The 71,879-nt window shown below is 45.4% G+C and overlaps 1 protein-coding gene across 2 annotated transcripts; it reads left to right on the forward strand.

The window, feature by feature from the left end:
- Positions 1–3,564: 3,564 nt before the first annotated feature.
- SCML4 (Scm polycomb group protein like 4) lies at positions 3,565–50,037 on the forward strand. 2 transcript variants are annotated; one of them, XM_009950053.2, is made up of 7 exons: positions 3,565–3,765; positions 11,552–11,681; positions 14,233–14,433; positions 17,407–17,601; positions 35,806–36,075; positions 44,735–44,880; positions 49,912–50,037. In XM_009950053.2, exons 1-7 carry the CDS (start codon positions 3,565–3,567, stop codon positions 50,035–50,037), a joined length of 1,269 nt encoding a protein of 422 aa, XP_009948355.2. The 2 variants fall into 2 exon arrangements, with proteins under 2 accessions (XP_009948355.2, XP_086317444.1); XM_086461318.1 differs by having other exon boundaries at positions 35,809–36,075.
- Positions 50,038–71,879: the final 21,842 nt, after the last annotated feature.

Raw genomic sequence — 71,879 nt, forward strand, 5'->3', positions numbered from 1 at the left:
GGCAGGGTGGGAAATTAAATTTGCAGATGACAATGTCTGAGAGACAAGTAAGGAAAGGTTACCCTGTGTCTAGCCCTGCATTAAGTGATGAGAAGCCATAAATATAAAGAAGTTTCCTGCTGTTATTTTTAAACCAAGAATAGGAAACTGTTAGACTCAGGTCAGACTGAAGCTGCACCATCCTTGGCCGTCCAAAGCTAGTGCCTTAGGAAAAGTACAAGGACAGGGCAAAAGTATACTGATTTCCCTCCCAAAATACTCTCCCGGGCTATTTGTACTACAGTGATTTCCTGAACTGAGGCGGTGCCTTTGTTAGTAGCCTGTAATTTTCTTCCTTGAGTTTGCCCTTAAATTACATCAAATTCTCTTAACTTGCCTTGAAGCCACTGAGCTTTCCAGCTGCTGAGCCATGGGTCAAGCCCAGGCTGTGGCAGCAGTCAGAGCTGCCCCAGGAAAGTCCTTCTGAGGTAACACCCTGACTTTGTTGGGGGGCAATCAGGCAAGCCCTCGTGTCCCTCTGGGCTCTCTGGCCAACGCGCACTTTGACTGTGTGTTTTTCCAGCCTGCCCAAGAGCTATCTACTGTCTGTAAGAGGAGGTCATGCTGTCACCCCTCACTGTCAGACAGAGGCAATTTTTGCTTATCTGCTGCCTTCCCCCACTCCTGGGGAGCACACTTGCCTTCCAGGATCTGCTGCAGCGTAACACAGTAAACGCCACCAAAGGCGCTCTCCATTTTGCTTAGCATACAGGAAAGGAGAACCAAGTCATGGCTGGGCTTGTAATTAAGTGTAATAGCTTGTATACTGCAGTTGACTTCTTGTTTTTGCTGTGCCAATTCAAATATGTTACACCGAGATAATTTTGTGCACAGTCCAGTTGGGTCTGGTGTGTCAGCCCATGTGGCAAGGAGTTTTAAGAGGTTTTGCCAAAGGACAGTGTCATAAGTGTCAAGAGCAGAGAAAGAGGACCAAAAAAATTGTGATTGCTAATATTTAGTGGGTTTCCTGACCACCACATGTTTAATACTTCACGAGTTGCAAAAGAAAGCAACATTTCAGCCAAAGTGTTCTAGGTCAGCAGCTCTTTTGCTTTGGGAGCTGTTAACTCTCAGTTTCTGAGATGCCACCAGCTACCTTTGCCATCAAAGGAGAATATGACACAGGCAATGCAACGTGCTGTTCAATGCACGTCCATATCCTCTGTCTCATGGCCACCAGTGGCCCCTACTGTAGGAACCACTGTTCTTTCCCAGGCAGGGAGCAAATCTGGGCTAGCCTTGTCTTCCTCAGCCTCTGCCAAGCTCCTGTGCAAAAGTTTGTGTTTCCAGGTTATGTTTAAAGCAGACCAAAATGCAAAGCTTGAAGTGCTGGGATTTCATAGTGGGGTTTTGCGTCAAATCCAGTGCAATCCTTGCATTTCCCTTCCCTGTCGAAATCCCTGCCTGCAGCCAGCCTGTAACGTAACATCCCAGGGCCATTTTGTTCTGGGAGGCGGAAGGGACACCGAGGGTGTCCCTCAGAAAGCACCACAGGAAGGAAAATGCACACTGCTGAAGACAGAAGGAAAGCAGAGATGCTCAGTATAGATAGAGTCTTTCCATTTGACTCCTGCTGTGGCAAGTCTGACGCTTTTAACCCTGAAAGTATACTCACTGCAGTCACACGAGACTTTTATTTGGTAAAAATTAGAGCCCCATGGCAGGCTTTCAGGTAGTTCCTGAGTTCACTGAGCATGCCTAGAGAGTGCAACCACAGCGGGCCTGGACAATACGGTAAATTAGGCACTGCAGGTTTGCTCTGATCTGACGTTAGACACTCAATGTTCACGTGAGAGTTTTAGGCAGACGATGTTGAAGACTGGAAATTTCATAGTCAGTCTTTAAGTCCTGCTATATGTAATGGATCTGTTTGAACTGAGCAGATACCCCAAGTGTTATTTAAAAACCACAGGTTTTAATATATTTCAAATAAATGCATTTACTGAAGGGTAGGGCTTGGAGCTCTCTATTTTTCTTATCCTACAGCAGACTGTAAACTACTGACTGAGTAAGACCAGAGAAGTGAGTTGCTTGTTAGTCAGTCACGCTTACAAGGTTTTAACAAAGAAAACATATTTGCCTTTGAAGCAAAGAAGCCCCCAGCTGCAGACATTTGTCAACAGAGGTCCCTATCAAGTGGTACCTCTCCCGCTATGTGGGTGAGCAACCCTGATTTCATTCCCAGAAATGTCAGCTCTGATCGGTCTGATCACACTGGGTTCTGAAACTGTGAGATTTGAAATGTAGTGAGAAATGTGTAGATTTTATAGTTTGTAGATTTTGTAACACTTTGTAGTTTTTTGTAGTAATAAACAAAACTTTACTTGCTTTATGTTTTTTGAGCTTAGAGGGTACTCTTGGACCACATTTTCAGGATTTTCTCTGTAGCTGAGAGGGCTATGAGTAAAAATGGAGAGCAGGGAGTCTTCTGTTATCACTGGCCTGAGGGAGCATGAAATTGAAAACGTCAGCCATCGCAAGGCTTATCATAAAAGCATGAGAATTGCTTAGACCTTTATGTTTAGCAATGTACGCAGGCAGGACAGGGACTAGTATTCTGCCCACGTGCAGGAAAGCAGATGCCTGGACAAACCGACATTTGAAAACATATTTCTGCAGTTGTTTTTTTTTTTTATTGGCCTTTGTTAGCACATGACCCTTGCCAGAAGCTGTGAAGAATGCTATATTCCCTTGGTACTCTGTGTATGGTTGTATATTTCTGTTCTTTATTAAAACCTGAACAGAGGAAAATGGACCAGATTCCACTCCATTACCCCTGCTCAACTTCATCTGCTGCATGGAGTTGTGGTGAAATAACAGCTTTTGATGGAGTGCGTCCAAAATCCCACTACTAACATGCGTGGTAACAGATGCTATAAAATTGCAGAGAGTAAACGTTTGGCAATTCTCCTCTAACGTGGCTACCTTGTGCCGGCAGCCTCATGGTCCAGCTCAGCCTCCCTGCTCAGGAGTGCTGTGTATGAAGCAGAGGGAAGTCCATATTGGTGGCACTTCTGAGGTGAGGGAGGATTTGCAGAAGCACAGAATTTGGGAAAAAATCAGGTTGGCAGGCACCTCGGGAGGTCACCTACTCCAAACCCCCTCTGAAAGCAGGCACGGACTGATGGGTGTGAGCTCATGCCTTCATCATGCTTATCTACAGGATGCAGGGTTAAGGTGGCTGTTGTGAGATCCACCTATTATACATCTGCAATAGGGACCTTGCCACCTGAGCCAGCTCCTTGTGCTGTATTCATGGTCAGCGGAGAGAAATGGGCATGACAAGAGTTTTGTCCACGTTGTAGAAGCTGAGCCAGCTGTGGTCAGGTGAATCCCACCCAGGAGTGGCATATTTGGCACATCTGTGGCATATTTCTTGCTGCTTCACGATCAATGGTAACAGGGAAAATGACAGCATGAGAAAAATGCCTTTGGATGAAAAACCTAAAATGAAAAATAAATAAAAAAGCTCTTTTTTTGTTCTTTTTTTCTCTCCCTTCTGGTTGATTGGTAGTCCCAGGACAGATGAGCCACCTGCCGTGCCTGACCCCCAGCCTGGCCCCCGGGGAGATGCAGTCCCCCAGAATGGTGGGGAGGAAGCGAGGGCGGCCCCCGCTCCAGCCAGCGCCCATCAAAATGGCTGTTCACAACCTCTACTCCACACCAGCTGGTGCTTTGCCAGTCGTGAAGATCCCAAAGAAGAGAGGGAGAAAACCCGGGTACAAGGTAGATACGTGATTTTCACACTCCTTCCCCACCTCCTGCTGCTTTTAATATATTTTCTCCTAGAATTTCAGGTGAAATGCAGGAATGGAGGCAAAGTTGTGCAAGCGTGGGGCAGAGCAATGCAAAAAAAAGTAGGAGAAGCCGACTTCTCTTCTGCCTGAGCTGGTGAAAAATAGAGGGAATCTATTTTTTTTTTTAAAGTTTACAGTTATTTTAATTTGTGTTGTTTGAAAATAACTTGTCTCCCTCAGTGTTGTGTGAGATGACTGTGCACCTTCTGGGAAGTGTTTCTCTCATTTGTCACTTTCTTCTTCTCTCTCACTAAAAGTGATTAGAAGTGAAACAAAATGAAAGGAAATGGAAAAGTATATGGGGGAGTGGAAATAAAAGGAGAAAACAAAGCTAATTTCCAAGGGGGAAAAAAAAGGGACATTTTAGAAAGTAATGAGATTTCACTTACTGAGGGAAAGGCAGGGCAGTTTTGATGCTCACTTACAGTATGCTCACTTTGGGGAAAAATCATGCCCAGCTCTCAATGAGACCCTGGAGGGGAGGCAGGGCCAAAGAAAGAAAGAAACCCTGAGCACCTTAAGCCCTTCACATGCTGCCGGTGGGCTGGGGCTCTCCCACTGTACCCCTCCAGTGGGCTCAGCACTGGCAGAAGCAGGGCCACCGTTATGCCTCAGACCAGGCAAAAATGGGACCGCGATGCTGAGGAGAAGAGAATTTAATCTGGGCAGTGAAAATGAGCTATATTGTAGTGAGGGGTCTTGTTGTTCAGTACATCGCTCCATTATTCTCTCCATCTCTATCTGCAGCCAACTAGGGGGCACCGTACGTGTTTGCTGTGCCTGTTCCTTGTTTTTAATGGGAACGGGTATAGACATGTAGTCTGTTACACAAGGACGGCAAATCGCTGACTGTTAGAAAACAGTAGCTGCTTAAGTTCTTGATGTCAAAACAGAAAAGTGAGTAACATGAGGGATGCATGCACAGGGCCTGCCCCAGCCTTCCCTGAAGAAGGTCTCGGCCTCGGGTGTTGCCCAGCTCTTCCCTGGGTCTCCCCCGGTTCATGGCAGGCAGCAAGGCCCCATGCACAGTGCTACTGGCCAAGCTTCGGGCACAGGGACCAAATGTCTCAGCTCCTTGGGTTTGGGCTTTATCTAGAGCAGGCTACCTTTATTGTTGCTCTTCCCTCCTTTGCACCCCCTCCAGATCTTCTCCTTCCTCCCATCCTCCAACCTCCCTCCTCGCTCTTCTCTCTTTTCCAGGCAAACTCTCCTCACCACTCCTCTGCATCCCATTTCCAGAATTCCCTACTCCTCCTCATCCCCCTGTGCAACACCCACTGCAGGAGACATCAGTACCTCAGCCCTTAATGCTTTCTCCTCATGTTCTGCCTTCTCCTGTGTCTTTTCATGCTTGCTCTTCTTCATCCATACCCCCCTGTGCTATGGGGCCACATTTTGAAGTGTGTTCCAGCGTGTGTTGAAAACAGACCTTGCACGGCTGAGAAACAGTTCCAGTTGCAGTTTCCTATTTCTTCTGAAAAGCCTCAACTTTGGTAATGTGAATGACGTAACAGCAGCAGCCAAGCAGAACCAACCTGACAGTAGGCTCAGGTGTCCTTCTTGGGATTACTAGAGAATTTTATAGCAGTAGTCCAAAATAGAACTTCATATCTAAGCTAGAACTGGGGCAAATACTCCACTGCTTTGTAAAGCGTGGGATACAGAATTACTTATTATTTTTCACGTCAGTATTAGGTTAAAACTCTGGGACAGAAGCATCTGAATTATTTTACTTGAGGTACTTGTTATTACAAGTTTATTATTTATTATATTTATTTTACTTTATTTATTACAAATAATAATTTAAATTATTATCAGTAAAGCTGAGTCACTTGTAGGCTCTTTAGAACAAAACCATCCAAATCTGGGATAATAATACTTTGTGGATGTGGTGAAATTGAGTCCCTGAGATGATTAAGTGATTTGCCAAATACCGCAATGACCTTGTATGCAGAGTTTTGGCAGATCCCATCCCTTCTGCCCTTGCTTGTCTTGCCAACCCACCTTTCTTACTCCTGCATTTACATTTGATTTGTAATTTGACAAAAAAAAAAAATAATGCTGGGGAGTTTGTTCTGTTCCACACCAAATGCACCCATCCACCTGTGAAAAAGCCTTTCACCAACCACCACATATTTGTAAGTGGGAGAAGCGAAAAGGGAGGCTTAAATTTCCTAAAATGCTGCGGCAATGTTGCACTTCGGACCTAGGTGGCACTTGATTGCCGTTTCCCCCTCTTCTTCCGAAGTGAAGCTTTTCTGCCATCTGAGTACCACACACTCCTCCTCTCCATCCCTGGGGACTTAGCGGGGAGGCAACAGCATCCCTCCCTCAGCAGTGAATTTAGGATGATGCTATTTCTTGGTGAGTGATGGCAAGTAAAAAGGCGTCCTTTTATAACCGATGGCCTAAATTTCTGGAGCTGACACTTGTGAGCTGTGGCACCCGTGGCATCTGGCCTGGTGCTGTTTATTTGTGCTATAGGATTTGTACACCAAAGCGATGTTTTCTATGAGGTGCCTATGTACGCTGTGCACTCAGCTGAAGTAAACCCCTCTCCATCAAAAATGCTTCACCAGCGCAAGTCAAAGACTACAGTTTTTGATGGGGAACTCTAGCTTGATTTAATTAGCTCGCTAATTGTATGACTTTCAGATACCACGAGACTTAAATGCATTTTAAAAAATGACTCCCTGCCCAAATGGCAGACGACCAAATTCTTTATAGCAACCAGATAGCTGAATTATTACAGAACAGATGGAAAAATACTTCTGAATTTTTAGCAAACTAGGAATTTACAGCCTAGATTTAAATTTATTTTGACCAAGATGTGAATAACAGACATTTTTAATCACATGCTCTTTATAGCCATATGACCCATCGCCTGTTTTCATTTGTATTAAAGCAAATATCTGTGTCTTCCTAAAATGACATTTCATCACACTTCACCACCAAGCAAAGTCCTTTTTATTGCTACCCTGTTTATTTTTTCACAGCTTTGGTTATAAAATTTCATCAGCTGTTTTTCCAAAAACTGTTTTGTACCTGATGCGCAGCTATTTGCCATAAAATGCTACATTTTCCCCTAAATACAATATTCTTTCTGACTGTCTAAATCTCTAGGAAAAAGTCTATTCTGTCAGCCAGGGAGCAAGTTAGTAGATGGATGAGTTTTATTTCTCTGGCTGTAAGTGAGGGGCAGCCCCAATCATCTGCCTAAAAAGTCTGTATGAGGGAAGGCTTTGTTAGCGTTGGGGGGGGATTTGCTGTGGTAAAGGACATCAGAGCGACAGGCGCATGGGGCAGTGCTGCAGCAAAGACCACCACATCCCTCCCAGAGGGCAACAAAGAGATGGCCCCATCTGAGCAGCCCGAGGGCAGTTTGTCTCCACCACCCTACCACAGCAGCTCCTGCCTGGGGAGGTGGCCCCAGCCTGGGGTGAATGGTCCACCAGGACCTTGCAAGCTCCTGCCAGGTGGGGTGGGCAGCAAGCGTGTCCCTGTGCAGGACAGTGCGTGGAGTGACAATTTCCATTACAGGGCATAGGTTCCCCTGCTGCCCTAGAAGTCACCATTAGTAATGACAAATAGGCAGTCAGGATTCAGACACGCTGAGACTGAGATTGCACAGACAACCTTAAAGTGCCCTGATTCTTCACCTGTCCTGTGAATACAGGATACGGCCTTGGATTTCAAGCTTGCCTATGTTTCTCTTAAGGTTACCTGCCTCATTCACTGTAAAACACTTCGGGGATGTAGGAGGCTGTGTGCAGGCTCCCCTGTATCATTTGCTGTGCAGAAGAAAGGTATTGCATGACACAAGAAGAAAAAGTGGGAAAGACCTTGGACTGTGTTTTGCCTTTGTCATCACAGCACTGACCTCTCTCTGCCCTGGTGACTGAGCTGAGCCATGACTTGCCTTGTGCTGAGCCCCCTCACCTGCAGCCAAAGGCACAGAGAGCATGAGGTATAGCCGAGGACCCCAAAACATGTACTTAGAAGCTCTGTGCTGCCCTGGTGCAGGTTTAATGACACCTTTCTGCTCAGCCATTGGAAGCCCACACGGCAGAACCAGGCTGGCCCAGGCACTCACCAGGCACATCTGGGTGCACATCTGCAGGAGCTGGAGGTTGTTTTCTCTCCAGCAGCAAAAGCCAGGAGGTTCCTCTACTGTCCTGGCTGGAAGGACACAGGCCTTCGGGTTAACCCCAGCCTTTTCTATCAAAAGTTTCATTAGGACAAGGGAACTAGGTACAGGGGAAATAGGAGCCATAAAGATGAGGACCTATGATCTAAGTGGCTTAAGAAAAGTACAGGGAAAGTCTGCATTGTGGTTCATCTTGTTTCTTTCCTGTGTATTTTATTACACAAGCTGGCAGAGAACTTGTTCAGAAGGAAAAAAAAAAAAAGCTATCTGGGAAATGTTCTTCCCCTCTTCCACTTTTTTTGGTGTGGGATGACAGAAATACCAGCTAGATGACTGCTCCGAAGTGGTGTGCAGAACATAACAGAAACTCAGGGTTCAACTGGGTCCTCCCCATCCATGGTCACTGCATACTGAGACAAGACTGCAGCTGGCATCAATGGCACAAAAGTCCATGGTTTCTCTGTGGCTAATGCCCTGTGACTTTGGTGTAGTAGACAAACTTATTTCCTACCCTAAATCCCTGACCAGCTTTCTCTGATCTTTTTTCCATGGTAGAAGGTCCATAAGAGTGTGGGGGGGGGTTGGTTGTACATCTTGTTTTAAAGAAACCATTGCCTTTTATATCTCATGCTGAGCATATTAAAACTTAAGACATTTGATATTCAAAAGCTGATTTGAATGCCTTACCATGAGGATTTCCCAAAGTGCTCTGACAGATTTTCTCTGTCTCCATTTCTCTCTCTTTCTCTCTTCTTCACTGCTTTTTTTCACTTGCATGCATATGTGTTCTCTACTGCCAAGTTCTCATTCAGTCAGCTGGTTGGGCTGGCTTTTTGATAGAGAAGAATTAGTCCCAGAAAAGATATCTTTAAATGAAATACTTTGAGATTTATACTTAGTGATATTCAGGGACTACTCAGGGTTTCAGTGGCCAGGAGGTATTTAAGCCGTGTTTGTTAGTGTACTGTCTCTTGTAATAAAGCATTGTTCTATTTTGATCTAATAGGCATATTTTCTGCTGCCCCAAATAAAACGGCATTTATCTCTGCCCAAAGGCTGTAGAGCACATACTGGTGCAATTAAGTTTGCAGTACACTGTTTGCTAAAACAGTAAACTGCCAACAAGGGGCTTCCAAGCTAGAAAGTTTACACAAGTCTTGCCCTCTGTTTATTTCCTCTAGAACATAGCCTGCCCGGGCCTTCAAGAGCAGAGAAAGAGATCTACTGGGCACTGTCCCACCTCCACTGGGCTGATGGTGCTGGTGGGGCAGCACACACTCAGATGGCGCTCAAGGCTCAAGGGCTGGAGGGGGGACTTGTCCACCTGTGTTAGGGGCCACAGGGCTGTGAGCCAGTAGGGACGTTGAGGAGCCAACACGCAAGTGAAACACAAGTTATTTGGTGCGCTGTCTCCAAAATCATATCTATATAGATGTGTGCATGTGTGAGTGCATATATTTGTATATATAAATATACATACAAGTATGTATGTACATCTCTATATAAATGTATACACTTTTATATCTGTGTATATACTATGTACAAACACACATATATGCAGACGCATTTATTATACATACATATATCTGTATGATCAAAAGCAAGCCCAAAAGCCTAGGGGGCTGCCCAGAGTTTCACAGTGCCAGCTACAGAAAATAACAAATCATGCTGCTTCTCACCTTCTCACATGGGGTAAACCCTAAAATGGGTGGGGACCTTGATTTTTGAAACATGATTTTCCTTCCATTTATTTTAATTGTATGGAAAACAAACAGACAGCACTTTGCTGCTGGTCTTTCCTGATCCAAATCTGAAGGCAAGACAACCCTACAAAACCAGGACAACACAGGCAAGTGAGGACTGGCACTAGCCTACTACCCTATGGTCACCATACGGAAGGAGGTAAAATCCGGTTTGCCTTAGATTCACTTACTGAACATTTTCTCTCTTGTTCAGGCTACATCCAAAGGGGAGGGGGGCGGTGGCACAGGTGGAGGTGGTGCCTGGCACTTCTGAGACAGGTGGGATACAGACTTTGCCCCAGGCACTGACCAGTGTCCTGCAGGGGATGGTGCCTGGATGAGGAGACAGATTTTATTTCCATCCAGGTTTATCATACCCATCTTTCCACAGAGGCTGTTCTGAGGGAAACCCCAGGTTGCGTAAAGAAACAAGTTCAGGAAGAGCTTGGTGGAGGTCTGGCAGGAAAAAATCACACTCCTCTCAGGAAAGATGGCCTTTTTGTTTGTTTTAACAGGTCCCATCCCAGGGTACTGTGCTACTGAAGGCAAGAGAGACCCTGAATTCTCTCTTAGGGAAGCCCTTGCTGGGATAAGCTGGTAACTGGGGAATGATCCAAACTCCCAAAGATTTAATGACTAAAAACTCACTTGGATGGCACTAAGTCCAACAGCCGTCCCTCTCCCTTCCCCAGCTTTCTGGTTTTGCTGTTATACTGAAACAGTGACCATTATTTTAGACAGTTGTAATCATAATCATGGACAACATGAATCTTTGTCCAAAATGACTTCTACTCTCCACCGGGACTTGCTCAAGTTTTTGTTTGTAGGTAGTGGTCTGACTTCATTTCTACCTAAAATACACTTTATACATTATTCCAGCTTGGGTGTAAGCTCTGACAAAAGGAATACTCTACAAACTTAACACGGCTAAAAGTTCCTTTTCATTTTTATGCTTGTCATTTGTAGCGTTCTTACTTTTGGCCACTGAAAAACAACAGCAGTGAAAAAATCACCTGTCAGAAGAACAGCTCGGTGTAGTATGTGTAAATATATAAACCAGTCAGCTGTGTGCTTGGCTGTCTGCTTTCCCCGCTTTCCCTTCATAGAAAAAGGAAAAGCAAGAGTGGTACCTTCAGGTCACATCCATCATGTCAGCCCTGGATAATTATGAAGACATGATCATCACTTGACTGGTGAGACGTTGCCAGGCACCAGCAGTGTAAAGAAGTAGTGATATTGCACCGTAAATTCCCATCACTTCTCCAAACAGGGCTGCAGGACATGAAGATGACTGGGTGCAGCAGTGCAGCAGCTTGTATTTACTATCTGGTAATAACACACTATGGACCACGGTCTGAACTTATTTACATGGGTGTCAGCCCAAAGGAGCCTCTTGGTGCCACTGGATTTACACAAGATTTACACCCCTGTAACCAAGAGAAGAATTTGGCCCTAAATAATGATGTAGTTAAAGACCTCATGTTTATGAGTTGCGGAAAATTGTTTACACCCACATGAAATGGGTTGTAAAATGCCATTGCGCTGATTTGTTAGAGTGTTAGACCCAATTTGCTCAGGTGTAAATAACTACCCGCTGGGTGGCATAATATTTGCATCCTGTAACTTAAGGCATTGCTGTCTGCTGCAAATCAGTCAGGCTTCAGGCTCCAGTATCCTCCCAGGAGCAGAACGGATGCTCCTGGCCTGGAGAAAGTGATGCAATAGCAGATTGCTAATGAGTGGGAGTTCATGGGGCGTGACATACATGGAATAAAATTGGAGTATCTTGCATATATTTTCATTACCCAACCGGTTGTTTTTTGCAGCTGAAGTCTCGTGTCCTGATGCCTCCCTTAGCTATCTCCCCACCGAGAAGCACACCAGAGCCGGATATTAGCTCAATCCCCCAGGATGCAGCTACGATACCCAACTCAGCCACCCCACAGGCTCTCACAGGTACCTAGCCTCAAGTGTTCCTTGGACAAGGGGTGAGCAGGAATAACAGGCTGACAGCCAGACGCTGTGCTTTCCAGGACAGGTAGAGCTCATGAAAATGGAGTGATTGTGGATTAGACTGGCAACCAGTGATAAAGAATAGATATGTCCTGCAAGACTGTATTTTGACTGCCATGTGTCAAGTTTAGTGGAGATGTCAGATCCATTCCTCTTGAAATGCAAACATCGACATCCCATGAATGCTACCATTTTATACCCAACACTCACCCATCAAATGTGTTGCAATGACCAGACTAAATCCCGATGTGAACATGAAACATCTGTTACAGCTGTGGGGAGAAGAAGAACAGAGGAGCCATGGTCTGACTGCAGGCAGGGTTACCAGCACATAAACCCCAACGCCTTGTCAGAGCAGCAGACCTGGTCATTTCTGATTGTAGTCAGGGAAAACACGGCCTTATTTTTTTTTGCTTATATTGCCAGAAATAACATAGGTCAGTGCTTCTAAACTGATGTAAATGAGAAGAAAATCAACAAGACAGTTGATTTACCCTGAGATTTCAGCAGAGGAATGGATTAGATAACATTAGAATCTAAACACAACACATAAATCCCATTATTTCTTAGCTGGGATGCACAGAGGACAAGTTTTCCATCTGCTCTTGTAGCAGAATGATACTAAACGTAGTGATGATGACAATAATAATGTATTTTATTCTCATTTATCCCTTCACATGCAAAGACTCCAAAGTGCTTGGCAAACATCAACCGAGCAGCGTTTCATAGTGCTGCCCTGAGAGGTATGCCTGGTGCCACTTTCAGAGGTGGCCAGGGAGGCACAGTCCAACACCAGATTGCCGGGGTGGCCGCAGAGACAGAGGCTCTGCGGGTCATTTTGGGCTCTGCAGATGTGGCGCCCATCTGTCTCTGTCCCCACACTGCCGGCACCTTTTCTCCCAGCAGCTTCCCAATGTTGCGTGTAGGCTCCCACCAGAGGAGGGTTTGCAGGAGGTGGAGGCAGGCTCAAGCCAACTTTTACCTCCCTACCTGCACTGAAAGGACCATAGGGGCCCCTGATCCCCAGCAAGGGACCCAGCGCGCTCCCTGCAGGCTGCAAAGTCCCTCCCTCAGCTGAGCCCCAGACAAAACCAATGGCTTGTCATGGCAGAAGCCACAACCTGCAGATTTGGTGAGGTTTGTCATGGTGGCATACGAGGAAAGCTGCACCCTGACAGCCCCCTGCAATTCATGCATCCTGCTGCTGTCTTTCGGGGCATTATCCCTTTGTTCGTTTGGCACTTGGAAGGTGTAAAGTGCTATGTAATGATAAGTGTGATTGCTATTATCCTCCTGTTTACCCAGGATATACTGCTTGAGCCCCTTCTGCTGTTCAGTGAGAGATGGGGTAGCAGAGTGCATTGTGACAGTCGCACTAGATTTTCATTACGGTGATGCAAACTGTAAATTATTTCCAACTTTACACAGCTGTCATCGTGTCCTCCACTCTGCTTGATTTTTTTTTGTCACATATCTGATTTCTGTCAGAGGATAATGTTATATTGTCTGAGAGATGACAGCTCGAGCACACTCAGCCAGCTATTATAATATATCTCACTTTAGCCTGACTTTAGGCTGTGTCTTAGTCGCCTTTAGTTAACACAGTGTTATCTCCGCTTTCTCCAAGATGGAGTTAGTGTTAGCCAAGCTTAAAATAAGTTCATGCTAGCAAGAGGAGAACACTGATTTTTTGGCTATTGCTGGCAGGCCTGATGGCACATAGAAAAACTGCCTTTGCAGGCAACAGCATATGAGAGGAGGCATGCAGGGCTTGTCTGCAGAAAGGCTGGGGCATCTCTCGCAGACCCCCTGTGCAGCACAGTTGCCAAATCCGGATTTAGCACTGCATGTGGTGTAGTTCCCCTTGAGAAGATGCAGGTTGCAGAGTGTTGTGTTGGACATGGGGGGTCAGGAAGCTCCCAAAGACCAGAGTCTTTGTCATCACACGGTGCAGCTCAGTGCAGCATAACCCTCTAGAGATTAGACCTGCATTAAGGTCAGGAGCAGCAAGGAACCGAAGTCTCTCAAAACTCTTCTCAGAGCAATGCCGCTTAGAGGGCCTCTCAATGAACCAGTCTAAAAACACATAGAGAAAAAAAAAAAAACAACCCCAAAACACACCTCAGGCTGGAGTTTACCTGTTGCTGTAAGGTCACCCCTGCTAGTCACTCTCCTGCACTCCCTGGGCATTTTTTCTGGTCACCAGCTGCATGGACAAGGTACCCTGGAACAGCTCACACACAGGAGCTTCTTTAGTTGCACGTGGCTTATGCTCACCTGTGACACTGAGCTCAGGTCATTAAACACTAAACTCAGCTCACTTCACTTAGGCAACGGATGATTAGTGCAAAGAAGCCTGGCTGTGCCATCGCAAATGGCAGCAATTCACCGGTGAATGGAAGAGCTTGTGAAATAGAAATGTATAAAGCTAGCATTTGCTAGGATGCTCTCAGGGCCGTTTTGTAATAACCCTGTTGGGATTTTGTGTCTACAGTCTGCATTTATGTCAACAAACAAGCAAACCTGGGGCCGTACCTTGACAGAAAGAAAGTGCAGCAGCTCCCAGAGCACTTCGGGCCCGACAGACCGTCCGCCGCTCTGCAGCAGGCTGTTCAGGCCTGCATCGACTGCGCGCTCCAGCAAAAGGCGGTCTTCTCGCTCATCAAGCAGGGCTATGGAGGCGAGATGGTGTCAGGTAGAACATTTCTGTAAGGGGTTCGTGGCCAATTGGGAAGTGCTTGAAATCTTAACCTGATCCCCAGTCCTGACGGTCCTAGCTGTCCTGTTCACATCAGGCAACTGGCTTTCAACATCACCCATGCCTTTGCAAAATGAGCTGCTGCAGGAACTCCCTGGGTGGCAGAAGGAAGTATATGGGTAAGAGTTTTGCAGCAGTGATGCAGGGGAGGAACTGGGCTTGCTCCAGAGTCCTGCACTTACCGCTCTTTGAAACAGTGCTGAGGCCAAGCCTGTGAGCTGAGTTTTCCATGCAGCCGTACAAGGATGAGCAGCATCGCAAGCCTGCTTAATGCCACACATTGCTGCCACATGTTGCTCTAAAGGAAAACTTACACAGAGTTCAGCTGCTGGTGTGTCCTCCGCCTGCAGTTCATGAGCCAAATCTGGTCCCAGCTGTAGGAATTGCAAAAGTCCCGTGGCAATTCCCCATACAGCAGGACTACGCAAATATATCAGAGACAATCAGAGGTCAGAGGGAACTTCCCGGGAGCTCCTCATCTTCCCGCAGTGACAGTTCTCGCTGTGTCCTGATGAGTCTCTCTTGTCCCACGCTGAATCCCCTGGCCTGGCTCTCAGACTGGACATGAACTTTTCTTTTAATCACAGCAAGAGTTTTGTGACGCAACATTGTTTCAGCACACGGGGATGCAGTGGGAGTGAAACAATGATGGGAATATGGGAATGATGCTCTCCAATGAGCTGTCACAAGTGAGTCAGGCATGAACACAAAGCCAAGGACCGCAAGTCCAATCAGTTTTGCAGGGACCACAGCAGCTCAGCTGTGCCATTGGGACTCTCTTGTGCAGGAGCCCAGGCTCTGGCCCTCTGCAGCATATATAAATTCTGCTTCCTCCTGCTCCTCCAGTTCCCTCTACTCATAGGTGTGCCTTCCCTAAGGGACATCAGAAATACTCTAAAAATGATCCAGATATATTCACAGAAACACAAGACTGAAGCACTTCAGTGCAAAGCTACATTTTTGCCTGGTTCTGTGCTGCGTATATGATTTTCATTACAAGCAGGAGAGTCACTTCGTGCACCGAACTTGCCAAATGCCGTGATCTCAGTTCCTCTGAGCTGGCTCTGCTTCAGGTACCTGAGCTAAAAGCACCTGGTCAAAATTGCTCCCAACCTCACGTCTCTTCTCATCCCTCTCAAGGAGAGGTAAATGGTCTCCTAGTCAGGGTGTGGCTCTGAGATTGCCGCTCACTCCCAGCCCAGCAGCAGTGCAGACAGATTTCTTCACAGGCTTTCCAGTCTTCCCATGTCTTGCCTCACAGATGCTCAACAGTCTGTAAAGCATGGTCCCTTACAGCAGCTCGGGCCAGCAGGAAATCTATGAAGTTACCCCAAAGATTATAAACCTAACATTGCAATTTATACTCGTTAGCAGTGACTGGAGGCTGTAGGACTGAAAATAACCTTCCAAGTGTTGTAGTTCAGATCATGTAGTCCTCCATGCAAACCTGCTGACACTTGAATGTGTCCTGCTACAATTGATCCTCATGGCTCTGTTGTGACCCCTCTACCTCTCTCACGGCTAGGACCTATGACCTTTTTGATTCTTGGCTAAATATATTCACCGACAGCTTTGCCTAGGAATTTTAATTGCTCTGCTCTCACCCTTGAGTTCAATCTTAGATATATTTCTAGAGAGCAGTCCTCATCCTGCTAGGCTGAAATACAGTTTCTTTCAGGTCCTCTCTGCACTGTGAGGAAGATTGCTGGATTAGTGAAAGAAGTGTAAGTGTCTTCCCACAGCCCCACGTAGCAGAAACAGTGATGGCCGCAGGGCCGCAGTGCCACAGTGAAAATTTCTGTTCCCTGAACATCGCTGTGGTCTGCCTGTGCACCTCTTCAAGTGTGAATTCACCCTTCTCGAGCCTGGATGACCAGAATGGTGCCCATCAGTCCAGCTCAGGTTTCATCAGGACTCTACACAGAGGAACTGACATTCCCTTGTCTTTCCTGGAAATGCTTTGTTCAATACCTCCTTGAAACATATTCGACTTTTTCATTGCTGTGTCACTTTGATGGCTCATGGGCATCTGGTGAGCCTGTTTCATCATTTGTCCTCCCATCAGGTCATGTTGAGCCTCCACAGAAAAGTTATGGATTGCTGTGTATTTTCTGGTATTTTTTCCACCTATTTTTATTATTGTAGCGCTCAAGATCAGCCAATGCCTTCTGTGCAGTCTCCCAGGACTCTTCCGCATTGAAAATATCTCCTAGCTTACAGCAACAAAATATTTTTGTGCCAGCACAGATCACTGCAGGTTCCTCTCCAGTGCTTGGGGTCTCCTACTAGCAAAGCCTCTTGTCGTCTCCTGACCCACCTTTCGTACGCAATCTTTTCCAGCTTAACAAAAGATTTCTCTTACTTTACTGAATTCCGGATAGACCACAACTGCCACCTTCCCTTGCCTATAAATGCAATTAAACCAACAAATAAAGATCCATGATGAAGCTGGTAGGCCTCTCTTCAATACAATCCTTGGACATTTTATTCATTCAGAGCCATATGTTTAATTCTTGTCTCCCCATTACCTTTTAAAACCTTGGTTATTGCTGAAGTCAGCCTAATAGCCCATCATTGGCAGATCACTTACTTTCCCTTTCCTTAGACCAGGGGATCATAATTGCCTCCTTCCAATCATACAATACAGTTTTCAGTTGGATGCATATATTAGAAATCCTTGCACTGCTGGCCATGCCAGCCGGCATCTTTCAGTGCTCCAGGGAGAAGGTGATCTGGGTCACACAAACTCAGCTCCTTAAGCTGCTCCAGTTTGGTTTGTACTTCAGGTGAGGTAATTATGTAAAATATTTTAAGACATACAAATACCTGTGTGAAATCTTTTTCCCCTCCTCTCATTCTTCCTCCCGCTGTGCATCTCCAAGTATTGAGTGGCTCCTGCTTGCTTTCCAGTTTCAGCTTCTTTTGAGGGGAAGCAGCATCTCCTGAGTGTGCTGGTAGTGAACAGCATCGGATATGTCCTGCGCTTCCTGAAGAAGCTCTGTCGCAGCCTCTTGTGTGACAACCTCTTCAGCAACCAGCCATTCCAGCAGTACAACGCCGTGCCGGAAACCCCAGAGGTGTATGAAAACAGACGGATGGAGGCAGGTAGGCTGCTTCATCAGCTTGGGCTCAAGATTTAATAGGGTTGAAGAAATGATTGTCTTTATTTGGTCCTGTACTCTATATGCTAGAGAACTGCAGGTCTCTGTGGGACCTTTCCACTGGGAAGCAGTGGGCTGATTTCCAATATTTTTCCCAGTGGCTATAGAGGAGGCTTTCAGGTGAGAACTGCTGTGTTGAGGAGCCCCAGCAGCAACAGGGATGATTTTTTTTATTATTTTATATCTCTTAGTTTCTTTTGTCTCTTTTCCTGAGGAAACAAGGCTTTTATGATCCCATTGTCTTTGTTTCTGTCAGTTCTCTCCCATAACTTTTGGCATCCTCAAGCATACCTGGCACTGGGGTAGAGGCCTCAAAGGGATTAAGTTCCTTCAAGTTTCAGGCAGGCAGGAAGGTAGAGGGGAAATTCCTCTCTCCATCCAGCTCAGCCACCATATTAGACACTGAAGGATTCCCACTGACCACCACAGAGCATTGCCTGTCCCTGCTCCCCAGACCTCTCTGCTCATGCTCTTGGCTCACTGGCTGCAGTGAGAAGTGGGAGGCTGGGTGAGCATGTGGACCCCAGCCCCCACTTCAGTATGGCATGGACAGGAAATCACCACCATAACGGATATGCTCCGAACCGGCACTGCCCCAGCATGTTGTTATCTGTGTGCTCCCCTGATTGCACGCCACTTATTTTAAGGATCACCTGCAAAGAAGGTCTGCCTTCACTCGAGGGGACCTCTTACTGGGCGAGGGGAGAAAGCTGCTCACAGCAATGCAGTTTTGGGTCAGTGCTATTAGCATAAATCTAAGGCACCATTATTAGCTGTAGCATACTCAGCCTGGATCCCGATCTGTCACCTCTACCCATAAGCATAAACCTAAATGAGAGTTGTGAGTGTTAAGGGGCTTGCTTTGCTACTGGAAGGAGCATTTCTCCTAGCTTAAAATGCCTGTGGGCACAAGCAAGGTCCCTGCCTTAGTGTTTGACTGTGTGGGACAAAGCCTGGAGGGGCTGTGGCATGGGGCAGATGCACCCAAGCATGGTGGTGGTCCAGAGAGCCACCTGCCCTGAGCAGCACCAGGCTCCCAGGTAGATGGCGCGCCTGGGCTTCCTTCTTGCCCACACCCCAGCACACCAGGATGGCCCTGTGCAGCCCACGTGGAGCTGGGACATGCCTGCAGCCCCCATCCGCAATCAGTGGCTAGAAAGCTGCCCTGGGGCCCTACTACGGACATCACAAAAGTTAGTTTAGAAATAAAGAAAGATGCAAAGTTATGGCCCTGATCCTCCAATTCACCTGCAGGCTCCCTCCTGACTTAAATTATTTTTCCTTCTCTTTTATTAACAACACTGTGGGTGTTTGGGGATCACACTGTCTCTCATGCATTCAGTTTAATGGCAGATACATGCTGGCAGTTGAGAGAAAGGTGTTTCAGTGTCCACAATTATGATCCATGAATTGCTTGTTTCCCAGGGAGACTCTAAGTGTGTGCTTGCACAGCAAAAGTGGGAGTGGGTTGTGCACACAGGGCAGAAATTGGCTTTTTGTGTGAAGAAATCCAGCTGTCACTCTTACACATAGGGGAGGAAAGGCAGGAACCCAAATTGAAAAGTAGGTTTGTTTTTTTTCCTCTGGACTAGGTCATTTGCAGCAACCTGAATGTTTCTGAGAGGTCAAGGGATTTCTATAGCACTGAGTGAGTGCAGCCCAGGAGGCCTGGCATTTGCGTTTTACTTTGCATTTTAATTTGCATTTAGTTTTGTGCAGCAAGGCTGTATGTGATGGAAAGCAACTCCACAGCTAGGGTTTTTACAGCGGCTGTTACGCTCTAAGCATCTCCCTCCCTACGTAATTTCAATGCAGGATGTCCCTGACACCATTTCCACCGGCTCTGCCCAGCCACTGAGGAAAGGGCAAAACATTATTTTTTGCCTCAGACCAGGCAGGAGACACAGATGTAGGGAAGACTTCTCTTTCCTGGTTCTCCCACTGCTGGAGGGAAATTAATAGCCCCCCTGGTGGCAGCATAGGCTGGGAAGCCTGGGCTAGTCAGGACCAGTGCTGACCTGGGCTCTCATCCCCTCTGTCTGGGAGTGGGGAAGAGGCAGTGGCTCTTGGGGCTTTTTTATATCTCCACCACCAGCAGCACTGTCGTACAGTGTGAATGCAAGCTGTGAAATAGCTGAGGGCAGTGGATATACATGGGGTTAAAACTCTCCCACCAGGCTACAGCTTGCTCACACCGGGGCCTGCTAGCCACTGGCCTGCAAGGCAGAGAGCTGTAGCAAGGGTCAGCATGACCTGCAGAGATTTGGGTACTTCCCTGTCAAAGTGGGGATGTGGGAGAGATGATGGAGGAGCCAGCTGGTCCCACAGTGAGGGAGGCTGTGATGAGCAGCACCGTTTCCAGAGCAGTTGAGTGCTCAGGTGGCTCTCTGAGCTGGCAGCCCCAAAAGAGGACTCTCCTTCCACCGAAGATTAACAGAAATATGGTGAGACAGGATTTGAGGACAGTTTCAGCACTCTGCTGACCACCAACCTCGTGTACCAAATTTGGTGAACAGGGGTTGCTTTGCCAAAGTCTGTCCATGGACCTGGAGGTGGCTGAGGGGAGCTCAGCAGCATCACCAGCTAACCTGCTGTCTGCATCGCTGTGCGCCCCAGGATGCAGGCTGGAGAGCCGGGGGCTGGTTTCAGTGTAGTCTTTTGGAAAAATCACTTACAAGATTACTACTCGGCCCCAGAGTGCACGTGAAGGCACGGAAGGAGAAATTAGGTCTGCCACACTAAGCCCTTGAAATGGGGAATTCTGGAGAGGAGAAAACCTGCCTCTTCTCTGGGGCAACTCGTGCCCAGCTCAGGAGTTGTTTGTCTGTGGCTGTGGGGCAGAGGAACTGGAGTGATGCCCTCACACCCTTCCTGCTGCACTCAGCCAGAGCCAGGCAGCTACAAAATATTCCCGTTCATCATGTCAGGCTGTGTTCAATAGCTCCATTGGCACCAGTGCAATAACTCCAGTTTTAGGCACTCGGCAGGCTTGAGCCACTGAGTCTGTGTTTAATGCTGCATTGCCTAAATCTCCTTCCATCTCCCTGGGAGCCAGCTTTTCTCTGCAGCAAGCTCAGCACAGGGGGGACCTCTGCCACACAGAACAGAGATGGGGTTTCCCTGTAGTGGCAATAATGATGAGGACAGTAGGAGCTCTTCTCACAGACAGGTCTGCGATGGCACCTGTTGGGATCAAGCTCACGTGGAAGGAGCAGAGCCATAATAAAGCACTGCAGGAAGCCATGCAAAGCAGCCACATTTCTCATTGTTTCTGTTCTCCAGCTTGTAATCGAGATGTTCTTTCTTTTAAAATCAAGTGCTTTTCAGCTCCTGTGTACCAATGAATTTAATACACGTATTGATTTCGGTGCAGTTACCCTTGATTTACACTTGCAGAAGTGAGAGGAGAAGCCAGCATCGTGTCCAGTCATATTAACCCACTTACACCATACAGGAGTCACCTTTTAACCTTGCCCCAAAGCACATGCCCCTAAGCCATTATTCACCTGTGCTTACAGCAAACTGCCAGATGCTAATGGCTTCGTACAGGCCAGGTGGGATTTGTTGATGTATGCATGTATCACTTACAAAGATGTTTTACATGTCTAAGAGATACACACTCACTGGGCTGTACCCAGCACAGGGCTCTGCAATGAGCCTTGCTGGGTGTGCATTACCTTCCCTGCGCCTGAGCCCCCGCACTCCGCCTGCCCTGCCAACGCCCCTCTCACCAGCACCCAGTCACCCTGCACGTGGGGCGAGGGTCCCTCTCTAGCCCTCTCCAACACCAGTGGCTTCACTGCCTTGTCTTGGCACATCTAGTGACACACCCCACATCTCTTTCTCAGGTGTGAGGGGACGTTCTGGCTCATGAGAGGAATTTTTGAGGAGCAGCTGTGGGATGACTCCCAAGACTTCAGCCAGGAAGTGCTTGGCTTCAGGTCTTCATTACAGCAAATCCTGAGATGTTATCTGTCCCCACAGCACCTAGGTTCAGAGCACCTCTGGACCTGCACCCCAGAATTTTTAATGAGAGTGATAGTCTTATTAACATTTGAACTAATATGACGGCAAGATCTGGGTGAGCTCTGCAGAAAACGCTGTGAAGTGTGCCAGGGGCTACATGGATGGGAAGCCAACAGAGATCCTGTGAAGTGCCTCCATCCACACCACTCTGCGTTCAGCTTTCATTAGTCTTCCCATGCTGAGCTAATGGAGGCTTGGATGTGAGCATGAGAAAGGGGCATTTCTGGAACACCTACATACTGTTGACGTGCACCTATGCAATGTTAGACTTATTTTTCAGAGGAAACCATGTTTGCTATAAAACAAAGCAAAGAAATTAAAGTAGTTTCTCTTAAGTGGGAAGCATCAAACTTGACAAGCATCTTGTTCTTTCCCCTTTCAGTCAATTCTTTCCTTGCTTTTTCTGTCCTGAACCTTGGGGTTTGGTCATTTTGTGCTGTTAGACAATTGCTGTGCTCCACGCAGAGCATGGCTGCATGTAGCTTCAGCAAATCTTTCTTTATGCAAGGACTACTGTGGCCACCCTGTATCCTTGTCCTCATCGAGTGGGAAGACAGGAAGGTCTGTGAAAGGGGTCCCCAGCTTTGCTCCTCTCCCCATGGCCAAGCCAAGTTTGTATGCACAGATACCATATGGTGTCCCCTACGACTGTCCACAGGAGAACAGCTCCTCTTCTCGTGGCAGTGGCTGTAAGTAGGGCCCAACACGGAGCTGAAGCACAGCAGGAGGTAGAGGTACCCTATGGTACATCAGTGCCTCTATATGTTGGAAGGTAGGCTCTTCCTATCTACAAGCACTTGAAAAGCTGGTACGAGAAGTGCTATAGCAATGCACTATAAGAGTGTGACTAGTAGACAGGACACTAGGCTGGGAGCTGGATTTTGTCAGAGACTTTCCCAGTGATTGTGTGGGCAAGTCACCCTTCCCTGCTGCGCCTTTATTTGAGCATCTGTCCAAGGAGGGCAATAATTCTTGCCACCATGTGCAAAGCCCTTCTAAAACAGCTAGGAAAGAAAGAATAATATGATAGAAAACCACATATTATTACAATCAATATTTTCTGTTCCAAGCACCAAATAAACAGCAGCTCAGAAATTTCAAGCCCCAAGAGGGCAAGAAAAATGTTGTCTTTCCCCTCTCTAGTACCATGGCTTGTTTAATCTTGTCTTGTTGCATGCTATGAGGAACAGCGCTCCTGGCTTCTCGGTACACTCAGAATAAATGGCTTTTATGGCTATCAATAGCTTCGCCTCTCTTCAGCATTTAATTACCTGCAAAGGCCATTTATTGCCTCATATGTTCCTCTACCATGAACATTATCCTTTAAACAATAAATAAAATATTAAGGTCACTCTTAAAGAGGGAGCAGAGACACTGCACAAGCCATCCAGCCAGAGCAAAGTCTAATATAAAAAGTTTGTCTGGTCTTTGGGGCATTTGAACTAACGGCAGAGCCTGAAGTAGAGCAGAGAAAGGGTGGGAGGGCTGCAGGCACTTCCTTCTTCCTTCCATGCGTGCATCCATCAGCAGGCTGGGTGCCTGCTCCCTCTGCAGATGTGATCCAGCCAGCCCCAGGGCAGGGCATCCCACTGAGGACCCCCACCCTGAGGTCCTGCCTGCAGCTAGAGCGCCATGTCCAGGACTGTCTTCCTGAAACGAGGTGTGCAGGGTGGTAACTCTGTGGCAGAGCAGAAAGAGAGGCAACGGCAGCTGGAGCTGTGTGTTGTCATTCAGAAACCTGGGGAGGGACAGGAACTGTTTAGAGTGGTACAAGAGGTAGGAAGCAAAAGCAGGAGGGTGAAAAAAAAGAAACAGTCAGTCAATGCTCCTGTGGAGGCGTTTCATAGTAGAGGCTTTAGCATTCAGGCCCTCTAACCTAGACCAGAAGAAACTAGTGAAATGTACACTAAGGGGCAAATGCTGGCAGGAAGAAAAATAAGAGGCGGATGGGAGAGATGAAATTCACTTCTGATATAATTTGCCCAAACTCTATAGAATTGACAGAATTGGATAAATTGACCCTTCTGACCTTTAAGCTGTGTGATTTCTGTTTGCTAACCCCAAAATGAAGAAAGAGTCCCTTTCTGTTCCCTTATGGAATTGTATCTCCTTGCGGATGCTAAGCAATGAAGCTACAAACAGACATCCTTCCAGCAGTCAGCCCAAGGGAAATCCTCCTTCCCACCCTCTGCCAGGCTGTTTTACCTCCATGGTCTTGAGGGTGTGCAAGAAAATCTACCCCTTTTGAAAAGCTACCCCACAGGGTGGTGAGCACCCTGGTCCCAGCGGTGGGTGAGAAGCCCAAAGGCCGTCCTGTCCTTCAGCCCAAGATGTGCTCAGAGCCATGGTAGAGGCACCGTCAGTGCTGGAGATTGCCTGGGCTGCAGCTATTGAGGTTAAACGAGAGAGCGAAGGTATGAAATGGAGTTTAAAGAAGGGAAAAGAGACGCTTTACTTTTCCATATCAAAGAGTATGCAGAAGGAAAGTGGCTGAAATGATGGGCGTAAATGCATGAAGCATGATGGATGAAATCATATCCACTACAGAAAAAACCACCCTGGGTATAAGCATTTAATTCAGGCTTTACATGCACAGTCACGTGGAGGAAGCATGGACACACTTTCAGAGCCTCAGTCAGATGAATCATGTGATTGTAACTGTTTTAGCTTCAGTTTTAGTTTTAACTTTGTTTCAGCTAGTTAAGGCTTTTCCATAGAGCTGTGTGATTCCTTTAGGAGACGTCTGAAGCTAGGAGTCTGGGCTTTGATTTTACATAGCTTAAATTAAAGCTGAAACAGGAATTTCCATTCCAAACCTTTTTAAATATTGATACAAGTACCTGTGATCCAATATACCCATATTTCAAGCAGTCAGATCAGCAACCCATAGGCCAGAACCAATGAAAAACCTACCCCCCCATCCAAGTGCCGCGTGCATTACCCAGCTTGACCCACCAGATTTTTCATAGATGTAAGGGGGGAAAAAGATGATCTTCAGGATCCTTACCTTGTGCCAGTTCAAGCCACATTAGATAATATCACTTGGGAGCTGCATGTGACGTGCCAGTGTAGGCTCTGGTAGCCCATGAAAGCCATTGGATTTGTAGCTCCTTGCTGCTGGGTTGCTGTCACAGCCAGGGTAATAGAAAGACTGGCTATGGCAGTGGAAGGGGCTGTGAGAGAGCAAAGCTGGCACTTACTAAGTAAAAGACAAAACACAAAATATTTTGGAAGAAAGATGAACACTTGTTTGTGTTTTGTGATTCTGGACAAGAGGGCCCTTGCTTCTGGGACTGCCTGGTACGTGGTGCCTATGGCAGGGGCTGGGCTTGCATGCCCATGGGAGGAAGCAGAGCCAGCTGAAAGGGGTAAAAAGACAGTCTTATGTTTCAGCTATTCCCATTTGGCAGGTTTCAAAGCAGATTCATATTTTTTTTCTGGGGACATTACTGATTTTTGCTTGGATGTTTTGCAGCTCAGTTTTTCTCCTCCCCAATGTTGCTCTCTTTTTTAGCCTTTAAATTAAAAGCTTCTTCCTCCTTTATCTGTCTTTATCTACCTTCTGTTTCTCTCTATCCTTTTCCAGTGCACTACAAAATAAATGGAAACCCCCACACAATGACATTTCCAGTTCCATGGAAACAAAACATCCATTTTTTTCCTGAAAAGTCTTGGCCCCTGTTTAATCAACACTGCTCCCCAGCTCCTTAGGATTTATCTGTTTGTGGTAATTAGACAGAGTACATCAAAGTGCCTTTTGGAAAGTAGTAACACACAGCATCTGCCTGAGGAACTTTTATCTGTTGGCAGAATGAGTGCAGAGCAGGAGATTAAAGCAATTAAGAGAGTAACAGAAGCAAACTATTGGCGGTGATGTAGAGTTTGGTGTTTGTCTGGGACAGTGCTGACTGCGGGCAGCAATGAGAAAGGTAAGGGTGCAAGGCAAAGAGTTGCACCCCCGGCAGCTGGGCAAGAGAAATACGTCCCTACCTCTCACTGAAAATAAGCTGCAAGTGGAGGTTTGGGGAATCAGGTACTTTATGGTGGGTTTCTTCATGGAAGAGTTAAGGTTACAGAAGTGATTTAAGCAAAAAGGCGGCAGTAGCTTGCCAGACTTCAGCAGAGAAGCCAAAGTCAAGGAAAATGTAGTGAGGCTGGGGGTGAGTCCTGGATGGGTTCCTGGGGCAAGCCCAGCTTCCCGGAGGCATGGCACAGTGCAGCACACTGGTGTGAAGGGAAATTGGCTCTGTGGGATCACTGGGAGAAGAGGGGACAAAAAGACCCAAGAAAGGGGAACTGGTGAATTCCTAACTGCCGAGACTGAGATTGGCCAGGGACATCAGAAGCAGCAGCAGAGAAGGCAGGAAAAGAAAGTATTTGTGAAGGGGAACTAAGGCTTCAGGCCCCAGCTATGTTGTTTTTATACAGCAGAATAAACCCCAGAAGAAATACCAGAAAGTCCAGCTGAGCTGCAGCACTTGGCAGGGAGAAACGAAGCAAAGACTTAATGAAAGACCTTATACCTACCTATAAGCACATGCACAGACTCGTGCTTTGTATGTGCTCTACCTAATTTCTAGATGAGATTATTTGTTATTAATGGTCAAATGCAGCTTATTTTGCGGTTACTACACTTTGCTCTAGAAATCTCACTTCTTGTGTCTCAAATTACTTGTTTTTTCCAACAAAAAAAATTCCTGTTAAATATTTTAAGACAGTTCTAAGCAATATAATTTTGGGAGATTCACCATGGTGGTAGCAGAACAGAAATGCACTAAGTACTTCAGCTGCAGAGAATCCCAGTGTATAACACCTTGAAATGTTCAAATAACACAGTCATTTTCATTTAGTCTATTCTATATACAGCTTTTTGTGACTTTTATCAATGCTGATTTATAAGCATATAGAGTACATTATAAACTACCGGGATAGAAAAGCCCCTCTAGGTACTGCTAGAAGCTGGAGACAGAAAAGATCGATCACAGCCTCTCCCATCTCCCTCTGCCAGCGCAGAACTATTGCTATGCTAAGACACAAAACTATATAACCCTGATAAATCTCCTTTTCATGATGTACACTTTAGTGTAACATAAAGGCAAGGGAGAAGGGAAGAGAATGGAGAAGCAGGTCTGAAATCAGGAAGAGACCAAAAGAAGACTTTTTCTAAAGGCCAGATGCCTATGTCATTGAAATCCTTTTGCCTTCACTTGTGGGTATGCAGTGCCTAAACAATTTGCCTGTGCTGTAAGATAGGACTAAAACCTCTCTGTTGCAACACAAGACATTTACTCAATCATCCCCAAGCACCAAATCTCGATGGGTTGTTTATACACACGAGCACCTTTTATTATTAAATCTAATATATTTGTCAGCAGCTAGCTTGTGAATTTACTCTACCTTTTTACTCAGTTTGGACAATAAAATCGTGTTGATCTGTTCCCAGCCAGTCTCATTCTTTGGTTCTACTGCATTAAGCACAATGTGGCTGTTGTCTGGGATGAAAACACTCAAGGGAAATTGTTTAAATAATGAAAAAAAATTGCCTACGCTGAAGCCCTTGTAATCAGAACAATACTGGATTTTGGAAAATTCTCTAAAAAATTTAGATTCTTGATGTTAACTGACTGGCAGCTTTTCCTTGGGGATTTGGCATTTCAGTTACCGCAAAATATATTTTAGCAGCTAGAATACAGTGAGATGATACATGGTGCAGTAAAGCCTCAGACTAAACCCTGGAAAATTCACTGCAGGTTTTATCTCCACAGTGTGACCATGGTTTCAGTGTTCATAATATCTACATTCAGAAGTGGATGAGGCTTATTTACATTTCCCTGTTCTGACTGACTAGTACCCCCCTTTTCTCCTCCTTGGATGCAATTGTGTGTTCCTACAACCCATGCGAAAGTTATCCCAGAGACTGAAAAACGCAGGCATGACAGCCCTGAACCGCTGTTGGCGGATGCCCTGGGCTGCCTGCTCGCTCTTTGCCTCTCTGCAGCAGCCTCAGGGATGCAGTGGCTCCTTAGGGACTCATCTCCGTGCCACTCTGCCTTGGTGAGCAGTGAGCAGCTCCGCTCCGCTCCCACAAACCAGATGTCACTCCCTGTAACACTTGCCTTGTCCAGACAAACTGTGGCAGCCACGGGCTGGTGTGGAAAAGGTCCAGTTCTTGTCCAGCCATGTGGGGTGCAGATGCATGCACCAGAGAGTAGTGTTGAAATGGTGTAGGAACGCCTGCTAAGGGGTGACATCATATTTTCATTGTGCTGCATGTTTGGACAGGCAGTGGAGGTAAAAGCAATGGGCTGGTGCTGTAATCCCAGAGTAAATCACAGCAGGCAGAGCTGGAAAGTCTTAATCCATCATAGGAAGCTCTTATCTTTAGATAGATGCATGCAGGCTCAAGCTACAAGGAAGATAAGGTCCATGGTCCGTTTCTGACTGGTCAGAAATATGTGAGGCTGTCTGGCAGACACAGAAAAAGTTATTTTTAATCTTTTAAGAGCTGATGTTAAAACAGAAGATACAGTTCAGAATCAAGGCATATCTTTCACACCCTTAAATACTGCTTAGATCTCTCTGCTTTTCCCTCTCTGACTTACACTAGACTGACCTGATGGCTAAACTGACCTGAAGTATTTCCTTCTGCATTTCTGCATTTGTTTTTTGTGTTTCCCCACTTTTATTTTTTCTTCTATGAAGGCTGAGATGCAGGGTTTCTAACCTCCACAACTGCTTAAAACTCCCTCCCACTGCCCCCCAGAGAGAGCAAATGCCATCCTTGTAAGGTGAGCTGGATCCAAGATCAGGGACAATAAAATACAAGTGAAGATAAAACTGTACAAGGAGTCTCTCAATAGGATTTTGACACTGTGGCTGGCTCCTCTCAAAATGACTGGGAGATGAGAAAAGGCTGGCCCTGGATGGGGGAGAGGAGAGGTCTGAGGAAGCTATGATATCATGCCACTTAAAATATGGAGTTCACATCTGGTCAACCCATTATAGAAAATATATGGTAGCACTTAAAAAGGTACAGGGAAGGGTCAGAGGGCAAAGCCCATCACTAGACGCTATGAGGAATAGGAGATGACACAAAAAAGGGAGAATGGGGGTGGAGAAAAGAAAGAAAGAAAGAAAGAAATCTATAGCAACGGTGAGGAAAAGAAGTTAATGGGGAATTTAATTAGAACAAACACAAATGACCAAGCATTGCCGGTGGTGGAGTAAAAGGTTATGAAATGACACAAAAGTATTGGCCTAGAAGGAAGGGCAGTTGTCCTGGCAAGCCACTGGTGTGTAGAAAGAGGACCTCCCTGATTTAAGGGTCAGTGTCTGGCCTGCTCAGAGGTGGAGGTGGGGGTTTCCATCGATGGCCCATGCAACCTTCACCTGACCTTGGGCTCTGCTGTCCAAGTGGCAATGTAGGGACGAACCCAGAAAAAGGCAGGGGGATATCAGAAAAGGGAAAGCTGGATGGATTAAAGTGCGAGATGGGTGGAAGGGATAACAGCCTGAGGGAGAAGTGCCTATACAGGTCAGTGGTATGGGAGGAGGGAAGATAGAAAAAGAGAGCTAGGAAAATAGCTGGCAAACTGGGAAAAGCGTGGCGCTGCTGGTGCGGGAAAGCATTAGAGCAAGGTTGAGATGGTGGGAATATGATGGAAGAAGCAATAGGAAGAGATGATGGGGAAGAACAGAGGGAGGAGCAAGGTGGGGAGAAGGGAGTATGAGACAGGTAAAGGGTCAGAGGGATGTTACACGAGAAGTGATGTGGTAGCAGCAGGAGGCGAGGAAAGCAGCACAAGACGTATTTGTCCTGGGAGCAGAGGAGAGAAGGCAGACTAGAGAGTCTGTGGAGTACAGAAAGAGGTTTTACATATAGGGCAGATTTTAGCAGAACAAGTTTGTTTGTTTGTTTGTTTTTAAGATAAAGAAGAAAAAGTGAGAAATCAGATCTGCTCAGGAAAACATCAGCTAAGGATCATCTTTCCTGGGTATACACTTTTCTTCATCTCCTGCTTGACTTGAAATTGATTTTCATTTGCTTTCCTAATGCACAATGGGAGACGTAATATTTTTGTCTTTCTGGAGTGTCTCTATTGCCAGACGCTACCAAAGGTCCACTGTATGTGTTCTACATTCATACACGCAGTGTACATCCACGCGGCGTGCTCTAGTGGCATGCAGGTACCACCAAAGCAAAGGACTTACCATGTCACAGAGGTAAGAGACAAAACAACAATTTTTCTTAATCCTAATGGAGAACTGGGGTCCAGAGATGACAGATCACCTGACCAAGGTCACTCCAGAGGTCTCCAGCAGAGCTGGAATGTGAGTTGCAGATTCTCATGCTGTTTTAACTCTCAGCTGACCCATCTTCAGGAATTTGGCTAGGAACCATACAGGTTGCTCTTTTCTTCATAAAGAAACTCGGCTAAAGAAATGTGCATTTTTAAATTGGGAAAGCAGCTGGGTTTTTTCTCTCCTCCTTTGCTGCATTTTAAGTGTGCTGGATGTAACAGCCTTCGGCTTTTCAATCCAGTTGCCTGTGGACCATTCATGGAAAGGAAAACTATGCCAAAATGGCTTGAGCATCTCAGGGTGGTGAACAGTTGTAACGGAGACTATTGTGATCAAAGGCTCAAGGCAGCTTTCTCATAAAACCTGCTTTAAAACATTGTGTACTAATTTCTTACTAGTTTGTGCCCTTCTGCTGACTACCTAGAAAATAAAATACAAAAGGGTAACAGAATACAGAAGGGCTAAGCTACAAATTTATGAAACTGCTGCATTTTAAACCTCAATAGAGAGCTTTGTTTCCTTCTACTATCTTAAAAACCATGTTTTTCCCTAATTGGCCAAAGTGGGATTAGTAGCTGGGAAAGCCGTACACTCTACAAGGCCTTCTGGGAGCTTACAAAATGCAGATATTTTCATACACATCACTGGTGGAGCCCCAACTCATGTAGCTTCTCTGTGGTGCAAACTAACAAGGAGCTGGAGAAATATGAACCCAAAGAGTTTCCACCGTGTTTTGTAGTTTTTGGACAGTGGAGCCCATCCCTCCTGCTGCCTCCCATCCCACTGTAAGGGGCCCTGGAACCCTCACATGAGCCATTGCCATTGTCCTCCTCCCCCACCCCAGGGCTGTTACTTGGAGAAGACATCAGTCACAGGATCAGAGGACAATCCATGTGGCAAGGGACCCCAGGAGGTCTCTGGTCCAACCCTTTGCCCAAAGCAGGGTCAGCTATGGGGTCAGACCAGGTTGCTCAGGGCTTTGTCCAGTTGTGTCTGGAAAACCTCCAGTGCCGGAGCCTGTACAGTCGCTCTGGGCAACCTCTGCTACTGCCCCACTGTCCTCATGGGGAAAAGGTTTGTCCTTACATCCAGTCTGAAGTTTTCGTTTCAATTTTTGCCTCTTGTGTCTTGTTCTCCTGCTGTGCATCACTGTGAATAGCCTGGCTCCATCTTCTTGGTGGCCTGCCCATGGGTCTTGTGGGGCTGCTCTTAGGTACCTACCCCCAAGCTGCCTCTCCCCCAGGCTGAACAAGCCCCATTCCCCAGCCTCTCCTCGTAGGGCAAGTGCTCCATGCCCCCGGCATCTTGATGGCCCTCCACTGAACTCACTCATTTGTCCATGTTTGTCTGGTATCACAGAGACCAAACCCAGATGCCAGGTTAGACCCCTGCAGTACCCCACTTTTTAATGGCCTCCAAAAAATCCATTAACTGCCACCCACTATGCCTGATCATCCAGTCAGTTTCTCACTCTTCCCAACTATAATGTTCTAACTTGGTGTCAAGAGTTGAGGCTGGGCCAGCCACTGACAAATGACAGACGCTCTCTACTAACCCCTCTCCCCTCCCAAAAGGGAAAAGGAGAGAGAGAGAACAAGGGAGAGAGACTTTACGGTTAGGAAAAGAAAACGAAAACAGCTTTAATGAAACAATAACAATAGAAGAAAATACAATAATAATAAAATAGATACTAATAGATACAAATAGATACAAAATGTCAATGCCAAACCCAACTCCCCCCACCCTGATGACGATACGTCACCACCACACTGCAGGGCTGGCACTGGGGCAACCCCAGGCTGTACTCGGCAGCTGACAGGAATGGGATGCAGGAGCTGGACTGAGGCACTGGATTCAGGGATGCACGGGTCGGGATCGAAGACATAAAAACAGACAGAGTCCTCCCCAGATGTCAGCCATTGAAGAAGAGCGATTGACCCTTGTGATCTCTCAGCTTTATACTGAATATGACGTCTATGGGATGGAATACTCTGTTGGTCAGGTTTGGGTCACCTGTCTGGTTCGCTCTTCCCTGCAGGTGCGACCTTTTACATCCTTGCGACCCTTTTCACTCCTGGCACCCCAACACAGAGTACAAGTGACCTTGGGCGCTATAAGAACGAGTATAAGCAAGGGCCTCTCTGCATCCCATTCCTTGGTACAAACTATAAACACCAGATCTTATCACTGCTAGAAGCTGTCACTGTCTGCAAAAGCGTGCTGCTGTTTTTCAGAAAGTGCAGTTACTTAGGAGAGACTTGACTGAAAAGTTAAAGCACTAAAACAGAATTAGTTCTGGTTTAGCCCAAACCAGGACACTTGGATGTAAGAATATTGTGGGAGACAGTGTTGAAAGACTTGCTAAAGTCAAGGCAAATGACATCCACCACTCTCCGTTTGCCCACAAATCCAGTTCCCTTATGATAGAAGGCAATCGGGTTGGTCAAGTGTGACTGATCTTTGGTGAACCCACAAAGACTGCTCCCAGTCACCTTCACCTCCTTCTCTGCTGCGTCATGAAACACAGATGTCTTCTCCTGCCCTGGAGTGTCACTAGGGACTGTGTCACCCCTCAGGGGCACAACGGATCTCGCTGTGATCTGAAAGTCCCCTGGGCCTGCCTGCCTCTTCCCTTCCACATATGGGTCTCTCCTGGAGCTGGGCAGACTGTTGCACAGGCTCATGGAGACATGGTTGCTCAAGGTGCATCAGCTTATGCAGTTTTACAAAGCAGCCCACACCCAGCAGGGAGCACAGAAGCTGACCAGCACCTTTTAAAACTGTATGATTTAAAACCTGTAACCACACATACTTGAATGCACAGTACTCTTTTCCTAATCTAACCGTGACCTGCATTTCATCATGAGCTTCTTTTGCTCAGGAGGAGGTGACTCTGACGAGTTGCTCTTGTAATCTACTGACTGCTCACGTCAACTTGAAGATCAGCAGCTCTGAAAAGGCTTCCTTAGAAACCCGGCTGCTTGTGATGAGCCCTGCTCCCCCCTTGTCCAATGAAGACATGAATATGACTTTTCAAATTCCCAGAGCACCTTCCGCTGGGGCATGTTTCGAACAGTAATGAATGAAGGCTCCTGCTTCGTCTGTGGCAATAGGCATCATTACTCCCATCTTGGAGCCCAAAGCAGAGATATGTGGAATAAATTGATCTAGATCAAGAAAAGAGTCTTAGACAGGGTCAGGAACAGAACTGATGGTGTCTGGCTCCTCATCATAGTCTTGTACACAATTCCTGAGCGTCCTTCCATGGGAAGAATTCACCCACACATGTCTTATTTCACTCAGACTACTGAAAGAGTCTGACATCAGTCAAAAAATCCCTGGTGTCTGCTCACAAATGTTGGAGTCGTTTATATCCATAGTAATAAAAGCTGTATGCCGTTTCTTCAGTAGGGCTCTTTTAACGTGCTGTTTGTTGTTTTGATAGGCTGTATCTTCTTCACATTGTAATCATATTAAAAGAGCATTCTTTTCCTGGAATAAAGAGGTAATGATTCACAAGAGGCATAATTATTCCATGTGGTGCAGGCAGGATGCTGCAGAAAGAGCTGTCTTCTTTATGCGTAAGAGGCTTTTATTGCAAGTGTTCTACACAGTAATTAAATTCCTTTGAATGAGGAGGCTTGATTGGATTTTCTTTGGTTTATTGGGAGGAGCCTGAAAAGCAAGGTATTTAGCTCAATTGCTATGCAATTTTGGCATCTGTTGGAGGTTAGGGAGAAAGGTTCAGTGTCTGATTCCCATTTCTCTTATGCTAGTGTTACGTTAGCTGAACTCTGTTGAATTCAACTGAATTACACCCTGTCTGTATTTGTGAGAATCAAGATCAGAAATCCCTGGCAGAAAGCAGCAGGTTACCTGAATGCATGCTGTAAGAATCCAAATTATCTAAGGGAAAAAAGCCTTGCTAAAGGAAAGTTACTTGCAGTTGCAAAGGCAAGTGCCCAAAAGCGAGGAAACTTCAAATTTACAGCTGTCCTTCAGATCTGATGTTTGCCTTATGGCGAGTCCAGCCTTCGCCCAGAATGGAACAAAGTTTTAAAATGAAAAGTCAGGCAATCACGTAACAAAAATCTGTGCTGTGGCTTGACACATGAGCCAGGATGCTGGCATGGCACAACTCTTGAGTATTTGAGTTGTCAAACTAAATCATGTTTGTTTAACATCAACTACTGTACAAAGCCGCCAAGGGTTTTTTCCAAAGGAAAAGAGTAAAAATATAAATTAAAAGGAAAACTCTATTATATACAGCCTCAACATCTATTAGCAATGGGGTTTGGGTCTTGTAGCATAAATTACAGCATAAATTCTTCCTGTTACTCAGTATGTCAGGAGGAGAGAGTTTCTCAGGCAAGGAAGATGTGCGACACCACGGGGGTAATTTCACCCCGCTCAGACGTCTCTGGAGAAAGAGTACGCATGATGAGGAAGGTGGCATTTTCAACAGCTCAAAGAAACGTTGGGGGACAATGGGAGGCACTTTCCTAATCTAGGAGATCCCTGCTCACCACATGTTAACACCTTGTTTCACCCAGTGAGAACAGGAATCTCTGAAGCACAGGTTGCCAGTATCTGTAGGGGTTATGTGAAGGTTTGGATCTCACGTAGGCTTCCAGGGGCTCTGCTTGTATCCCAGTGGTGGTGGTGATGGTGGTGGTGAAAGAGAGGGTCCTGGGGCTGGGTGAGGGCAGGACTGGTTTTGCAGGGAGAACGATAGTGGGAATGAGGAGGAGGAGGAGCTTTGATGATGTTTTGAGAAGACAAGAAAGGCAAGCAGGAAGGAGCTTGGCTATCGAGGCCTGTTGGGAGGAGACTGGGCCTGGACAGAGGAGGACAACAACACAGACATGGACATCTCAGTCCAGACAGTGAAGCAAGACCAACCTGGACCTAGGTCTGAGAGGAACTGGCAAAAAAAGTCTGTGCACTACAAAACCTGGGGCTAAACCTGCCTCATGCCTGCGCATTAGATCCCCACACAAAGGGGAATATAAGTCTCTAAAATAGGTCTGTAAGTGCAAAATTTGGTTTATTGGGAGGAGTCTGAAAAGCAAGGTATTTAGTTCCTACACCATGGGCAAAGTGGAGCACAGCAGAGAGGAATCAGAGCAATGGTTTGCAGTCGTCCGTGATGCTGGCACACGTGTTTGAACCTGAGCCAGCTCCGAGTGACCCACTCACACATGTCTGCCTGTGATAAACCTTGGGCACGCTCATCAGCCATCAAGCCTCTTCTCCTTGCAGGACACCGGGCCTGATGGACATCTGCAGCTGAGGATATTTTCTGACTAATTTTGGTAATCACAGCCAGAATGCTTTGGTTTGCTACCTTCACTCCCTCCTACTGGCTGCCAGGCATTATGAACCCAACAAACTGCTGGTCTTGTTGTCCTCCTCTGCCTTCTTCCTTTCAACTTTCATGGTTTTATATGAAAGAGAGAGCAAACAATAGCTGCACAATCCTCCAGCATCAGTGGTATTTGGGGAGCATCATGAGGCAAATGGGAGTAGCCAGCCGGTGGCCTAGGACTTTACAGAGAATATTGCTGTAAACTGACACGGATGAGTCACATCAAGCCATAGTTTCCCTGTTGTGACTCTACTGACTTCTGAGTGGTTGTGCTTCCCTAATTCTCAGCAAGGATCCCTCCTGGAGTGAGCTGTCTGGAGAGAAAGTTGGAAATGGAGTTAAACTTATTGCCAAAAAAAAAAAAGATAATTTTGGCAAAATTTTTTTTTTCAAGGCCTGAATTAAAATTGGTTCTGTTTTACTGATGTTTCTTTTATGTCTTGGCTTCCTGAGCAGAAACAGTCATACCTGAGGACTACCTGGTTGATCCTGCAAACATGAAGCGGTACAGTGTGGATCCTGCCGATTCTGCCTTTGGTTGCACGGGCTCCGTGTACGCCATGCGACAGAGTCCTGCAGACGGACGTCCTGCTGGAGGCTCCTCTTCCTCCTGTAGCCACCGTCCTGCCCAGATGTCTTCAGGGGGTTCCTCATCTACTGGCCTGCAGCATCAGACCTCCAGCCCAATGAGGAACGGGACCTGTCTTGAAGGAAACAGAAGTGGTAACATAACATCTTTGATTTAGCAATGTGTGTTGCTATGCCGGTGCCATGCTGGAGTCTTAACTCACTCCCAAATTCCCAGGAAAATTAGTGAGGTAGTTCTGGGTTGACATCCATCCAGACCACTCACATTTCCATTTAGAAGGAGAAATAACAACCTATGTAAACACAAAATCAATCTCTTCATCATTAAGTAAAAAGGTGAATGTTTTCTAATGCTCTTATTAATTATGTAAACATATGTATTATGTATAATTGTATGGCAATCACAACTGTTATTATCGACTTACAGATATAAATATTAATATATAAGGCATTCCTCCAAAAGATTGACACTGCCTACAGGCAGGTAACTATTATTTGTGTGACACTAGCTGTGTACAAGGTACGATACAGAGCAAATGCAAATATTAGTGCCTACCTCAATGCATTTTAGCAAAAGGTTTTTCTTTCTAGCTGTGTGGCCCATCCTGCCCCTTTAATCATGAACTAAGCCAGATTTTGCTTGAAAAAGACTGCCCAGAGAAACATATATTTTTAGAAATCATCCAGTGCTCTGCTCAAGGCTCTTTTATCCTTCAGGAAGCAAAGTCACAAGAAGTTTATCTGCAAATTCAAGGGATGTCATGGGAACCACTGCACTCAATAACACTTCTTCTTCCCTCTCTTTGCATTTTTGTCCAGTTACCCTGCTAGGATTTACGTTTGCTGGGTCAGTTGCTCTGCCTATTAGTTACATTTCCTATTAGCTTTTTTTTTTTTATCTAGAAACGACCTGGGTCCATCAAACAGGTTAGATAATTCCATGAACTTCCGTTAACTTTGTCTTTGTTTGCATTTTCCAAGTTCTCCATTAACACATCTTTATCAGTAGTGATTCCAACAGTGTCTTCACCCCTTACTAATTATTCAAACTTCATTTATGCATTTTTTATCTTGAAGACAGATCTAACAAAGGAGTTGAATGTCTCAGCCATTTTTAAGTCATTAATTTCTTTCCCTTCCTCATTTATTAATGAAATCTACAGTCACCCTAGTATTATTTTTTTTTAATCTTGATATATTTGCAGAAGCCTTGCTGGTTCCCCTAGCCCCTTTGTCCACCATTAGCTCATTACACTGTCTTTCTGCCCTTGCATTTCCCCTGGAAACTGCAAGTGATTCTGCATATTCTTGCTTGGCAGCCACTCCAGATCCTCTTTCCAGTAGCTGCAGAACTTTGCATAATTCCTTCACACCCTCATCTCCCCAAGGCCTATATTATTTCTTGTTCCTGAACTTTCACTACTGAGTATTTTAGAACATTATTCTTCCAAAATATGTATTAGCGGTATTTATCCTTCTATTTCTTTTTGTTTATCTAAGTTTGCCGTCTTAAACGCTCAACAACTACCCACTTTGCTTTATTTTTGTGCACGTGTTTCCCTGGTTTTCTGCTGTGTCACTCTATTGTACACACCACAGATAAGCGTTCAGTTCTCATTATTTTTTTCTTCACTTGCAGAGTCAACTTTTCTCAAATCAAAGTGGATAGTATAGAAATGTACTACTGCAAACAACTTGTAAAATGTTGTCACTAAGAACTGGGGGTCTCAGTTACAAGGAAAGGAAATGAAAAGCCCTTTCTTTCAGATCTTGTTCTGTGCCTCTCGGGCTGGCATAATCAGGTGCGGGGAAGACAAGAGGCTTACTGTTCACAGGACGCATTTTCCCCTCTCCCACTGCTTCCCTAGAGCCTCCTGGCAGAACTGGGACCCTTTCGTCAAGCTTTTTAGTTGGCAGCTGCGAGGGGCCAAGATTTAACAATGTTGTTATTTGCTTTCTTTGAAAATCTTTATCATTTTGCTTGGGATCAGTCATTATCTCTTCGTAGTGCACATGAAGGGTCAGAGCAGTTCAGAGGAAAGATCTGTCTAGCCACCCATCCTGTCTCCAGCACGAGACAGCAGCACACCCCCAGGAAAGAGATAAGTGTGGAGAAGGCAGTGCTTCCCCACTACCCTCTCCACCCTCACAAATCTATGGCTCACGGACTTCCTGATCCAGAGGTGGTGGGTTCATATTTAGTAACCCTTCATAGATTTTTCTTTGCTGAATCACTCAGTGGCTTATTGAATACTTTGTGCATTTTCAGCATCCACAAAATTACCATGCTTAAGTATGTGTTGTGTGGAGAATAGCCTTGGTATCAGGCATTTGAAACTATGTTCAAGGGACTGAAGCTTAAAATCAGAGCTCCTTAAACTTGCTCACCTGTATTATTTACCCTTCTCCTTTCTGACTCTGAATGTCAGTGTTTCCCAGTCTCAGCCAACATCTTTGTGAAAGCTCAGTGTGGTCTGAGCAGGACGCTAAGCTTCAGGAGACAGCTCCATCTCTCTTATCATGACTTTCCACAAAATCTGCAGTCTTTACAAAATGAAAGCCTAAAAGATAGCATGTCTTCTTTCCAGAACTGAACCAACAGAGAAGTCATAGAGTGGCCATGCAATAGGCTTTGCAGGTTCCTATATTTCTCTAGCTTATAACATATTAAAGCAGTTTGAGGAGCAAAGAAGAGATTGTTTTTGAATCAGGCACTCATGACATGTGGGTGTCTCTGAAGCAGCTACAAGTGACTTTAAGGTGCTACATATAACACTCATCCCAAAACTGTGCAGTACTTTTTATGCGACAAGCACTTGACACTTGCACAGACTATCTCCTCTGAGACCTCTGGGTCATTTGGCCAGCTTAACATTAAAGGCTCCCTAAAACTGGCAGTTACGCAGTGAACATCATGAAAATGGTTATGAATTTGTTGGTATTGCTTATTTATAATTATTATCAATTTTTTAGTCCCAGTGTCATCCATCATAGATTAGGGTCTGCCATAGAGGTATATTCAAATCCATACAGAGATGGGTTTCCCCTGTGCTCCGCCAATGTACGGCAGCACAAACAGCTAGTGAATGTTTGTGCCACCACCATCCATCACATTTCCTCTGATCCACTCAGCTGCTTTCTGGAGACTCCAGCAGAGAGTCTCCTGCAGTCCATGGCAGGAGCTGGGTCCTCTGAGGCAGAGGAGAGCCATTTGCTCTTGGACATGGCCAGCCAGTTTTCAGTGGCTGTGATTGGCAACACAGTGACATCCATGAAGTCAAGGTGCCCACAGATTCATTACAATATCACTTCCAACATTAAAGAAACTGTAATGTTTCCAGTCACAGCCTGGTTTCTTCTCCTACTCTGCGATAGTGTCAGCTCTGTAACGCTGGAATTCCCACCACAGAGTGCCTGCTCCTCCTTAAAATTAGAGACTGTATTTCTTCACAGCTATTGTATTTTCACCCATAGTGCTGCTTCCACTTTTACTGGCAATCCCAGACTTTTAAAATACGCATCTTTCTGCAGTTGTCTCAGCACACCCTCACTAGAGTTTGATTACTGTCTTTGCAAAACCTCTCTTGGAAAGGTCTTTGGAATCTGCTCATTCACTACGATGCTTCTGTGTGTGTTTTTCTTCTTCTAGGGATAATTTATATGCTGCTGAATCATAACTGAGCAAAGATGAGTAAGTGGTGCATGCCAGTCACTGTTCTTATCCTCCTCAGTTTGCATACTTACAAGGCAGGGATTCACAGGACTCATTAAAAAGAGGAAGAATTTCTCTCTGAAACCTCAAACCAATCCTTTTTATTTATGGATGTTTTTGAAAAATAGCTTGCCTTATTTATCATGGTGGGAAAATATCATGGAAAAAACCATAACCATAAAACATATCTTAGTGCATAGCAGAACACGTCTTTCAAGCGGAATGGATGAGATTAAACCTCAAAGCTCTCATTAATGTGATCAGAAGCTTGATGCCCAGTTCTCCATGATTATGCTAAAAAATTCCAAACAAACAAAAAAAAAATCTCATTTCAGAAAGCCAGTTGGGGCTGCTAACAGATAAACATGCACTTTCTTGTCATCATTTGCCAAATTGAAGCTCTTAAATCAGGGAAGGAATAGTCAAGGACATCATAAACCTTTCCAAGACTGCTTACATAACAAACAAAGCCTTTATTCCAAGTATGAAGAATTGCGTGTTCAACCATAATATAATAACCTTAACCTTGCCCTGTAGCTTGTTATTTTTATGTAGATTTTATTATCCAATATTAGCAGTTAATTATTATCACCTGAGGGCCTTTGTTAAAGAGGCAATCCTGCTTGCTAATACATTTATTTCCTGAAAACATTTGGGGGCGCAGTGTTTGAAGTTTCTCTTTTTCCAGAACAATGCTACAAGCACCCTGCAGGGGCCAGATCCAGCACCTCCCCAAGGCAGCAGCAAAGGAGCTGCTGACAGTATTACGGGGCTCAGTGCTGGGTACCACTTCTTCAGCAAACACATCCTGCCTGTTAATTTTTTAGGACATTTACAGCCTGAAAGTTTCAGTGCTTTTAGTGAGCTGCCTTTTTTTTTTTTCCCCCTGCAAAAGAGAGGCAAAGCAAGAAGAGCCCAAATTAATATTTAGCACCAGCCCATGGCCACATCTCATGCAGCTGGATGCTGGGCTGCTCATGCAGCGCGTGCTGTGCCGCGAGCGGGAGCAGCCGCCGTGCTGGTGGGACATGGACTCTGCCCTGCCGTGCTGCAGGGCTGAGGCCACCAGCCAGGCGGTGCACGGCATCTCCTGCAAGCACCAGCCAGTGCAAATTGATGTGCTAAGCCCAGTCCTCTTTCCAGAGCTCTCTGCTGCTTGTGGCTTGTCAACTCCCCCTGCACCCATAAATACCCTGTAATGCTGTTCTTCCACGTGCCTGCTTTTCTGATGCCTCTCCTCTTCTCCTGCTTAGTGTGCCCTAGACTTTTAGAAAAGTGTCTTCTACCAAGCCTTCCTCCTGTCCTTGTTTATAGTGGTGGTTTGTTTTTTAAAATAATTCCCATTTCTCTGCACCTTTGAGGGTCTGCTACTTCTGGTTAGTTTCAGCAGATCTGTTGCTCCTTATTATCTGCTCCAGTGCAATCAGAGAGAACCTTTTAAAATTTCATTCCCACCCCCTTCCCCTGAGGCAAAGAAATCATTTAGGCCTGCAGCAATATTAAAGTTCATCTGTCACTCCCTTTCCACTCTTATCTATCAATGACCGTACTCCCTCTGGGCTCTGTTTGTTTGCCAAGAACATATTTAGGGAGTCTGTTATTTATCTTTCCTTCTTCCGCAGGTTTAACTCCATTTTAGCATCGGATTTCCTTGTCAGCCGTTTGGCTGTTGGCTTTGTTTCTCTCCAACCTCCTTTTCAGGAAGGTCCCAAGGCCAGACATGGGGGCCAGAGAAAAGCCTGCATGGGATGAGAGCTCAGACCAAGACAGGCCATGTCTTTCCATTGGTTTCGCTGGGCTTTGGCCACTGACCCTGAAACTCCAGCCATTTCTGCACAGGCAATGGTCTCAACTGGGATGCCCCGAGACCTCCCCCTGCAGAGGAACCTCTTCGGTCTCCTTCCCTGACACCGCTTAAGGCAGAAGGGGAAAGTGCTTCCCTCTGATTACCTAAATTTCCATATCCCATTCCATTAATTTGACAAATTTTTGCCACCTGTCAAAAACAGGAAATTGGATTTGCCCTAGATTACGATCTCTAAAAATAATTATTGGTCGCAAGCACTCCCATCTCTTTGTAATCTGAGTATTCATTATCTCTTGATTAATTCTGATGACAGGATGGCATAGGATACCCAGGAGACATGAGACTTCCTCATTTATCTAATTCTTAGGTTAAGTGTGAATACCTTCAGATAAGAAAAAATGAATAGTACTTGCCCTGCTGCCATCAAACACTTTTGTGCTTAATACAATCTTTCAGCAAAGTGATGCTATTGAAACAAACCACATGCCTTTGTGTAGGCATGAAACGATTTATTTTCTTTTGTAAATAGAGAGATTACACTTAAGTGTGTAAACTACAATATTAAAAAGCCAGAGTAAATTAAACAACAAAATACATTTTAAAAGATATGGAAAAACAGATTGTTTCGAGATTCACCAGCTGCAAACTGTGTTCCAGACATTTGTCTGCACGCTGGTGGTATCCCAGTTTTACTAGCAACATTTAAAGGTAGCCCCTTATATACAAGTAAATTAACACATCTTAACTCATAAAAGAGCAGCAAAGAATCCAGGACTTGACTCTAGATAGGTAAATAAAGACAAAGCAATCTTTGAAGAGTTAGTATCTACACATAATTCTTGGTTTTATATTATTTTATCATATCTCAGATAGGGATTTGAAAGGGTTATCTTCACCTGTTAGGGCCTGGAAGAGTTCTAGCCATGCGATCTCTTTAGAAAGGTCATCTATATATTTGTCTTTAAAAAATCAGATTTATGCTATTGATTGCTAGATTGCAAAGGAGTGAATAGAATTCCCCTGTCATTTCAACCTTTTCTTCTCAACCCTCTTCCTTTCATTACAGATATTTCCAATACCTGTGAAGGCTCCCAACCGCTCTCAGGGCTCTCTGTTTCCCTTTGCCCTTTCCTGGCATTTCTGGAAGCGGCAGGCCGCGGGCAGAGTCACTGGGCCAGGGGCTGCTCTTTCTGTGCCCAATGTGAATCCCAGGCTAAGCCCCCTGGGCTTTCCTTAGATTCACACAAATTTAAGGGAAAAAATGTGATCCTCAGTAGTGGCACAACATCTCCCCCACCCACATTACGACAGTAGCATAGAAATTTCTGCAATCCTTTGGGTATGGCCAAACCTGTCTCTCCTCTCGCTATTTTCCTGCCAGTTTGTGAAAGCCTGGTTTTCTCCCTGACCTTTAGTTTGAGGTGCTGAGGTGCCCAGTATCTCCACACATCAGCTGGCATCCAGACCATTGGCAGATCAGGTAGGGGCAAAATACTTGTCCCTCTGCCTCCAAGGCGAGTCTCAGTTCTCCCACTTGTCCCTGACAAAGTCACTCGGTATTACTGATGATCCAAGGGTTGGCCAAGATTACCCTGCTCGTTTTGCACTCTTTGTCTTCATTGTTTCATGCCAAAGGCTCCAGATGGTGTCTGTACCACTGTGTATTGCATCTATTCTGTGAGTGGAGCCCAGGGTCGCCTGAGTCCATACGAACACCAATCCTCGCTGTCTAATTAAGAGGACCTGCGGCTATTCCTTGTCCTTTATATTTAGAACAGTGACTTAGCAAATGAGAGTGTAATTATCATGATATTTACATCATATCCCATTATGAAGCCCATCGGCCAGATTTGCACATTCATAGCCCTGCTGCTTTCTGGAGTTCATCCTTCATAACTGCAAAATATACCTCATTACATTATACCGTAAGATGAGCATGGCAGCAAGAAAAAAAGGACCAATACGCACATAAAGATGTTATTGGGTATGTACGGGCAGTGCCTCAGCTAACATAAATCAGCACAGCTCTACTGAAGTCAATGGAATGGCAATCTACATAAGCCACAAACCCAGCCCACTATGTTTGCTCACAGGCATTAGGATCGTGTTTTGAGTCACACATGGGGATTCTCATACATTTCATTTGTCTCTATAAGCACAGTATTTCTCTGAAGAGCTCAGCCCTTCTTTCCTCAGCAGCTCTGATTGCCCTCTTGGATTCTTGGGGCTTCTCCAGGCTCTAGTTTAGGTTATCTGTGGTCTCCATCTACTTGCACTCTTCTGTTTCCCTTTTTGTCTTCTGAGATGTCTTCTTGCTTACCATTTGTACCTCTCTCATTAAAAACTGGGCCTTAACAGAAAGAGGTGAGCAGGTCTGGGCAAGTAACATTCTACACATCTGTGTGCTGCTGCTTGCTAAAGCAGAGTTTGCTTGGTGTGGATATAAACAAATTGAAACAGCTTTCTGGTAACCTAGCATAATATAGTTCTTGTAATGGTGAAGCAGCATAAGTGGGGGTGCAAATTATATTCACATAGAGGCTCAGATTTATAATTCTGCAGAGACTAAGAATAAAAACATAAATGCACTTTCATTCCAATGTGCCTTTATTCACTTGATTTAAAGCTACAGCAAGCCGAAGTGACCTTAAATCATCCAGGGCTTATACCATTAAAAAGTCACATGTGCAATGTTCATCTTCGTGTGTTTTAGTAGCATTCCAAATAGGCATTCATTGGGGACCATCAGCTTCGTGAGAGCCTAAGATTAGGAGGACATGGAATAGAAAGCTTCCTTTAAGCTCTAAGTCTGAATATCTGAATGCAAAGAAAAAACCCTATTTGCTAAATCGTGGTTTTATCCTCTAGCAACGGCAAAACTCCTTTGTTTAGTGCTGAAGCGCTTTCTCTCCAGGTGGGAGGGTGGTGCCTTCTTGAGCCAAGATCCCCACTGCTTGCAGATCAGACAGCAGGGGCAGCTCCGTTTAAAAGCCTGGCAGCTGGCACATTTTTCCTTCCCCAGCAGGAACCTGAGGGTTTAATGTTTTTTAACGCAATTCGCCAGCTGGGATCGTGTCTCCCCATAAGCAGTCAGATCAGAAACTGCTCCAAGGCCCCTTCTCTCCCCACCCCACCATCTCAGGCTGATACTTGCAGACACACAGATCCAACGTCCCACGCTGCAGCGAGGCTGCTGTACCCCTGCACACTCACAAATCAAGGAAACTGCTGCGTGCAATTGTAATGCGCTGTTGTGGGCTTTTTTGTACCAATAGCCTCAAGTCCTTCACCAGAACAACAAGACACAGCTCGGCCATCAAGCAAGAATCCTTTGACCTGGACGGTGGATGACGTGGTTTGGTTTGTGAAGGATGCAGACCCTCACGCTTTAGGTCCCCACGTGGAGCTCTTCAGAAAACACGTATGTAGAAGGCTGCCCTTACTGCTTCTGGGTAATTAAAGTCAAGTGCATGAGCAGTCCCAAGACATAGACTGTATACATCACACAAACCCCCTCAGCTGCCTCTGGCTGCTATAGGCAGTGTTTGTGCTCAGCCAGGTTGAACACAGGGCTCTGCAAGGAGTTCAGCATCACTTGGGGGTTTGGGATGAAGAACTGTTCACTTATCACTCAAGAAGGTGGTCAAATGCTCGAAGAGGCTTCCTAGAGAAGTGGTCGATGCCCCAAGCCCGTCAATTTTTAAGAGGCATTTGGACAACGCCCTTAACAACATGCTTTAACTTTTGGTCAGCCCTGAATTGGTCAGGCAGTTGGGCCAGATGATCATTGTAGGTCCCTTCCAATTGAAATTTCTATTCTATTCTATTCTATTCTATTCTATTCTATCCTATCCTATCCTTCAAGGCAGAGACACTAACAATGTCTTTAGAAAAGGCTCACTATTTTTTTCCAACTACGCCAGTGTAAACTGTTTCTATGCCAAGCCTAAGAGAAAGCACCAAGGATCTGGTGCTCATTTTTCATTGTCAGATTGGCACAAAAAAGCCTTGTCTCAATGACCTTTTTTTCCCCAGGATACCTCTGATTCTTCTCTGAAGAGCATTTTTTTATGTGTCTCTAGATATTTATCAGGAGAAATCCAAAACAGCCAAGCTTTTAATCTTTTTCCCCTCAGTATTATATAACTACATAACCAAATTTAACAGACCTGCTGACTCACTGGAGAATATGATAGTTGCTTTTGCTAGGCAATCTCCAGTGGTGGAAATGATATTATCCTTAATTAGTAAAGGGGAAGACTGTAAACATACATCTGATCTGGAGTTTCTTGTTCTGCTGCTGTATATTGGGTTGGCACCAATGCATTTAATAGCATCTTCAGCCTCCTCCTCCTCCATCTCTCCTTGATCAGTTCAGTCTGGCTATGAAAATGGATTTTACCCTAAAACTGACTCTCTTGTGTACAGCTGGAGGTCACAGCTTTGGATGTAAGTGCCTGGACCCAGGTCTAAATGAGAAGAGTTTACCAGCCCTGACTCCTGAACAGCACCTCAGGTTGCAAAGCAAGCGAGAGGGCTTGATCACCAGGTCCCACTGCTTGCCTGTGTGCCAGCAAGGATGGGTGGGAATGTAGGGCTGCAGTCAAGAGCAGAGGGAGACAACAGATGGGTTTCCAGCTACACCCTGGATGTAGGGTTTCCAGATACTGAGGAGAGGAGGTGGCTGAGGAGCAGATGAAAATGAACACAGGCCTTGGTGTCTGCTCACCCTGGGCAGGTATTGAGGCCATCTGCCATTCTGCAGACAGGCTGGTGGGATGACAACAGAGCAGGCACAGTGGTGCTAGGACCAAATCTGCAATTACAGGTCAGGTGCCAGCCAACCTTCCCTGCCTTCTGAAGAGAAGTCAGATCTGCCTTATAAGCTGATAATGGAACCATGGCCTATGCCTGCCACGTGGGTAACCAGGCAGATAAACAAGCCACCTTCAGATTTAAAGGAACTTGGCTTTAGCATGGGTTTTTGAGACTACTAGAAGGGGCTGGGCATCAAGAGAAAATTCTTCATGCAAGGGAGAGAGAATTGGCATGGTCTCGAGGCATCTCGAGGTACATCCCAAAGAAAAGAAATGTCTAAGGTTCATCTTGTAAATTTGGACAGTGCAAAAGCACCGTTTTTGTCTATTTCCACTTGTAGCAAAGGATGGCACAATGTGCTTTTATCTAGCAACAGGGCGGTGATGTGCTCCAGGCAGTCATGGGCCAGCTGCACTGGAGCGTGCCACAATACTATAGCTGCTCTGTGACCAAAGAGATCAAGCTAAATCGTCACTGAAGACTGTCCCTGTCATCCTTTGTTGAACACCCAGCACCCAAGGGCTCTACTTATCATTGGTTTCCTTGTAAAATATGCTGTAGGTGTGAGAACCTGAGTAAGATTACCACACAACTCAATTCAATTACACCTTTGAGTTATATATGTCCTTGCAATTTTTCAGCCTTCAAATCTCATCTGGATTAGCATGGAGACCCCAGGGGTGAGAGACAAGTGATTAGCCCATTAACCTTAGCCATATCTTCCTGTGTGTTCAATCTTTCTGTGAAGCAGGTGCGTAATTTACTTAGAAGCACTTACTGTCATTGACAAGGCCCAGCTGTCACCTGAAGTCATTGCATTGGCAATCAGCTCATCTGAGCTGTGACACTGGGAGGGAGAGGGTGGTGGGACCACGAGGAAGAAAAGGCTGGGGGAGGTATCCTGCATGTGGGCAGTGTGCTTTCCCACTGCTATATTAAGCCATCTGGGTGTTGACCGCAGTCCCCAGAGCCGGCTCTCCCAGCATGCAATAAGGAGGTGCAGCCTGCATCCTCCACTGCTGCAACAGGCGCTGCGGGATGACTTGGCCCTGTCTCTGCTCTTCCCACAAGGAGCAGAAGCTTTTCTTCTTGCCAAGTCACACAAGGAGCTCTTTCACTGGCAGCCCTTGAGACTGTCCACCAAAGACCATGAAACTGCCTACTACCTCCCCTCTGCTGTTCCCGGCTCCCTCGGCAGGGCTGTGTGCCAAGGAGAGCCGAGCCTGTAGCTGATAGACCTTTTGGCCTCATGCAAAGAAGCCATCAGCCTGGCAGGGACCTCATACCGCACCGCATGAGAGCCCCGTGCAGTGCTCTCTCAGCAAGAAAGACTTGGTAGAAAGACTGGGGGAAGGGAAATGCAGGAGGGGAAAGAGTTACATGGGGAATTAGCAGGTAGAAAACTCAAGCTGGAAGGGATGTTATGGTCTGACAGTTTAATTATGGCCAGTGATTGGCAAATGCAAGTATGAAGGAGACAAAAACCTTTAACATAATTAATCAAATTTATTCAAATAGCAACCTGTCTCTGCCAGTGCTAGGCATCAGACTTCTGAGCATGCACCTTTCTCTAGTGCTGAGCTAGTATCTGAGCACTGACCACTGAGCCGCCAGTCACTGCACTCCTGTCACACGTGGTGGCCTTACCAGGGTTGGTGCCTGTTCATGAGACTGCAGAACGCAAAAGAAGGGAGATACACATATATACCCCAAGCAGGATATAGATCCTGAAGTCTTTGATTTTTTTTTTTTTTTTTAGAATTAGGTGCTTAAACATCCATGAAGATGGGGACTTTCATCTTTCTCATTAAAAGCCTCATCCTGAGCGACATCCACCACTGGGTGCAATTCTTGTTTTATGTCGCAGCACTCATTTAGGGGCTACTCTGCTTTTTGAACAGTATCCTCAGAATAAGTGCTGCAGGAAGCCAGCATGAACACAGTAATATTCTTGCAGGTGGAAGCTCTATGCTTATACCCACTGTATCACGACCTCGCAGCTCATACATCTGCTGCTCCCATCACCTTGCAGGAACATGGCAATGTTCTCCTGCAATACCCTACCTTGCAGTGGGCCAGATCTCAACCCATGTGAACCAAGTGAATTGCGCTGATGGCACTGAATTTTACCAGCTTCAGATCTGATTCCAGATCTTCTGCTGGGACTACTGCAGACTTGGGGCCTATGCTATAGAATCCTTCATTTTAAAATTATTTTTTAAAAAGGCTGTAGAGAAGTCAAGCCAACAATCTGCACAGGGACATGGCTAATACGGGATATTTAATTGGATATGAATGCTCCCTCTGGCATACTCATGTCATGGAGTTTAATTTTGACCCCTACACAGTAATAATAAAGGAAATAATAAAATGCTGAAGTCAACATTTAGGAACAGCTGCCTCCGCACCAAACCCTTGAGAGTGTTTTTACCTTATGGCATCACAGTTCCATAAGTTTGTTTTTCTTTCTAATGGAAATATTAATTACATATAATATTTATTCTTACTTTCCCTTAGCTTCCTTAAAATAATGGGAAGGAGAGAGGAAGGGTGAAAAGCATTTCTATTACAGATAGAGTGGGGGTTGCAAAGTGAAGAGCATTAATTGATTGAGTTAATCAGAAAGTGACCTTAACTGCTCATCAGCTAAATCACCTACTGAATGGAATAATAATGATCAGGGCAAATTAGGATCCATAGTATTGCTTAATTAGTAGGTAATGGATCACAGATGAATGATCTGACCATCAAAATCATAGAATATAATATATACAGCATTAGAGTGTGTGTGTATATGTATGCACACACCCATAGCACTAGGTATATTTTAGCTCTGATGTAAGTGTCGTGGAGACTGTGGCGAGTGGTAGTATTTTTTATCAGATCCACTAATATAGTCAGGAAAAAACAGACAAGCTTAGGGTCTAAGGAAGGACAGTTGAAAGCTTCTGTGTTTTACAACCCATAGTAAAACAGAGTCTGTTTCTCTGTGCACCACCTTGTAATTTCAAAAGGTTCTCAAGCCAACATGTCTGGGATAAACAACTGAACTTGGTGGCAATTTCCTCCACTTATGTGAGGCTTAAATTAAATTTGAATAGATTTTATTAATAAATGCAATGAAAAAAGCAAGTTACTACTACCTTCAATTTAAGAAAAAGAAACAGAGATATACCTGTATCACTGAATATAAGTGTACTGGAGATATGTGGAACATACAGCCAGCCAGGGACAAAGCAGGAACTGAGATTCAGAGGTGTGCTATCGGCAGTTCATGAGGCCACATCCCTCTATCGCTCCATCACTCACTCCCTTCAAGACTGTGGCTTTTCTCAGAATTGAGCTTAGAGCAACCCTGATTTTTAAAATAATTGCAAAATAATTGAAAACCTAGACAAACCTTATAATTCCTTGAGGAATAAAATGTTACTATTTGATTAATGCCTCCTTTAGACTGTCCTTCTACCATACTCAAATTTCAATTTTTTAAATGATATTTCAAAAACGCATGACATTTCAGCTAGCTCTGCTCTAAAAGGCATGCTATTTCTGATTCACCTTGTTTAAGGTGTCAGGATGCAGCACTGGAAGAGGGTTAATACATGTTGATTCTCTTTCTATCTTTTGAAACCAGGAGATTGATGGCAATGCTTTGTTGCTGCTGAAAAGTGACATGATCATGAAATACCTGGGGCTGAAACTGGGACCTGCGCTGAAACTGTGTTACCACATTGATAAGCTCAAGCAAGCCAAGTTCTAACCATTTCTTGAACAACAACAGAGCCTGACCTAAATCTAGACAGAAAACTAAAGGTAACATGTTGCCTTACAGAAGTGCATTCATTTGCAGATTGTTTTTCCTTATTTTTTAACAAAGACTTTGTCTTTTTTAACATTTGTGCATTGTCACCTTTTTTTAATCCAATGGGGTCTTCTGGGCTGCTTTGTGTTAATAATTTGCCAAAAAGTATATAATTACAATAATTATTTTGTATCATTAATATTATTATGATTATAGTAAGTCCTATTTTTGTAATCAGAAGTGGGAAATCAAACACAAACACAGCTATGGCATACGCTGCGGACTGCTGGAAGACTAACCAACAGTCCCTCACTTGCCATGAGTCCACCTCGGAGGAGTAACCGCTGACCTGCATCGGCTGGGCTCCGGCTCCACCACTAATGCTCAAGGGCTGGAAAAGTGCAGCGTTTGGTGACCTATTGTCTGATGGGAACTGCCCCATGTCTTGCACTATCTGGAAAACTTGAATTCTTCAGTTTGGAAAAAAAAAAAAAAAAAGAAAAGAAAAAGTAAAAGAAAAAAAATAGAGGAAAAAAGGGGGTTTGCAGCTAAAGTACTTTTTCCCACTAGAGGGAGCAGCCCTAATATACTTGAGGCTGGAGCTCTGATGCCATGGTGCTTTCTGTCTGATGAGCTTTGACCATCGCGACTCTCCTATCGACCACATCTATAAACACTGACACGGAATCGCAGGCTCCCAGCAGGATAAGCCCGTCACCGTTTACAGATAATTAATTCAAGAAAAGCCCAAATGCAGAGAGTGTTTCTGACAGGACGTTTCCCGTTACACCAAAGAGGGGGCGGATGGCTCCCACGGTGTCTGGCGTGCTCAGCTGTCCGCTCCCTTCCCTGAGCTGTTTCTGGCTGGCATACAGTTTGTGGCACTCTAAGAAAAAGCAGAATTTCTGGGTTTTGTTTTGTTGGCATTTTTAAAAAGGAAGGGAGCTGGGCGGGAGCACTCCCCAGGCGGAGCTGGCAATGCAGGGCACATCTCTGGACTTCGCAATGACGGTCAGGTCTGGGGTGGATGCACATATGCAGACGGGCTGGGCTTTCCGTCTCAAGCGGATTAAAAAGGATGCTCTTCTGCCTCTTACACAAATCCAAAAGGTGCTTATTGATATTCCATGTAGCCAGGTGGGAGAGGACAAGTCTTAGGCTGAGGAGGTAAACTGTGGCATGGGTATGCCCTCATTTTCATCTTTCATGAAGGAGGATGATGAAGGGACACATCCATACACTTTAAATCCTTAGTGCTTGACAAAGAGAGGCAGCAAATGTTTTCAAGTCATGAAGGTTACTTTAGAGCTAGCCTCAACTGAATTGAGAAATGGGGTCCTCATAGTATGTAAGACATTATACTGTCCGACCCTGTTTATGCAGAACAGAGTATTACCAAAAATACCTCATGGAATAAAATTCAACTCAGTGCATGTTGCTAGACCAGAACTCCTACGAAAAGATACTGGTTCAAGACCTAACCCTGAAAATCCTTGATAATATGAGAAACGATATCCCACAAGACTTTCACTAAACTCGTGGGCGCTGCTCTTCCAGTTAAAAAAGTTGTCCACGTACATTTGCAGGATTGGATCTTTACAGGACTGACCAGCTTTCAGCAAATCCTGTCTGCATGCTAAATCACCTTTAATAGGAATAGCTGAACAAGTGTGCTAAATTAAAAGTCATATACTATCCAGTGATGTAATATACTGATACCTAAATGTGCCGATGCATTAAGAAGGTAACACCCACCCATGTCACTTTGTGTCCATGGTGTGGCGAAATCTGTTCAGTCGGCTGTCTGGTTGAGGCAGAGGTGACTTCACATCAACACCAAACATGTACAGTTTATTTTTCACTCTTACATCTTTCAAAAAATTAATCTTTTCCCCACAAAGATCCCCCAAACATGTAAAAATCTTGCTGTATTAGTAATGTCACCTTCAGAGAGTCCTCAAACAATCTTTTTTTTTTTTTTCCCTGATAATTTTGAAGGTAGTTATCCTCTCTTTTTTTTCAAAAGGTGATTTTAATTCCTCCTCTTAGAAACCCACCTGGTCATAGTATATCAGTATTCAGAGCCGGTTAGAATTTATCAGATGGCTTCAATGCTGGAAAATCCCAGTTTGTCAAAATCAAAACTCTTCATAAAAGCATGTCACTTTCTAATGTAAAATTCTATTTAACTGAAACTACAGCTTTTGGTAATGTCAAAACATCATTTTGACGTTTTGGAAATGGAACATTTTTATTCAAAGAAGATTTTGCATTTTATTGTATTTTCCTGGAGAATCTGTAACCTCACATTTTGTTCTGAGAGTGGGAACCCACCCCCCACAACTACAGACTTTCCTGAGCAAGAATCCTTCCCATTCAGCTCTATGTCTCACCCCTTCCCACCACCTGCCCTACTCCGGGCATTACAGCTCAGAGCGCTAATAACACCAACGCAGTATTTATAGACTCCTTATTGGCAATGATTTTTCTACATTTAATATGCTGAAATAGTTTTCATGTATGTATCTGAAGTATACAGTCAGTGGTGCTATCTCATTGGATTATGACACTTGTAGGTATGACTGTACAGGCCATGAAATTTAATAATCTGTTTTTTACAGGGGAGGCAGTTAGTGGATTCGTTTTACACGTAAGTAACACTTAGAACAAAAAATCCTCACTGCATGGTTGTTTTTTTTTTTTTTTTCCACTGAAAAGCAATTAGGAGGCAAACATTACTGCAGTAATGCAATTATAACTAACTTTTCTCTTTCAAGTCTTGTCGGTGAGGGTGGTTAAGCAGCTCTGCTGTGCCAAGAGTGTCAGGCCATTTCCTCAGAACAAGCACTGAAGAGCCAGAACATGCATGTCATCTGCTTCTCCATTAGCTGCTGCTTTAGACATTGCTTGTACAAATCACTTCACTTGCTATTCTGTTCGTAGCTCTGGCCTCAGACTGCAGCCAACCCAGTTGCAGTTTTGAACTGTTCCCAACAGGTGGGTGGATGTGCATACCCTTAAAAGCAACGTGTGTGCCTCTTTTCTACTTCTAAGCACTCATAGCTGGATCAAAAGGAACTCTGGTTGCTTCAGGCAGTTCCAATACTTTGTGAGCATTCGCTTTTTTTAAAAAAAAAAGCAAGTAGGCAGAGTCTAAGGATTTGGGGAGAGCTCTTCCCTTGCTGACGTGCCAGGCATTAAGAGCACAGAGCCAGTGGTCCCAGGCCGACCAGCTTCTTGCATCGAGCATGGCTGATCAGCTCAGCCTCTGCTGCAACACAGGTCAGCCACGCTGCCTTCCCACCCACCTGCTGTCACGGCCTCTTCTCCCACACTGACAAATGCCTCCTTCCCCAGTCAGACCTAACTGAGTTTCAAGAAATGCCTGTGGGAGCACCTTCACCTCTCTGAGCCCACTGTCTTGCTTGGCAGGCTGAGGAGCGCAGCAGCCTTTGCAGCGTTAGCAGCTTCGCTCAACGTGATTAATGCAGGCAGGACCCTTGGGACTGGCACGTAAAGCATCACTCTGGGCTGTTATTGCCCTTAAACTGATCGCTGAATTTCTATAGCTTGTCAGCAGTCTTCATGAGTTACACTTCTTCCCTTCTTAAAGAAAGGACAGCTGTGAGAGAATAAGTAGAACATTATTAGCAAAACCAGCAATAATCAGCAAAACAATAAGAAAATGGCTAATGAAGTTCTGGTGCGAAAAGATTGGATTAGTGGCAGAAGCACAAACCATCCTCCAGTTTGTGCCACTCAGGCAAGGCAGGATGAAAGGACAGCACGAGAGCAGGTGTATGGTTTTAGAGAGGGAGCAGCTCCGAAACCTGGCCCTGACTCTGACACCCCCGGATGGCCTTTCCTCTCACCCTGGCACAGCCACCCTACAGTCCTTTCCTGCCCACAGGGTGCAGTGCCCTCCCCTTCCTGGCTGCTCCGGTCAGGGGCTAAGTAAGCTCAGGGAGGAATTTATCAGCTCTCACCCTCCCCAAAACATGCCCCAAAACATTCAGTTATTTAGTTAGTGTTTTCTTCTTTCCTCCTCTCCCGTCTCTCTCTCTTGTCCTTTGAATGGCTTCTGTTTGGAAAAAGACATCAGGAGGGGGATCCCCCAGGCATCTCCAGGAACCTGTGAGTGATCCCCCCAGCTCACCCCGTGGAGGAGCATCTCCAGGGATAGACATCCTCCAGGATGTAACTGGTCTTGCCTTGGTGCTGGGGAGGGAGGCAAGAACTAAATGCCCTCTTTTTATTAAGTAAAATTAAATGCTTTTTGGGCACTCTCCCTCTCTGAACCGCAGCATCCCTCCCCAGGTCTGGTTGCTCATCTTTTCCCCATGCGGCAAGGAGGGAGGCAGAGGAGGTGCCCAAACAGGCTGCCTGGTGCTGGCTGGCCCAGTGGGGCGGCAGCTATGGCAGGACCAAAACCAGACGCTACCCTGGCTTGAAACTGGTTTGGCTGGAGAGAGGTGTCATGCCCAGGGTTTTGGACCAGGGGATGTTGCCATCAGTTGTTCACGGGTCACACCCCAGCGTTTCAATCTGCACGTTCAATCTGTTGCTGTGCAGATTTTGTCTCCAAATCCACCCTCTTCAGCTTGTGTTAGGGGATTGCTCTGCTGGCACGGGCTGCTTCCACATCAACAGGCTTCGGTTGCTAGGGAAATAAGTCATAAGAAGCACTTTGGGGGCAAAAATTCAGGGAAACGGCAGGTCAGCAAGAGCCTCCATCCCTTTCCAAGCACTTCTGTGCACAGAACCTTACTGCAGCAGCTCCAGAACAGGGCCCACACACCATTGCTCCCCATCGCTGGTAATTGGGTCATATGGAGCTGTAAGTATTTTCCTTCTCTCACTGAGAAATAGGGTCCCAAATTTGCACACCTTCGCCAGAGAAAGCAGGCACGTCGCTGCACACATTGCCTCTGATTCCTTGCAATAATTGCATGCTGCTCTCTAATCCATGCTCCCTTCATGGACAATTGGAAACTGATTCCCTCAGAAATCTAAAATTTTGCTTGAAAAAGAATCACTTTTATTCACTGCCATGAGTTAAATATTATGGAAACACGTCTGCTAACAATTTGCTTTGTGTAATTTGTACTAATGCTAATAAGCAACAGCTGCAGCGCTTCCTCTTGTAAATTCTTTTGTGGTTGCAGCGGTATTATCACATCTGTACTTCACAAATCTGATAAAGTCTAGCACAACTCACTCATTCTGGCCCCAGCTCCAGCAAATCCCTGTGCCTCCGAAGTACAGCTATGTGAACGTGAATGGACAGCCTCTGTCTCCCTTTGCTCCCAGAGCCTCTGCTCCCCACCAGGTGCCTGGAGCTAGAGGGGTGGGTGGGGATGTGGTAGCTCGGAGGTCAGCCGGTGCATGCATGGTGTGGTTGGAGGTGATTGCTTTCAGCAGAGACATCACTGAGTGGCCAGGTTTACTGGAGTTCAAGCAGACAGGTTTTGGTCAGAGGCTAAGTGCAGGAGAAACGTGATTTATTAAAGAAAAAGAAAGAAATATGAGTGTGCAATACACTATCGCCATAAGATTTAAACTGAAACCCAAGAATCTTTCAACTGTAATCTAAAGAAAAATGTTTCCCTCACTCAAGACGCTAAATAAAGCATGTTAGGCCAAACCCAGGTCCCACTGAGGTCCGTGTAAGTTTTTCTATTGAATTCAAAAGACCAGGGCTTGGCTCATAAACCAGGTCAAGCTTCAGCCACGTCCCATAGTAACTAGAGCTTAACAAGCTATTTCATCCTCCCTTACAAAGAGCGGAGACAGCCGCCGCTGGCCAGCCTCCTCTGCCCTGCTCCCAGGAGAGCTGCTAGCTTCCTGGTAGAGAGCTCTTCCAGCTGCACCTCTACCTGATCCCGACACCTTCTCCAGTTAGCTTTGTGTTTTAGCTACGAGTTTCACGGAGGGTGGTTCGGGCTTTCCACTCTGCAGCAAACCAAAGCCCGTGCACCGAGGATTTCAGCCGTGCCGCTAGGCAGAAACTCACCCCAATTTGAACATGACTTCACTGGGAGATTTCCACATGTTCCTGAGGCGAAGCCCTAGGTGGAATTTAAAAATAAAACTTTTCAAAATCAGTCCCAGTGACCCACAATTTTTGGCTCCCTCAGCATCCACAGCACTTCATCATACTTCAAACGGTTGAGTCTCTTGGTAGTGCCATAATCAGACAGAAATAGCTCACAGGACTTCAGAAGAGACTCCATCTCTGACTACAGAGTCTTGCTTCTCTTGGACTATGGGCAGCTGCCAAAAAGCAGTATTTGAGGCTGGACAGCAGAGTGTGTGAGTGTATGTGTGTTGCCCAGAGAGGCTTGCCTGGCTGCACAGACAGGCTGTGAAGCGAGTGAAATAAGAGCAGGTCAGAGCAGCTATTAAGGATGGGCTTCAAAAATGGGCAAGTCCCAGGCTTCGTTGGGGTTGCCATGAAGTTTGTGCCCTGTCTCCAGGTTCCTACTGAACTTTCCTCACATAAAGCAGTATGTCTTTATTTCCCAGGCTTTTCCCTTGGTGTTATATAAAACTGTGATCATGCTGCCCTTTTCTTTTTGAACATGAAATATGGGCAACAAATTTCCTATTGTCAGTAATGTCTAAAGAATGGGGAATGAGAAAAACCTGAAGTCCAAGCAGTACAGGAATGAGGACATTTCAGAGCGGAGCAGTTCCACAGATTTCAGTGTCTTTCAGCCGAAACACAGGAGAAGGGGAGAAAAAGGAGTTTTGAATTGCAGTGAATCCAAGCCAAGGAAAGACTAGTGATTAATTTTGTCCCTCGCTTTGATGGTTTCCTGATCTGTAATGTGTTTTATGGCTCTGAGCATTTGCTGCAGTGGCAGTATTGTGAATTGATCCATGTGTACAGGTTCCACTGGAACAAAATGACTGTCTCTAAAACCTATCTGTCTTCTCCATGGCTTCTCTAATGTGCTGGAGCATCCAGAAGGCTTCTGATCAGCTTGGTAGAAGTCAGGTTTTAAATAAAAACATCTTTTTTTTTTTTCTTTTTCTTGTGGCACAAAAACTTCAGAAAGCAGCTATTGCCAGAGCTGTGCAGTGGATGAACATACACCTGCTTTCATTTTATGTCTCTCAGAAACCTGGTAGTAAAAGAAAGTCTCTTTCTCACCCAGTTTATATACTTGCAAGGAGCCAAACTAACTTCCAGTCTTCCACTGACCCGGCTGTAAATTTAACAGTTATTCCACATTTTTGCCAGTGTAAATGAGATCACTATCTCATCTACCCTCTGACAATACTCAGTTCAAATACAAGCATGTTCAGCTGCTGTTAGCAAAACTCATTATCAGTGTTTGTGTCACAACAACATGTAGAGATTGTCTGGTGCTGTGCAGGCATACTATGAGACACTTAACCTGCCCTAGAGAGCTGACGACTTCATGAGGCAAAAGGGACAATCTAAGGAGAAGGGCTTCCTAGAGGCAGTTTTCCTTCCCCGTTGCAGAGAAATGCTGAAAACAGATAGAAGTTGATAGCATGAATTTCCCACAGCCACATGAGGGGAAAATAGCAGAATACTGAGAAAAATGAAGCAAAACTTCCATGAAGGTGAATTGTATGGCCTCCTTCCCAACATTGTTAAACTTGACCTTTGGTGATGCCAGGAGTTTGAACTCGGACCTCCTGATCTGAATCTAGTGTCTGACCCGTAAGACTTCTGCTCTCACCGTATTCCAGCCTTTCTCCCTGTGCTGTCCACATCTGACTTACTCCTCCGTATAGCCCTTGCCTACATCTTCCTTATGCAAAATAGCACCCAAATTGGCCTTTAAAGGTCAGTTAGTCCTTCACCCTGCCCTCATTCTTCTCCATCTTAGTCTCCCTCTGCTCTCTAGTTTTTTCCCCTGGAACTTCCCATGCCTTTCCATTCCCATCCTCCCACCGTAGTTACTTCCATTTTTTCTCCTCTGTTTCTTTCTTGCAGCATCTCTTCTTTCCCTTCCTTTCTATCTTTCAGTGACCATGTACGTGTCTCCTTCACCCCTGCTGCAACTGGTTCTCTACCTTTTGGCTCTTCCCTGCTCTTGCATTTCTCTGTTTCACCTCTCTCTTTCTTTGTGGTTTTCTGCAAACCTTTCTTTCCTTTCAACCGAGTGCCCTTGACAGGAGAGTCTAGTACCAGTTCTGCTGCGACAAAGACTACCATGCACTGACATCTTTGAATTAGGTTGTCTGTATTTTTTTGACATACTCTTTATCTCGCACAAAAAACCTTCCACTGCTTTCATTCACCAGCATAAAAGGCACTTTTTGAGGATGGTTTTTAACTAGTTGGCTGATGACTATTTGCAATAAATACCTCATTAAAGGCTCAGCACTTTTACACAGGGTGAGTGCAGTTTTCCCCTCTACCTTCCCTCTTTTCCTGTGCTGCCTCTTGATATTCAGGCTGCTTAAATGCTTATTGGTTTGTACAGTCCCAGTTACACTGCTCACTGGGATGAATCCTTGGCTCCTGTCCTGTTGCTGATGGCCACGTGCACCAGGCTTGGCCCTGCGAATGTCACACCATTAGGCAGGTGCGAGCATCGATGTGCGCTGAGCACAGAGCCACCAGCATCGCTCCCCCAGGCCTGGAGAAAGTCCAGCTTGCTTTCAGCCGACATCAGGAAGTCGGTTGGCTAGAAGAGGTGCCCGTTGCCAATGATAAGGACAACAGGAGGTAGGAAACAGACACCCAGCTGGCGGAAGAAGAGAAGCGGTGTTGGCCAGTTCGGAGGCAGTGGTGGGGCAGACAAAACCGGCAGTGAGGGAAGGCCACACTTGTAAGCCTACATTAAGTGTTGTGAGAAAATCCGCGTGGCAACTGGCATCGCAATATTTACAGCACCATCCTTCATACTGAAAGACATGCGATAGCGCAGGGCAGATGCACACATGGATGCACAAGTGTGAGTTTAGAGTAACGACTGTAGCTTCTGTGGGGCTACTGCACACCTCTACCAGTGGGAATGAGATCGGATTTTGGCTCTCGCTCTCCGTTTCTAAACAGTGTGAAGGATGAGAGCAGAATAGTTTCTATCCAGCTGGAAAGTGGCAGCCTTAAATCAGGCCACAAAACAGTGCAACTCCTGCTCATACTTCTTTTTTTTTTTTTTTTTTTTTTTTTAAATGCTGCTCTAAGCTCTCTTCCAACTCCTCGGCATTAGCTTCCAAGGCTAGTGAAGCATGTACAGGGCTTTTTTGATGTATGTGCAGCTATCAGTTTTTGTATTGCTAATTAGGCTCAAAGTGTGTTAGCTTTGATTTTTAATGTTCTGTAACTTTCTAGATAAGCCTCAGTTTCTGCAGCAGCTGTATAAGTAGGGCTACTTTCATCACATCTTGCAGGTATTTTACAATCTTGGACTCTTTTACTTATCTGTTATATATTTAGTCTGCCCTCCTTGAAAGGTGAATGACACCTCTTTCCCAGTTCTGTACAACCTTAGGAACAGACATTTTGTAAGGGACATCAGATATCAAGTGACTATATAGTTATTTTAATTTTTTCAAGCATATACAAAATTTCCCAGAGAGAAAAAATCCTGAATACACAAAAAATTTGGTTACAATGAAGAGTTCAAGCGCATACTGTCTTGCATTCAGTCACTCCCAAATTTATTAAAGCCTGTAGCCAATAGAAACAACATCTCCACATCTCACATCACTAGAAAAATGCGTTTGTGATTGCTCTCATCCAAATCCCACAGGAGCTAAGAGGAGCAGGTCCAGCATGTGGTACATGCTTCTCCTCTGCGACTGCTCTCGAAACAGAGAAATCAGCTCGTGTACACTAGCTCACCAGGCTTCCTTCAACTGCCAGCGTGTATATTAAAAACAGAATGTAAATGACGAGATTTCCTTTCTAATAAAAATGTGCTGTTGTGATGAGATTATGGGCTTGAATGATGCTGACTTAAGTCTTAGGACTTGTGACTCGATGTGAGGTGTATATAAGGCTGATGTATTTTCAAAGTCCTTGGCTCAGACTGTCCCACTTGTTTTCATTGTTCTGCCTGGTTTTACTCCAGCCACCGCGGCCACGCTGGTGTCACCAGGCTCCTACTCTCTTTTTGACGGCAAAAGGCAGCTGGGTTTATTTCACTGGCAGTCTAACACAGTGGCAGCCCTGTGGGCTGCAACATGAGTGATGCTGCCTGGGTGCCCCCTTGGAAAGAAAAGACTGTGTCAGCTCCCCTCAGTGCACCCACCACTGCCCTCTGACGGTGCCTCCTGCCCCAGCCCCAACGCACAGCACCACCCAGCTTTCCAGGGTGTTTCAATCATGTCCTGCTGTGTAAACCTTCCTAGGCTGCTTCTTTTCTGATGCTTGTATAAATCTAGACCAGCCCCACCAGCATCAGTGAGAGGGTACCGATGTCACACCCGCTGGCGAGAGAGCAACCAGGATTTCTGTATTCATCTTTTACACATCTTTGCCATAGCACTGCTTTGTTTCGCTTTCTTTCAATGAGAGAGGAACAAAAAAGCATCTTAACGTGTGACCGTCTCAAGGTCCCAATGCAGCAATGCAGTTCTGTGCCATTCGACGCCAAGCCCGCACCTTTGTATCACTGCCGTGAGTCTTGAGCTCTGTTTCAAGCTGACTGCTCGATGTGCTTTTCTGAATCTAAGTAATTTCCAGTTCTGTGAAGCCTGAGTAATTCTTTCACTTAATGTTCATTCTGCTGTCCATTCATTCTACTTAGCATCACATTTTAGCATTACTTTATTTTTTCTATTATTGTCAGGAGGTCATAAACAATTTGAATTGCTTAGATGCCTATGTAGGCTTAGACGCTTACAACTTTCCTTAATGCAAGCCTTCTCCATTTTTGACCAAGAATTCTTACTAAAGATGACATGTAGGATATATTATTAATTATGCCAGGATGACCATATGATGCCAACAATAATCAGGGAAAGGACATCTGCCCCTTAGTTCCACTTATTGGAAAAGCAGTGCGGACCCTTTAATACTTCACTGTTTCTCAGCTATCAAACCCTCCCATAATAAATCACCTCCAACAGTGAACATTGCATTATATTGGATAGTGTTGTATTCACTTTGCAAATAAGCAAACAAGGGCGAGACGAGGTAAAAAAGAATGTGGAACTTACGGGTGAAAACAACATGCAAATAAAATGCCTGGAGTCCCAGAAGCAGCACGACTATAACAAACAGCGTATTAGTATTGCTCTCACCCTGCCTCAGAGGGTTTTATTGAAGTCATCTGTCTTCAGCTGTGGAGGTGTGTGCCTTTCTATGTGTATGTATGCACAGGTCTGCTGTATGTACACAGATACGCACCTGCCCACCACATCTACACCTCACACATATTCATGCACCCAAGCTAAACAGTAACTGTCGATTTTTCTGTATGGGTGGGTCCGAAATGTTCATTCTCAGTATGTACAGTGTTTCAATGCAAATGCAACCATTTAACAAATATAGTGTCAAACCGTGACTCCTTTTTATTTCTTTAAACATCGTTTTTTATTATTTGTAACTTATTCCTTCCAGTGGATTCTCTGTCACTATTTAGAGGCATGTTTTAATGTATAGCTGTATCTTGACTGTTCCGTGTGCTGTATGCTACTGTTTGCATCTTAATTAAGCTGAGTATTACTGGTCTAAACGTTCTTAATTTTGTACAACAGACTTATGCTTGGGTTTCACAATTTGATGCAGTATGTTTAAGAACGTAGTATGGAGGGGGACCAGCTGTGATAAAGTAAAAAGGTCCCAAACCTTTGGATTTAAGTTTCATAGAAAAAGCCAGTACTTTCTTTCACTATTGCAAAATGATTTCTGTATTTTTAATAAAGAATTGGATTTATTTGGTTCTATGTATGTTTTATCTAATAAACTGTATTTTTTAAATAAGGGCCTGGTCTCAGTCTTTACACACCTGCAGTGTTCATGGACACACAAAGCATTTTTACCTACCAAATTCCCTGTGGCTGAGCCTGCAGCTCTGCTAATGCCACAATTACCTCCCATCCTGACCCTTGCAGAGCTAATCTCACATTTTTATTCACATTTCTCTGCTATGCAAATAAGAGACGGATATGGAGGTGTCAGCCTGTTGATAAATCCCCACTGCAATACATTAGCATCAACGCTCATTTGCAGGGCAAGCAGTTTCTTTGGTTCTCCACTGAATGAAGGCTAGGGTGTCAATTTGAAGCAAGGGTACAACACACAGGCAGACTCCTAATCCCTCAGGCTGCATCCGCATGGGCAGACCCTGCTCTCATTTATGCTGATGTAAATCTGAAGTGGCTCAGCTGAAGCCATTACTGTTATTCTGGATTTACACTGGGGAGAAAACAAGAGCAAAATTTGTCCCAAGACCATAATATTTCAAGGTTGATCTGCCCACTTTACACACTGGCAGCTAGTGGAATACTCTAGCAATCTCTCAATAAAAAGCCTGAAAAAGAGCCAAAAAAATCTCAGCTCAAGCACCATTAAAAAACTTCCCCTAGAAAATAAGAAATGCTTTCCCTGTTATGTAGAGTCAGCTCTAGCTATCCAAGAAATACATTGCATTGAATGATTCCCCTCTTTTTTGCCCTTTAATTACACTTTCCTCTATGATGCTATCAACACTACAGCATGATGAAGTTTCCCTTGAAGCCAATTTGCCATCCACGTCACTGAAAGCGAGAATAGGCCCCTCGATAACAGTCTTTGGGTCCTATCTTCTTATTGCTCTCTGTAAATGGATAGAAATCAGATGCAAAACCTAGTATTACAGAAAACGTAGATGAACATATCCAAGGGACTCTACTAAAGAAAAGTAGGTTCAGGTCACCCCTTAATTTCATTGATTCTGGCCCCTCTCTATGAATCCTGAATTTAAGGTAGACTTAAAAAAATGTTTTAAAGTTGTTTCTTCTTATGCTATTCCTTCCCATGCTAAGACCAAGAATGAAGGCTTGTGAGATATGAAGCAATCCAGCTGCTGTTCATCCTCAGCTATGGCTTGTCACTTGTGCCTCCATTCAAGGGACACGAGAAAGAGCAGGCAAGTGCCTGTCCCGGTGCAGAGTGGCCAAAGCCCTTGGCAGAGTCCGCACAAGATCCTGGGCCAGCTCCTGCCAATGACCGCAGGGTCCTCTCCCCTGGCATGGGTGCTCACGTTCCCAGTGGGTCACTGGGTTATGACCCAGTGTATACAACAAGCCTGACCTCAGCCATATACCGTCCTTGTGCCCCTAAACAATCGACTGCAGCATTTTTGCTCTTCTGGCTAGGATAAATTTGCCTTCTTTTCACCAGACAGTTCTTTTATCTCCAGACTTTAAAGCTAGAAGGAAGTTTTCCTTCAGACTGAATATATTTAGAAGCTGTCTGAAGTCATTTAGAGCCTGGTTTCTGAGGTGAGGCAATTTAACTTCGTCATTGGTTTATGTGTCTGCAAAGTGCTCTGTCGCCTTGGTTTGAAGCTCAGACACTGTCTGTAATAAATACTGGGGGGAGCGAGAAAACTCCTTCCTTTGATTACGAGAAGTCTATAGAATAGACTGGACTTCAGGAAGCCAGCATTGATCTTGAAGATCACTGAATAACATGGGCTATGAGGCAGTTTCATTTACTATTCTGTCTAAAGATCCCAGTTGGGGCTCACATCCCAGCTCCATGAGAAATCACACATGAAATAAGACATCAGCATTCCTGCCTTGCACAGCATAAAGACCAGGATCTAGACGTCAGGCAACATATGAATATATAAATATATATATATATATATGCATATATATACATGCATATATAGAGAGAAACACCATTCACCAAAACTGGTAGTGCAAAGCAAACAAAAGATTTGGATGTGCTTTATAATTATTGTGTAAATATAGCAGGCTCTTTTCTTCCCCTAATTACTTGGTGTGATGGCAACGGTCGCCTGACTGTCCTCCCTCATATAAGAACTTGCCCCATATAAGACCAGTCAGTCACTTGCTCATACAGCTGTTTACCACTCGCACATCTGTCAGGAACGTATAGTCCAAGAGTCAGGATACGGCAGGTCATCAAGTTTTAGGCAGCCCCCTGGTATTACCAGACAAAAGGGGAGTGTAATATGCCAGGGAGGTTTCTGCCTTTTGAGATCTCTGCAAGGAAAGCCTGCCCACCTTTGCCATGGCCATTTATACTGGACACACCTGGGAAGGATTTTCATTTGCCTGTATTTTGAGGAAAACTTCTGGTTAAAAATTATGTCCAGGCAAGATGAGTTATTATGCTGGAAGAAGTTATTGGGTGATAGGATTCACTTCCCATGCTTTTGACGCGCTCTGCACATCCAGGAGAGGATCAGAAAGCTGCAGTTCAGCAGAGATTTACTCTGGAGGCAACAATGTGCACTTTTCCAACGTTGTAAATAATTCCAAGATCTGTCTGTGTGAGAGCTCTTGGGGAACAAACCAACCTCCATCCAGGCCCCGGCAATGAGGCTCGTTCTGATGAACACATCTATCTGCCAGTGCCATCTTGATGGCATGCCGCCATCATGCCACTGAGCAGGACTTTCCTTCCCAGCTGTGTATAGACCCCTGTGACACCTGGCACAGAAGCTAAGAGGAAGAACAGACATATCCCTTGTAGACTTGCTCAGTGCCCTGTTAGTGCCTAGGGAGCATGAGGGAGAAAGACACATCCCAGGCAGGGGTGGAGAGCTGGGTCTGAGGCACAGGATGGTAGGAGAATAGACAAAAGCCTGGAGATAGATGAGAGACTGGAAGCTAGTGGAAGGCTAGTAGTATTGCTTGAGACTGGAAGAAAACAGGAAAGACAGGAATTGTAAGCAAAAAGGGAAAATGCTGAAACAAACAAAAAAAAGTGAGGAGAGTATGTGGGACAAGCTGGCAGAGGAACTATGGACAAGGAGAGAGGAGACTGTGATGGTCTGTGAGAGGACGAGACGCTGGAGCTAGGATCTAAGGTAAAGCACATACTCTGAACCCAGCAATGACCAGGCAGAGACCGGGATTCACTGCAGAGACCTGAAGCATGGGCGAAGAGCTGTGGGCAGCAGCAACCGCAGCGGCGTAGGCTCCCTCCGCCAGCACTTCAGGGGTAGCTGCAGCAGGGAGCAAAGCCCTGTCACCCTGCAAACACGTGCTCCCCCCTGTGGGGCTGGGGGCCGGGAGCGCAGGTGACCCCTGGGCACTGCGGTGTGCCTCCAGTCCCCCTGCTCTCCCTGGTGCTCCTGCTCAGACCCCAGGCCTTTCCTCCCCATTGCTGATTTCTCAATTTCTCTCTTACACTCATTTTTATCCCTCTGGCTTTTCAAACTGATGGGAGCTCTTTCTTCGAAAATAAGCCATCTTTTGAAATAGTGTTACTTCTCTCCTTGAACTTTTCCCTGTGAATGACTTGACATTAAGCTGATAGTTGCTCTTAACTAATTGTTAACCTATTAGTTGAGACCATAAAAATTATTGAAAGGCCAAGGCTAAAGCTGTTTAAACGAGAAATATTTCTACAGAACTCCCCTGAGATGAAATAAAAAAGCTCCTGCCGACAGAGCGGCTGCCAGTTTCAGACTAACGGGTTTGAAGATGATGTTTTGCTAACAGCAGTTAATCAGTAAATTCCCATTACTAATAAGGCCATCACTCTTGGCTGAAGCTGCAAATTACATGTTATGTTTCTCAGTGCTGAAGATAAAATGTTCTTTAAATTTTGCATCTGCAAATGTAATGTTTAGCACAAAACACCATCAGGAAAAACAAGAGGAAAATTGAAAAAGTGTCACATACATTCAGCATCAATTTGCTTCTCTGTCACTAAAATTACATATCTTTTTTGTTCCAGTATTTATTACCACCTTGAAGTTTATATTTAGGAGGGGAATGGAAACCTAGAGGGCTGAGTTTTGATCGCAGGCATGATGTTGCTGCATGAGAGGCACCCTAAAGTCAGACATAGCCTGATGTAAGTGAAATCAGAACACGGCCCAGTCACTTCAGACAAAATTAAAAAGGAAACAACCCCAAAAGTTTCATTACAATGTTGCATCTCGATTGTCAGCCAGATCCTTTGCTCGCTTACAGCATTGCAAAACTGCCTTTCTTCCACCGATGCAATCGTCATTCCAGATTTTAACTCTCCTACTAGAGAGCAGGATTTTTGTCATCAGTGTCCAAAGAAGAGTACAAAAATGTGGTTTATTATGGTTAGAAAGCTGGAGGTGCTCCTTGATTACCAGTCCCTTTCGTACCACTTCCGTTGTCCCAGACACAGCCAATTCAGAATCCAGACAGTTGCTTGGAAATGGAAGATGAAAAGCGCCAATAGCTAACTCGACGGCAGGGCTTTTTTTCCAGTATGAAATCTTCCTTATCTACATTTCCAGAGATAGCCATACAAAAGTCAGCTGCTTTAGGCAAAGCTCCTCCCTCCAGTGCCAAACGATCTTTGCAGGGATGCAGCAGCCTCACTTCTGCTGACTACCTCATATGAAAGAGCCCCCACACCTGGCACACCCCCCCGCCCGTGACCTTCAGCACCATCTCCAGACTTACTTGGCCGTTAGTGAGAGCAGGATTTTGGCCTGCAGACTTAATTCTGCATAGAAATGGGTGCACGCATCCAGGCAGACACATTGCAGCCCCACGACAGCAACCACGGGTCCTACTTCATGCTGGCAGATGTTGGTTTGACTGCGAAGCACAGTGCTCAGCCTCCATGCTGGGGTGGGTGCAGGCAGGCAGCCCTTGGTATTGGTGCTGATGGAGGTGTTTCCCGGCTCTCCTCTTGGTGCTACTAAGGTTGTGCTTGGGACCGAACCCCCTTTTTTTTCCAATGCTGCAGGGCAGCCCCTTTCTGGAGCATACACAGAGCTGTGGTCTCCTGGGGAAGGAGGGATGGTGCAATGGCGGACAAGCAGCATACAGCAAATATTGAGCTTTGGTCCAAGGGAAGTTTATTCCCTCACAGGGAAAAAGCTGAAAGACAACAGTTGTTTTGAAGGAGAAGCATATGTGGCCCAGGAGAATACAAAATACGTTGCACACTGCATGGTATCCTCGCTGTGGCGAGTGGTGCCTGTCAGAAGTCGAGAAGGGCTCAGGACCAGAGGGTCAGAGCCTGATACCGAAGTGCCTTTTGAGTCCCCGATGCTGTGTTTTCTTGGCACTGAAAAACTCGCCTGTGAATTTCTCAGCCAAGTGGATGCTGGTTGGTGATGTCTGGTGTTTTCTTCTTCACTTTCCTTTCTGTTAACACATCTTCTGCTTTCTCTGGTATGTCTTAGAGCTATGTACAGTTTCCTGTTGGGTGGAAGTCTGTATTTTTTGGCCGTGCTCTACTTTCTACATTTTCTGCACATATTTTCCCACTTTTGCTTGCACTTCTGTACCCTTCCTTCACTTAGCCGCTGATCTTGTATTAATCATTGCTTCCCTCTCCCTCGCTTTCCCTACGTAGAACAGCTTGGTTCTTTTCTTACGACTTTGTATTTTCCACCAGAAAAATCCACTTCCAGGTGGATCCTTCTTTCAGGATCAGTGTCTAGGAACAGGATGTCAGCTGGGAGATTTCTGCCTCGAACTGGGAAATGTTGACAGCTCTGAAGCTCAAGTTCCAGGGAGCACGCCTAGAAAGCTGGGAACTCATTTTCTGTCACAGCTGTACAACATGGAAGGCTGAATGTGGCCTCAGAGCACGTCAGTGACCTCCACTGCAGTTCCTAGTTTTCCTCTTCTTGTTGCCAAGGAGGCTCGATGTTCCCTCAGTCGTGCTACCTGAGCTTTGCCTCAGTCCTCCTACCTGCAAAGGGGAGTCAATAACAATTCTTCTCTTGACAAGTAGTTTTACACACTATTTCTCAGGTGCTGGCATCCACCTGAAGTCTCAGCTGCTAAAAGCTTAAAATTAGGCACAGTGAAATGGTACAAATTGTCTTAAATATAGACCCATATACACGCATATATATGCACATACACATATATATACACATACACAAATGCCTACCTGCACCCTGCCCCTGAGCAGTGATCACCACATACAACAAACTGTATATCCTAGAGACAGAAGATGAACCTTGTTTGTATTTGAAGCCTCTCCTGAGCACCCTGGAGCTGAACAACCTCGACAAGTTGTTCAGCTTTCCCAAACTGCTGCACTGATAGACCTTCAATCGGATGATGCTAGGGAAATTCTTTCCAGCTTGGCTTCCTCAGGAAGGGACAGTGTCCCCCTGTCTACCTCCTTTTGACCTTCTCCCTGCTAGCCCTTAGACCAGTTGACACAACTCAGCCAGAGGGTAAGAGGTTCACAGATGCTGAGATCCTTCAAGTTTTACCCATAGAGTCCTCACTGACACAACACCCTTTCTCTGCGAGGGAGCCAGCCTCGCTGTTGTTAGGACTCACGTCTCTGCTGCCACCAACAACTACTTCTACTTTAGGAACAAACACCCCAAACTGTGATGCTCAGAGCTTTTTTTTAATGCCACCTCCACCAAAACGCAACATAAGGACCTCAGCTTTCACCAGGGAATTTCCCTGGAGACCCTGACAGCTTGTTTTTGGGCACGGGAAGCAGTTCCTAAGCCTTCACTAGGATAAGAGTCTGCACCGTACTTGCAGGATACACAAAATAAGCATCCTTCTGGCTTATGTCACTTGCAGGGCCTCATCTGGCAGGGGTTTTTTAAGCTTTCTCCTGGAAGATGCAGATTTTAATCACCTCGCTGGGGCTGAACATTTATTATGGCTTATTCCATACCTCAGCAACGTGCCAAACAAAAGACCTGCCACCACGTCACCAGGTTGTCTTTTCGAAGGATGGAGCTCCTCTGAACTTTTGAACAAACAGGCTTTGGCCTTAGTTCCAGGAGGTTTAGGACTATGAATCCTGACAGAAACAAAGCACCTCCTTCAGCATATAGAGCTCGTCCACCCTGGGAGCGGAGGCATAAAATTTGAGACGAGCCCTTGTCTGTAATGTTTCCTATCAGCAAGCTTCATGTGATCTCTGCCTTCACACACCCACAAATGAAGGGGCTCAGGTATCTTGTGCAGTGATCAGGAACATAAAGCCATATCTTAGAGTTTCAAGTACTGTTAGGAAAAGGATGGTTTTCAAATCCCCTCCTGAGTAGTTAGCAAAGTCAGCTGAGCCTGGCTAAGTCGGGAGAAAGCCCTCACCTGAAAACAACACAGTCACAGTGGACTGCCGGGATGGCAGAGGCAGGAAGGGGATAGATTTTCTCTAGTCTTTTTCTGTCCTGAATTTCCATCTCTTGATTTTCCATTTCCACCCATGAAGCAGTCTGTCTCCTGTGTTTTAATTACCCAGTTTGAAGTTTTTCAACTTGGTCTTGATTTTATTGACTTGGGTATTTTTGTTGGCTCCACTGTCTGTCATCAGCAGAGACCAAGAATAGGTCCTTGACAGTCAAAACCATGTCCTATTACTGCCTGTGTGCAAGAAGTATCAGCAAGAAGTATCATCAATAGTCATAGGCAGCAGTGGTCTTCTATCTTCTCCAGAGAAAAACTACCCAAAAGAGGATGCAAACCTCCAAGCCAATGTGTTATATAAGAAGAAAAAAACACCTCCATTAGAGTGAATGGATTACTCTGGGTTTCCTTTAGTGGTTACTGGAAATGTTAATGAGATGACTGGTTGTTTCTTTTGCAGAGAACTGTGAAGCGTGGGTTTTCAAATGTGAACAGGTTCGTTTTAAGCCAACTGTATAGCTCCATACACCAGCTGCAGGGACCTAGAACTGCAACCCCTGTTTAGCTCAGAAACAATTTCAAATGAGCAATCTGGGGAAGAGACTCTCCAGTTTAAGAAGTAAACTGAATTAAAAAGCATGATTAATTGCTACAGCTTATTCAGCGTCAGATTTCTCTGCTTTGCACGCTTACCAGAGAAATTACAGCACCTACATTTGGTGCTAATAAAAACTCTATTAATGCTAATTGATTTTTACATTGTAAATTTATTACCTAGAGTTTCATGCTACGTGGCCCTGTGTCTTAACAGTCTAGTGTCTGCAGCCCAGCTCGGGTTCAGAACAGGTACTTGCATTAAAGCTCCACATGGAGGATACTGAAACTTCCCGACTCACCCCAACACAGAGTCCAGCACAACAGAGGTTTCCAAATTTCACCAGACCGCTGCTCAGGTGATGAGAACAGTCACTAGGCTGACAACAAAGGTGTACTGGGGGAAATTCCCTGCTGGTCACAGGAACCATCCAGGCCCCGGTTCAGTGGGTTTGTGAGGAGTTTCAGGTCACAGAGCCAGTGTCACGCCTGGAGCTGTGGACAGAGAGCAAAGGGAGTGGGAGGAGGGAGCTGGAGGCTGAGCAGCACAAGGCAGGCAGAACTGCCTGAATACACCTTGACATGAAGGGAAGGATGCAGCAAAAAGGCCAAATAAAAATTAGCTGGATCTCTTAACAGAAAAAAATTATTTGGAGATTCATCCAAAATTCAAGCTGTCAGTCTTTTCTGAGGTTGCAATAACACTGTTTGCTTTTATTAAATTTTGTTTTCTTAAATTATCACCCCTGCCTGGATGCTGCCATTTCAAAAAGAACAGAACCTTTATTTTATTTTTTTTATTTTTTTTTCCAACTTTCCACAAAACCCTTCACCTCCAGCTAGAGAGGAGGCCTGGAAAATTTCAGTCTTCTAGGTGAAACTTTTGGATAGTCATAAGCAAGTGAAAACAGGGAGATATAACATAATGGAAACACTCTGGCAGCCTTAGCTGTAGCTGTCACCAACGCTCCAACCCTAATGAAAACTTTCCTGAAGTAAGGCTGGCGGAGACGTATTAACCCAAAGAGGGCCCCTCCTGACCTCACCATGGTTTGCAGGCAGGCTGAGCCCCCCGAGAGAGAGAAGGCTGCTCAAGCAGCCATGCTCCATATTGGAGGGGGCTTGCATGTGTAAATCAGAAGGTTATTTCTGCCCAGGGTTTAATACCCTCCACCTGGGGGTAAGAGGCCACGATGACTTGCCCAGAACAAGAGCATTTCTGGTTCACAGAAAATCCTGTCTGGTGTTCCCCAAGCAGCGGCAGCACTGCTCTGGACAGCCTCCCTGGACCTGCCATCCCGCTGCCCGCCAACTTTCCATGGAAAGGACACTCAGCCTTGCCTGACAGGAGACAGAGAGGTTGTGTGCTAAACTGCTGGACTCCCAACAGGGCCGGAGGCCCAGACAAACAGCCCTTGGCTCCCAGTTTGCCTTCCCTCGCGGGGCAGCTCCGCACCCTGCAAGGTCAGGAGCGTGAGCCTCAGTGCAGCCCTCCAACCAAACAGGAAAGGGTGCGCCAAGGCTTCCCCCACCAAAGCTTTGTCCGCAGCAGCCCTAGCACACGGGACAGAGCTGCACCATGTCCAGGGCAGCCCTCTCCAGCGCAGGGAGTAGGCCACAGAGCCTTTTGGGGCACCCTTGGCCCCAAAAAGCTGTGCACTTACTCTAGATGACCAGCTGTCATTTCAGAGAAAGGCTCATAGTGTATTATCTATGTTGTTGGCTGGAGTGCAACATGTAAAGGCAAAATGTGCTTTAGATTATACCCCGTAGGCAATTCACACCAACTGTATGGTCTTGAAACTCCATAACAGTATCCCAGTGGCTTCTGGTGACAGCAAAACCTCACCAGTGCTCTACTCACCATCACTTGTGACTCTCTTACCCGAGAGCCTCATTCACATAAAACCAAGATGTTGGATTTCTATTTGTCATTTAAAATCGTAAATTTTAGGCCCAGACTTTTACAGCATTTC

This window comes from Leptosomus discolor, chromosome 2 (genome assembly GCF_034619465.1).
Source record: "Leptosomus discolor isolate bLepDis1 chromosome 2, bLepDis1.hap2, whole genome shotgun sequence".
NCBI classification, from domain to species: domain Eukaryota; kingdom Metazoa; phylum Chordata; class Aves; order Leptosomiformes; family Leptosomidae; genus Leptosomus; species Leptosomus discolor.

Coding starts and splice junctions, on each gene's coding strand:
- SCML4 (XM_009950053.2), top strand. CDS start 3,565: ATGAGCCACCTGCCGTGCCTGACCCCCAGCCTGGCCCCCGGGGAGATG. Junction 17,602..35,805: donor AAACAGACGGATGGAGGCAG/GTAGGCTGCTTC, acceptor TGGCTTCCTGAG/CAGAAACAGTCATACCTGAG. Junction 44,881..49,911: donor TGGAGCTCTTCAGAAAACAC/GTATGTAGAAGG, acceptor TTTTGAAACCAG/GAGATTGATGGCAATGCTTT.